Below are 72,089 nucleotides of genomic sequence, written 5' to 3' on the forward strand. Positions count from 1 at the left end.
GTAAGGAGCTAGAAACTTTAAGCCATGGATAGGATAGAGTTCAAAATGGAGGAGAGATTGGAGATCAGATAAAAGTATCGGTTATACACATTATATGCTACCCTAGGTACCAAAAGTGTATAAAAAATTTCAGAGGAGCAGCAAGTGCTGCTTATGGGGGAGAAAGTCACGCTAAGATTTTTAAACTAAAACATGTGAAAAGGTTATGTGTTTGACTTCAGTCTCCTCAAACTAGAATCAAGGCTGGTAACTAGAATGAAAACTTGAATCATTAGGGACAGACGGAAATCACATTTTATTTATTATATTTCCTCACTACACGTAGCACAGTGCCTTGCACATAGTAGGCCTGCAAAAGAGATTTTGAGAATTTATTTTTGACAGTATATAATGAAATTAAGTTTGAAAATGTGAACAGTATTAATTTCAACTGGTTTTCAAGAAAAGATGATGAATGGACTTTCGGTTAAATCTGCCTTCTCTTAATTCATAGGGAGGACATTTTCCAAAGAACATTGAACTCATGTTTGCAGAATATTGTATTATTTTTTTGTGTGATTGTCCTTTCTACATACCACCTTATTCACATAGCAGTCAGCAATACTGTGGTAAAAGAAGATGGCTATTTGCTGAGGGAAATTTCTCTTACCCATGCAGCAAGATGAAGTCTTAGGAATTCAGATGAAGATAGTTTATAGAAGAAATTGGCAGTTACTCATATTCTTCTGCAGAGCAGATACATAAAATATGAGCTATGGGTTAATGTATTAAATTTTTGAACAGCTTATTATCTAGAAAGGATTCTCTGCCTTAGATGAGACATAGCTTAGTGGACATGTGCATAGAAAGAACAATAACATTACACATGATTTCCTAGGTATTTGGAACATAAATTTAGCAGCTCTTTTTTTAAAGATTTATTTATTTATGCATACAAGAACTGGGGTATAGGCCAGAGGTGTGTGGGGGGTGAGAGAATTCACTAGAGAGAGTGGGGAGCAGAACAGATGTACTGACTGAAATATACTGCTGAGGGGAGCAGTGGGAGAGGCAGGAGAGGTCTGCTGTGCCATGTGGGTTGCTCCCTGGCTGGCTGGGGATGGAACTTGTGCTGCAGTGGCTGCGGATAGCTTCATAAGTTGCGCCTTAACCCCTTGTGCCACTGGGGAGGTCCAAATTTAGCAGCTTTTAAAGACAATATTCCCATAGGTAAGTAGCTGTGGAAAACCTATATTGTTTCTCTACATAACTAAGAACATAAAATTTCTTCATGTAGACCCAAATGCCCCCTCACATATTAATTCTTTCATTGCTGTTTAAGTTACCAAGGCCCTTTAGTGTAGGTTAGTATTAGTTTATACAAAATCAATAAAAGGACCAGTGATCAATTTCTGGAAAATCTTAACTTGCCATTTCCCCAAGAAATACCAGACACTAAATATATTAACATGGGAATAAGAGGCTACTGACCCACAGAAATATTCTTGATGCATTTTTACAAGACTGTTGCTGGACTCTCACTACCATGACTATGATTTCCTTCCTACATTTCATTGAATACTTAATTCCTTTATCTTCATCAGTGAACAATCTAGGAGAAAGTTCTGTCCTAATGGAGCTCGGGCTTTGCTCACCAGGAACGTATATGTACTTCTGATATGGTTTGTAGGGACACATATTTGTATGTTTGTCATGGTTTGCTGTTGATGAACATATTTGGATGAAGTGATCATGAATGACAATTGAACCAGCAACTCCTGCTGTTTACTGTGTCTGGAATACCCTTTTCTCTGATCAGAGATACTCTGCATGATATTACAACAATGAATGCATGTCATTGCACTTTTATCCAAATCCACTATGTATACACAGCACTAAAAGTGATCCCTAAGGTAAACTGTGAACTTTTGTTGTGATTGTGCTATGTCAATGCAGGTTACCAATTCTTTGTAAAAGATCACCATCTTGGTGAGTGCTGTTGATAATGGGGGGCTCTGTGAGTGTGGAGATAGGGTTACTGAACTTTCCTTTCATTTTTTTTGGAAACCTAAAACTACTCTTAAAATGTTTCTAAGAACAAAACAAAAAGCAAACCCTTGTCAAAATTATTACTGTATTAAGTAATTTAATATCACACACATTTTAATTCTTCAATAGTAAGCAGATGCATTTATAACAGCTAATTACCAGAATGGTGCACACCCACAGTTTAGTTCACATATCTATGAAAAAGCCAGAATGGATGGACATTATCTGTGCCATTAACAAATGCAACTGTACTAGTAACAAATGCAACTGTTACATCATCTGTAACATGAAACATATAAAAGCCATTTTATCAGACTTTTATAGCAATTAGCCTGCAGAAAATCTGCTGTGCACAGAATCCTCTGTCCTGCATCTTTCTGGAAAACCCTTTGGATACTGATTGGGGTTGCAAATCAATTGTGTGCTCATCAAATATTGTTCACTGAGTGAATAAACCCCAACATTGTAATTCATTGTTCCATAATATTTCTTTTTTTTTCTTTCCTAAAATCTGGACACCTTCAAGGAATTTGTGGCACATGTGATCTTATCATTCTGGTAAGAGGTGGGATGGGGTTGAAAACTCTAATGACTTTAGAAAAGTAACCTCATGGATTATTCAATACCTAAAAGAAATAAGTTTTGATAGTTTGTGATTATGCCATTTTTGATTGTTTTTAATTAAAGTAACACCATTTTGATTTGGATAAATTTAAACTCACAATATAGTTCAGAATATAAGCAGATTTGTCAGGATGGGGGTGTATTTTGGGTTGAAGTCTATTTTTTAAAGGGTCTGTGAAAATTGCTATATTTTTATATAAGGGACAGAAGAGCGGGGTTTAAATTATTATTCATTAATTAAATCCCCAGTCCAGAATTGTGGAGGATTAATGGAATTTGCTTTATCTTTTACATTTATGCAAAACAGTTGAAAAGAGAAACAATCTAAATGTAAAATGTTAAAATGTCACTTCTTATTTTAATTTTATTGAATTGTCCTGAGACAGTCTTATTTCAACAAACCCTTGTTATTACTTAAGAATGTCCAAGGTAATCACATGATCTTCAATTCAAGAGTCATATAATTGAAAGTTTAATAGAAATTCCAGAGAAGGGGGTCAAAGTTCATCCCAAGATAATTGCCCTACTCTACTCTAGGATAAAATATGCATGAAAATAATAGGGGGAAATTCAATGCATTTAGCATTAAACCATCAAAACAGGAATATTTATAATATTCTGGAATGGTTAAAAATAATTTGTACTCTAATCCCAGTGACCATTTTCCAGGGAGAACCAAAGTTGAGAAATTTCTATTAAGAACATGACTCAGAGGAAAAAATGCAGGGGCTGGCAATAGAAGGAAATGATCTGATATCATTCCCAATTGGTTATTCCTAAGATCACATGTTCTGAGCATCTTTAAAAGGAAACTCTCTGCACTCAAGAGGGTCCATAGCACCTTCCTGAAAGCTGTCGCTTCTTTTTCACCTTGAAGAATAATCCTCGAAAGCTCACAAAATGTGTGATGCATTTGTAGGTACCTGGAAACTTCTCTCCAGTGAAAATTTTGATGATTACATGAAAGAAGTGGGTAAGGAAATGTGTTGTATGATGACTGGATTTATAAGTTTTTCTTTGGGGACATGGGATTATGGCTTTTTCACTTTGAAAAGATTGTCCATATATAAAATGCTGCTTTCTAGATAGAGGATATAAATGTAATAAATGAAAATAATTTCAAGGGGTCTGTGAGCCCCATAAAAAGTTCTTTTGATGCTAGAAACATTTTAGGTCAATATTACATCTAATGCTTTTTAAAAGTGAACTGATATGAAAGTCTAAATGGAATTTTCATGGTCTGCAGAAATGATGAAATTTTATTTGCCTGCTAAAGTTGGGGATCTTTGGTTTATTTGGCTCATTGCCTGTTTTCCTTTTGCATAAAAAATAAGTGATAAGTTGGAAATAAAACTATTGTATTTCCTAGCATGCAAAAATTTATCCTATATTTTTATCTTAATGTAATTTTTAAAGTATGTTAACCAATTATTTTATTGTCTTCCTATCAATCCAATAAAATGTGTAGCTGTTCTATAGCACACAAAAAAATCTTAATTTCAGAAAATATGGTCTTTTAGGAGCTTAAGTTTTTCTTTGACCAGAAATTACAAGGCGTACCATAGAATTATTTAGAATTCAAAAGATTAATGTTGGCTTTCAGGTTTTTAGAGTCTGCTAACATTTCAATACGCTGTGTGGAAGATCTCTAGAAAATTATGAAGGTAAAACAAAGGGGGAAGGAGGTAAATTCTCATTCAGGCGGTTCTACTTTGAAAACCTTACTCACCACACTCATATACACATTAAAATCCTATCAGGGGTTCCAAATTGAGGAGGGATTTTTACACAATATCTGTATTAGGGGTTATGATTTAATGCCTCAATCTTGAGACTCAACTTTATCCTAAATGATATATGTTTTTTGCTTGTCTGTAAGTCCTATTTTCTTTTTTTTCAAAGCCAGGAGAGAAATCAGGGACTTCTGCATGAGACCTAACTTTCTAGTATATCAAGTAGTTGTGATTTAGTGAACTAATTTATATGTATTATATAGAAAAGTCAGGATTTGAGCTATTTAGCTATTGATTTTTATAAACATTTTGTACTTTTAATATTTATATTTAAATTGTTATACCAATGTGTTTTAAATTCTAAAGTGTTAATGGTAATGAAAAACAATGTTAAATTGATGAAATTAGCTGCTGTAATTGATGGTCCTTAGTAAATATTCCCTTCATCAGTCAAATAAGGACAGAATCAAGCAAATATGTTTTTGTCCAAGACTGGTGATTCTAGAATCACCCTCACTGTTGCATCTACACACTATGCTCACTCACTCCGTGGACTTGGTGTTTTGTTTTGTAATGGAGTCAGGACTTAAAGCAACATAGTGCCATCCTGTCTGTGGCTACTTTGCAGACAGAAATCTAAATCAGAGCTTCAGGATTATTTGTTTTAACAAGTATTTCTTTCCCTATCCCCTTTAGTTCTAAATTTAGTCAAAGAAGTACCTTAAATTTGTATACCTGTGTTAAAAAATCCACATATCTATGACTGTCATAAATTCCTTGTGACATGTACAATGATAACAGTTACTGCTGTATTAGTTTAAATTGTCCATCTCATAGCTTACATTCGAAAATTAGATTCCTCTTTTGAAAATGGAGAGTTGGCAACTTAAGTAATTGGGAATTAGACAATTCTAAACTTACTAATATAGTGATTTCTTACATTTTGAAGTTTTTCACAACTGATGCTTAGACTCGCTTCAAGATTTTTAAGTTATTGAAAACATCATCACCATTCTAAAATGGTAGGAATGTGGGAAACATTTTTAGAGAAATTAATCAAAATCTTCATTTCACTATAATTTGGAAAGCAGCCAAGAAAACTTGGCAGCAAAATACCATGAAGTGTGATTTTTATACAACCAAAATAGATTTTTTTTTTAATTGGGTAAATATATCACACAAAATTCCTACTGAAAATTCTCTCTTTGACAGTGAATTAGATCATGTTCATTATCTAGGAAGGAAAGGTCAGTGTGGTGCCCACCTTTCATGAATTGAATAAATGAAAATAGTTGCCCTAATGGCTAATATGGTTTATTAATTTGAAAGTTTATTCCAAAAGATTAAACTTGGAACAAATTCTTATTGAAAATTAAAAATGGGACTTCTGCAGAGCTGCATCAAGTGACCCAGAAGGGGAAAATTAAAGAATAAACCTACACCCAATTGTGCTTCATGCGTTTCTTTAAGACACCTCACCTGCTCTACTTCACTGCAGGGGTTGCTTAAATGAGGCCTTTTAGAAACCCATGAGTGTCTTTTTTTCCTTTTATGCTCATATGTATCCACCTACACACACACACACACACACACACACACACACTACGGCTCTGACTTAAAGAAGTGCCAGAGAATTGTAGGCTTGACAATTTTTTTTCTTTTCCCTATGTAGGTGTGGGCTTTGCCACCAGGAAGGTGGCTGGCATGGCCAAACCCAACATGATCATCAGCGTGAATGGAGATGTGATCACCATTAAATCCGAAAGTACCTTTAAAAATACTGAGATTTCCTTCAAACTGGGCCAAGAATTTGATGAAATCACTGCAGATGACAGGAAAGTCAAGGTAAGCAATAAGGATTTGGAGCAAAGGAAAAACCTGCCTTTTCTACCTTTTACTTTATCTTTAAAATTTTTTTTTTCTTACATCGTGGTTAATTTTTGAACATTATTTGATTTCTCCCGGAAGGTGTCGTCCCGTATTCCTCCCACCGCCGGCACCTGTGATCCATTTCTTCCATCCCTTAAGCTCTACCCTCTCCTATTTTGACTCCTCCTTCCTCCCCCTCCCTTGCTGTTTGCCCCAGACCTATGGTCAGCTAAAAAGTTTTGTCTGTTTCCTAACCTTTTGTTTGGTTTTCTATATTCCACATATAAGTGAAACCATCTGATATTTATTTTTTTCCTTCTGACTTATTTCAGGCAGCATAATCCCTTCGAGCTCCATCTATGTTGCCACAAATGGCATGAGTAATTCCCCCACTAGGAATCTACCCAAGGACACAAAAACACTAATTCAAAAGGAAATCTGCGCTCCCATGTTTATAGCAGCACTATTTAAACAGCTAAGATATGGAAACAACCTAAATGCCCCAAAACAGATGAATGGACCAAGAAGAAGTAGTATATATACACAATGGAATACTAATCAGAGATCAAAAAATAGCCTGGCTTTTATTTTTTTTTTATTTTTAAAGATTCATTTATACAAGCACTGGGTACAGTCAGAGGCACGGGAGGGTGAGAGAATTCACCAGAGCCAGAGCGGAGAGTAGAACAGGCACAGTGACGAAGTACACTGCTGAGGGGAGCAGCGGGCAGCAGGAGAGGTCTGCGCGCCATGTGGGACCCTCGCCCAGCGGCCAGGGATCGAACCGGCGCGGCAAAGGCTGCAGGCAGCTTCGCAACCCAGCGCTCAACCGCTGCGCCACGGGGAGGCCCTAGCCTGGCTTTTAAATGTCCACAACTCATAAAAAAGTCATTTTCTAAAAAGGGAAAATTCGTCTCGTAATCCAAATATCCCTGACTGCCAATATCTAAACCATGTTGCCTTCAAAATTTTGGTGAATTTCCCCTTCTTATAAAATTGTACTTATGCTTTTAAAAAAATATCAACAAAATTTATTTTTCAAACCATGCATAGAATATTTGAAATAAATTAAAGAAATATGTTAAAGAATTTTTATTTCAAAATGGGGGACAGGGCCTCCCTGGTGGCGCAAGGGCCTAATCCTCAGCACTATGAAGCTCTCAGCACTCACTGAAGCATGAGTTCGATCCCCAGCGAGGGAGGTAACCCACATGGCACAGCAGACCTGTCCTGTCTTTCCCGCTGCTCCTTTCAGCAGTGTATTTTAGTAGATCAGCCTGTTCTGCTCCCTAGCCTGTCTCTGGTGAATCCTGTTACCCATCCCTGCCCTGCACCTCTAGCCTAAACTCCAGCTCTTGTATGCATAAATAAATAAAATAAATCTTTAAAAAAATGGGGGGGCAAAGAAAGGTAATCACCTGTTATATTTCCATTTTTACATAAATTTATTATTTCTGTTCCTTCAGTTTTTTTTCCAAATGCTTGTCTGTATAATATTGCTCATTATATATATATGTGTGTGTATGTATGTGTATATGTATATAATTTTATATGCTTTTTTGACACATTTTTTTCTCATCACAATATATTCTTGTAATTTAGAAATACTAATGACCTCAAAATGTTCTTTCAAATAATAGTACTGAGTACTGTACTTTTATTTTCTGCCATAATATATAAATGTTAACCATTTTTATTACCTGCAGAGCATCATTACCTTAGATGGAGGGGCCCTGGTACAGGTGCAGAAGTGGGATGGAAAATCAACCACCATAAAGAGAAAACGAGTAGATGATAAACTGGTGGTGGTGAGTATATTCCAGCTACTTAATTCTAGATCACACTGCAAAATCATCTCATGATCATTATTTTACCAAAAGAAACACATAATCACCCTTTTAATGTAGAACAAAAAGGTGATTCTGTTAGGTTTATGGCTTTAATCTGGCAGTTGCCCTCATGTTTCTAAGCTCTCTTCAGGCTTATTGTCCTCTGGGAAGTAGTCTCTGGCCCATCAGCCTGCACCATATGTATAGTGCATTTCTGTTTAATAATTATCACTCACTTACAGATTGCACATTTCCTTGAGGGGATTTGTATCTTCTTGGTGTTTATATTTCCTTAATATTATAGTATCAGATATACATAGCAGCCCCAAATACCTATCAAGTGAGTATTTTTTCCTTCCCAATATTGAAGACGATAAATAAATCCATGGTTTAATCTCAGTGATTGACTACGATTTTTTTGTGTCTAGGAATGTGTCATGAAAGGTGTCACTTCTACCCGAGTTTATGAGCGAGCCTAAGCCAAGGGATCAAGGGACATTGATGGATTGAAGTTTGCATGGAACTCTGCAACATTCCATTGGATATATTGTCCAAACACGTATTATATTTCCCACTAATTAGCAAGCAACTAATTTTCCCCAAAACTGATTTTATTCAATGTAGCTGTGTTAGTTAAATAAAATTTTTTGGTTTTAGAAGGTGATGTAATGAGTTATTCATTGTGCTAGAGAATTTCTTACTAATAATTCAGAGAAGGAAACAAAATTGTATTGTTTTGTTTCTTGTGTAATTTTTCATAATCATCTAAAACAAAAAATTTATGTTTGTGAATTTTCCATTGTCTTATGTAGATGATAAATAGGTGCTGTTATGTTCTGCTTCAGCACATTTACAGTCAAATAACCATTTCTCAGAGACCTAAGATAGTTTTAAATGTAGTGAAATTGTCCACAGCCAGTTGACTCAGGGCTGGCATTTCACCCTACCTGTCCTAGAGTGTTCAAAGAGACAGGTAGATGCATGCTATAGAAAAATTATTTGTAAACTATCATTTTTAATCTGAAAAATATTTGGTAAATAAGCTATTTCTGGAATCTCTCAAAAATTAAGGGCAAGTAATCCCATAATATTTATTCCAGAAAAGAGAGGTGACAGCCTTCAAATGAGTAATGACTCAAATGTTCCAAATTTTTCTTTTTCTTACCAGTGGAGCTTTCTATTCAAGTAAAATATTGAATGCATTCTGGAACTTTTTATTTAAATAAATCTCCATGGACTCCCAGTATATCAAACAAACAAATGAACCGATCATGAGATTTCCCAGGGGTGGTATGTGTGTGTGTGTGTGTGTGTGTTGTTCTTTCCCTTTTGTGGAATCTTTGAAGTATTGCTACAGATCACTGGAGTGTCAAGTATATAGAATGAAACTTCCAAACCACATACTTCTCCTTTATAGTGAGCCAAAATGTGTTAAAATATGTGCTTTAGTTGATATAATTTGTTTTGTTTGTGATGCTTCCCTTAAAAATAATGCCAGAGATGTTTATTTTCTGAATTCCCGTCCTATGTGTAACGCCAAGATATGGAGAGACCAAAACAGGTGGGCTGAGTTTCTGATTGTAAGAATTTACTTCTTTGAAAACAGAGATTCACATTCTGATCTTGTGCTCACTAGAGGATTAGAGAATCAAAAGAGATTGGAAAGGATTGACTAGGAAAATTCTTTCTAAGTCAAAATGTATTAGGCACTTACTATGGAGCCAGGTAGTTTGCATCTTTACTTCATTTTTCTTCAAAATAATATTATAAAAGGAATTAGTATTCCTACTTAAAGATGAGGAAATGGAGGCTCACCTTTGAATACAATTTCAGCTGCTCAGACCCTTATTTTGAGCACAGGTTTCAGTTTCCTGAAACTGACTCCAGGGATTTTGTTTCCTCTGTTTTGTCTGCCAAATATTTTAATAACCATTCCTAGCTATAAAGATATTGGCTATAAATGTTTTTACATGTTTTATCAAAAGAAATTCTTTCCAAGTTGATTTACAGCTTCATGGTGCCAAAGCACAGGGTTTCTTCCTTTCCCCAAAAGATGGTTTGAATACATATTTCTTTGAATTGAGGGAGTATTTGACATAGTCAGATATTGGCATAAAGATTCTTTTTGCTATCATTTGGCAATTTAACTTTCCAGCCTTCTTCAAAACCACTGGAGTTCAAAGCTGTGATACACATCTACAACCTGTGAGCCCTAAGGAGGCTCTTTGTAAAGTTCACATCTATTACTTCGATTGTGGAAGGTGATTTCAGAAGCAATTGTACAGAGATTTAAATTATTTGCTGCTTTTGTTCATCTCTTAGAATGCAGTTATTAACAGACCATATATCTCCCTAGCATTTCTGTCCACAATTTTAAATAGTAGCTTTAAACAGCAAAATTATTTTATAAGCCTAAACTCTGAATTTTCCAAGCATTCACTCCACTTCTTTTTTAAAGCTTAAATCACAATATACTATTCAACGATAATTGTCACCTTTTTTTTAGTTTGCAATTACTCTTGATTAACAACAATGATAATATTAATAATAGCCTACATCTCATTCCAAATGAATGTTCAGTTACATTAAATAATATCAATTCATCAACCCTGCAAGGAAGGGAGGAGAGGATATTATTTTAATGAAATGGGTACTCCGGCACTGTGACTTGTTCAAACAAAAAAAGAGCTGAGGTGGACCAAGCAAGGATGTCCTTGTATCAGGTACGAAAACACCTCAGCAGGGTGTTCATTAGACGTTGTCGGGATATTCTCTCCAAGTTGACGTAGCAGTCAAGGTTCAAAAGACGGATGGCAATTGAAAATTGTCCCGATTCCACAAGTAATACTTATCAGGTGACACTTGGATGTAAATCTCTACTAGAAGCTATAATCAGTGGCTGAAATTCAACTCCACATGTTAATTTTCTGTTTCATAATTTGGAGGTAAGTAAAATGAGTCAAAGCTGCTGCCTGGAATCTTTGGTCCTGCTGCCAAATTGGCTATTTGGCAATAGCTTTGGGCTGCCCATTGGCTATTTCAGGAGAGTCACATGAGGGTGATGCCTTTTAAATTAACAGACTGGTAGCACTTCATTGCCTAAGTTCCTTCGACTTTCAGTTGTGAGTGCCTCTTCTTAGCAAGCTTTCCATGACGATGGAGCAGTTCTTGGGAACCTGGAAGCTGGAATCCAGTGAAAACTTTGATGAATATATGAAAGAATTGGGTGAGAAATACCATTACAAGATTTGGAAACTGGCATCTTTTTTTGTGAACTGCTTGAGTTTGCACTTTATAATGAATTTTCCTACAATTTTCTTTCTTTTGTGACTCTAGGGCATACACATAGGAAGTGAGCAAAGTCTTTGGATCTACCTTGGCTTTTTAAATTACTAGTAAAGTTTTCTATTTTTCAAATATTAGACCCACAGAAACTTCCTTCTTGTGGTTATCCAGATATTTAAACCCATTTTCCCTTTATGAAAATACATCATCCTAACCTCTTGATAGAGTTTCTCTTTTACTTGGCTGTTTCATCAGTTTTTTCCATCTTTACATTTGTAGAGAATAATAACTACTCAAACATATCAACTAAATATGCTTCAAGGTTTGTTTTAAGTTATAACTTCGAAAGAGCAATAACAAATAACAAAATTTCCACTTGATAAATTTTCAGAGTTCTAATAGACATTAGATGTATTTAAAAATATTAACTTGAAGAATTTTGATTTTTTTTTGTTGGAGAAATAGAACAATTTTACTCATTGACTATTTTAGCATTGAGTAGCTCTCAACCATATAAACTTTATGCTTTACCTTTTACTTAAATAAGCATCAATATAATGACTTGAGTCTTTAACAACAAAGATGTTCTTATTACTATTATTTACTAGTCTTAAAAAAACAGTAATTTTTAATATTTAATTGACATTTTTAATGTTTAATTAAGAGAATCATCTCCTCTCTTGCAATAATAAATTGCTTATGTAAAATCAAGAATTTTTTTAACTCGACTTTTTTTTTTAACTTGGCTGAAATGATCAATGTATGCTTATTAACCTATTAATGATATGTTTACTTCTTCCAGGAAATCACACAATTTCTTATCTTGCATAATAAAAAATCAGTGTGCTTGTAAAATAATATTTGTTCCCTTTTATAGTCAGTATTAACTTTCTCAGGGTATATTAAGAAACAGTTCTCTATCTCTTCATGGTTTCCTAGTGTTAAGTTTAAATGTGAGGACATCTAAGAAATTTGAGGCTTATGGCAGGAGTAGCTCTTGTCAGTTTTGAGCTGAAGCTGGGTTCAGGCAGAGCACAAGAGGGTGTCACAGGTGATCACCTACTCCTGTATGTGTATTTGTACCATTATCAAGTTAACTCCTTTGATTTCCTCTCCCAACACACCTATGAGGTAAGTCTTACAGTTGCACACATTTTGATATTGAGGAAACTAAAGATTAGAGAAAGAAATCACATACTCAAGCTACCTAGTGTTCTAAGTTGGAACCCACTTTAACCTCCTCACTCTTCTTTGTGATCTATAACTAATACTGCTTCTGCAGTCAGATGCATCATGCCAGCTCAACAATCTGAATGTAAACTCGAGTTTGCAATGAATACTGGGAGAGGGACATCAGCTCTGCTACCCATGATGCAGGAGTCAGGTTTGACAATGAAAAATTCTCATCCTGAGCATCAGGGTCAGTGTCTAAGCTAAATTGCCTACTTGGTCTACCTTCTTTTTACTTGGCCAGATATGAACTTAATCTGCAAGTGAGAAAGGAGTTTGGATTTTATAAGTCAGCTTCTTTTAGAGTAGATACATCAAAATTTGTATTTCTTCTTTTTAAAGTGTGCTAAAGTGCTTGGACAAATGGAAAACCTGTGTTTAAATCTCAGCTCTGCTGTTTACTAGTCACATCACCTGGAGCAAGCCTCTCTTCCTCTCTGGGACACTGTGTACTGGTAGCTAAAATGAGGATAGTAACACCCCCTGCACTCATGTTGTAACACTCCATGAGATTAAATGCAAACATCTCATCACTGGAAAGGAACTATATAAATATGCATTTTTGATGAAGCACAAGCGTCTCAAAAGTGCATTTAAGCTTTTCAAAATGTCAAGTGTAATTATTAGACATATTTCCTACTTAGGAGGAGGGGTTTCGTCAATCCAATTATTAGAGTGATCACATTGGAGAAATTAGGGCACATTGTCCAAAATTCCAACAGGAAGGGTATGCATTCTTTAAAAATGCTTCCCCAAATGCTCTTTCTACTTCTTGTAAGCATCTTAAGATGGCATGTTGCTCATTCTACGTTGCAGGAGTGAGTGCTGCAGTCCGCAACGCAGTGGAATTAGTGAAGCCAAGCACCACTATTAGTGTTGATGGCGATAAGGTGAACATCACAACAGAAAGTTCTTTCAAGAACACTGAGATCTCCTTTAAGCTGGGAGAAGAATTTGATGAAACCACTGCAGACAATCGGAAAGTGAAAGTAAGCACCAAGTCTTCTGGTGTTCCACAATCAGGGGAAAACTAGAGAGTAGTTAGACATGGAGAATTCATATTATCAAATTAGTTTGGGTTGGTTTGTTCCTTAATATTATTTCTAAAACCAGTCATTTTGCTGCTTATTCTAATGCTTAACATTAAAAATGTTAACCTTCTGACTTATTTTTCTGATCTCTCATTTGTCATACAAAAGATCATATAGAGGAGAACAATTATTCATAGATAGTTTAGGTGCCTGGATGAGAACACTAAGTAATTGCTTGATAATATTAAATTATAACAAGTACTGAGATAAGGATTTTGTAGAAAAGAATATCAAAATAGAAATTAACAAGTAGAAGTCTAGTCAGAATATAGAGAACTGTTATCTTTAACAAGTAGAAGTCTAGTCAGAATATAGAGAACTGTTATCTTTAACTAATTCATTCATGCATTTATAGAGCACCATAACATTAAGCGGTGACGTAATGATTCATGTCCAGAAATGGCTTGGCAAAGAGACAACAATCAAAAGACAAATTGTAGATGGAAAAATGGTAGTGGTAAGTTTTGTCTAGAGTGAATCTCTTAAATACTCCTATTTATGAATGCCTTTCAAGTTACACAAATCTTTCACCTCCAGAATGTGGGGTTTGGGAGATGAGGGCAGAGCAATTTTAACCTGTCACCTACCAACACTAATAGATCCCTCATTGCTTTTAGGAGTGTGCCATGAATAATACTGTCAGCACTAGAATCTACAAAAAGGTATGAAGAAAGTGTCTACATCAGTGAAAACTTGGTTACTCACAGGAAACTGGATTCAAGAAGATATACATGAAGGCCCAAGATTGAAAACAAAGTTCTTAACATAATTGTTCAATAAAACCATGAAATCAAGTGTAGTTTTGGAACTATATGATATTGATGATTAGGGACAATTGATAAATTGGTGAAGCAAGGAGCTATCCTGTGAGTGTAAAGCCCCCTTTCTCCTTGTCCACCTGACTTCCTCAGTCCTTGACTTCCCTCCAGTGGATTCATTACATTTAGATTAAGGCATTTTAGGGGACTCCCTGGTAGTGCAAGGGGTTAAGACGCAACCTATGAAGCTCACCACAAGCCACTACAGCACAAATTCGATCCCCAGCCAGGGAGGTGACCCACATGGAGCATCTAGTCAACCTCTCTTGACTAGCCCACTGCTCCCCTCAGAAGTGTATTTCAGTCGATCTGCCTGTTCTGTTCCCCACTCTGTCTCTGGTGAATCCTCTCACCCCCAAAAACTCTGACCTGTACCCCAGTTCTTGTATGTATAAATAAATAAATATTTTTAAAAAGAATAATATATTAAGTAAGGCATTTTGTCAAAGGGTGTGCTGTTAAATCTTATGTCATCTTGAAGGGACATACCTTATAATAAGTGGAACCTACATTGGTAGTACAGATGCTGAAAGCCAACATAGATTGGTAGATAGACAGACAGACAGATAGACCAAGACAGACTGATAGACCAAGTAGACCCTGGACATTATGCTCTGTGGTTGAACTAAAACAACCATCATCTTACTTATCCACAAACTCATTTAAATTCATCAGACTAAAACATCTGTCACCACTGTTTACAGCTTAGTCTTTGCAGAATGACATTTTTTTAAGTGCAATTCCTGAATTTCTAAATGTCTAGTAAGAATATAATTGGTGGAGCTATACAAAATCCCTGAATACTTTCACCAAATGCTGTTGCTAGGGAGTACTCTCAAAGCTTAGCCTAAAGCAATTTACATAAAATTAAAGGGTGAAGCCTAGAAAATGTAAGGGTATTTGTAGCAGTGAGAGGAAGAAAGAGAAAACAGAGGAAGAATTATACAAATATGTTATACCTTAAATACAAAAATAGAGAGGACTCGGTCAAATATAAATTCTGAGAGTTGGGTTTAATATAGTACAATATACATGTCATTTATCATCTAAACTCACAAGAAATAAAAAATGGAAATTGATACTATCAATAATTACATCTGGACAAGTACAAATTGTGACCATTTTATGCAAGTGAATAGTATGGTCCCCTTCTAAAGGAGGAAATTGAAAGATAATGTGTAAAAGGACTGAGCACAGGGTAGGGAAAATTATTAGTTCATGAAGAAGAAGTAAACTTGTCAGATTATACCCTGAAGACTCTGAGAATACGGTTGTGCCCGAGGGAGGGGTTTGGTGGTAGCCATCCAGCTGCCAGATTGTGTCTGTCCTCAATGTATCTGTCTTTCCTACAGGACTCAAGTGTGCAAAATCTAACTATATTTGCCCTCCAGAAGTCAGAGATATTCAACCCCCAAGGTAGTGTCCTGTGCACAAAGGGAAGGATGGGTCAACTTCTCAATCAGAGGACACTCTCCGCATGGACACTGCAGATGACAGCTGTTTTATCCACACCTCAGAACAGGGGATGAAGGGTTTTCCACAGCCATTCAGAAGGAGATAATACTTCAAAAAGCACTAAACATTTTCGTGCTCAAATCTAGCTTTATAGAGGCAGAATTAAAAATAAGAATAATGGAGTTGTGACTTTTCCAGACTTTTTCTCTCATAAAAGCCACAGCTTAGAGGACAATGAGCCCAAATGAAGAAAAAAAAAATTCTAAGTTGAATTTTTTGTAGTAAAATCAACCATACTTCTGCTAAGGAAATCATTTACTCAGCCATTTCTGACCCAGTGACCACTGCTCAGTATTGTGTGATGAGCTGACAAACAGCCATGAGTTACACTTGGAATTCATAACTGCCTGTTGGTATTATGAGAAGCAGAGGCAACTTGAAACGCTATCGTTTTTATTGTTATTTTCAAATGATATCAAAATTTCTGTAAGGAAAATATTCATTAAAATTTTAAGAGAGTCTTCAATCTTTGCTAAAGATTTTCATGTAAGCAATTTCTTGTTATACCTGACTTATTTTCGAAAGACACTAAATAGCTCTTAAGATCATATTTTTCAAGTTGTACTGGATTTATAAAGGAAGGATAATAATGGAACTTTTCATCACAGTTAATTGAGCAATACAGTTGCATTATTTTTTCCCTTTCTAAAAGAGTTTGAAATAATGGAATTGAGAACAATTTTTATAAGTCACACAGGCAAATAAATTTTATTTTTGAGTGCTAGTAGCCTGGATAATTTAACAGTAAACCATTATTTCAAATCTGCATTGAAGTTTGCAGGAAAGTATTCATTATTCAAAGATTAGTTACACTACAACCATGGTTAGTAATATCATCAAGGAGTAATTCACCAGATTCCTTTTTTGTTTTGCTCACCACTACTTAGGAAATCACTGGCAAAATTAATTTGTTTTGAACAAATCAGTCTTTATGTATTTAATGCTCATATTTTATGCACAGAGGTGCAATAAACATAAAGACATTTGTTTTTCTTTGATGGTCATGAAAAGACAACTGACTACTCTGAAGATAGTAACCAAAAGTAGATGGGAGGGCCTCCCTGGTAGTGCAGGCAGTTGAGTGCAGTGCTGTGAAGGGGTCTGTAGCCTCTGCAGTGCCAGTTCGATCCCTGCCAGCCTCAGAGCAACCCACACAGTGAGCAGACCTCTCCTGTCTTGCCTGCTGCTCCCCTCAGCAGTGTATTTCAGTCAGTCTGCCTGTTCTGTTCCCTGCTCTGTCTCTGGTGAATCCTCTCACCCTCCGGCATATCTGGCCTGTACCCCGGTTCTTGTATAAAAAAATAAATATTCAAAAGTAGATGGGAAATTAAGATGACATTATAAATATCAGGGAATAACTTACAAGTTATGCTTGCTTGAGATTTCTATTTTGAACATTTAGAGAAAAAATAGGTTGTCTATCTGGAAGTTTTGTACCTAGATCCTGTGTAATTTTTGGAGAGGGATAGGTTGGGGTAGGGGGAGGGACATCTAACCATTAGCTCCCTGATAAAATTGGATTCCTCTCCTGCAAGGAGAAGGAGGGGGAATGTGGAGTGAAGGAGGAAATGAATGTGGCTTGAGAACATTCAAAACAGAACTTGAATCCTGCTTCTGCCCTTGACAGCTGTATTAGCATGAAAAAATTGGTTTGCCAGTTTAGTTTTCTGGTCTGCAAATGGCTACCTTCTAATTCAAAAGGTTGTCGTGAGTATAAATGAGACCTTAAACAATGTCCTGGCACAAGGAATGCCTCACCTCTTCTCATTTTTCCACATCACCTTTCCAGTTATAAGGCAATTAGAATGCAAAGATTAAGAGAAATGTAACTGGAGGGACTATGCATTAAAACAGTGGGCAGTGGGCCTCTCTGGTGGCGCAAGGGTTAAACACACTGCTATCAAGCTATTGGCAGCCTCTGCAGCAGGAGGCCAGGTTGCAACCCACATAGCATGGCAGACCTCTCTTGTCTCACCAGCTGCTCCCCTCAGCAGCATATTTCAGTACATCTGCCTGTTCTGCTCCCCACTCTCACTGGTGAATCCTCTCACCCCCCACACCTCTGGCCTATACCCCAGTTCTTGTATGCATAAATAAAACAAATCTTTAAAAAAAATAAAACAGTGGGCAGAGCAAATGGGAGCAGAAGAGTATCTCAACAGAAGGAAGCTTTGAACAGGGTCTTGAAGGAAGTAATTAGAAATGGACTGGGTAAAACAAGCAATGAAAATGGATTCTGGTTTACTTTGTAAAATAGAGTTCAGATTCCAATAATTATTAAAAGTAATATCTTTCAACCCATAGATTACAAGTAATTTCACAAGGTTTTTCTTTTCAATCCTCAAAGCAATCAGCAATTAACAACAGATGACAAGGGCCTCCCCGGTGGCGCAGCGGTTGAGCGCTGGGTTGTGAAGCTGCCCGCAGCCTCTGCAGCACCGGTTCGATCCCCAGCTGCTCCCCGGCCAACGGAGGAGGGTCCCGCATGACGCGCAGACCTCTCCTGCCGCCCGCTGCTCCCCTCAGCAGTGTACTTCGGTTCTTCTGCCTGCTCTGCTCCCCGCTCTGGCTCTAGTGAATTCTCTCACCCTCCTGCGCTTCTGACTGTACCCAGTGCTTGTATAAATCAATCAATCAATAAATAAATAAATCTTAAAAAAAAAACAACAGATGACAAAAGTAGAACTCATATGTTATCTTTTTGGTAAACATTTGGTAAAAGCTTGACCAGAACGAACTCCCATTTCACTACAGTGTTCTATCTCTTTAAGCCAGGTCAGAATTCAGTGTGCCAAGATTTGAAAACCACTGCAATGGTGATGGGTAATTGTCCACTGGAGATCTGAATTCACCCTTTTAAAGGAGAACTTTGATGCCCAGGAGCGTCTGCAAGCTGGGCACTGCAGTAACCAGTCCCTCCTGTGTCTTCGTGGGGCCACATGAATATCTTGCATTGAGACTGAGAGGAACTGATGTGTGTGCCTTTTCTGGATCAAGATAGTAAAGAGGCAAGTGCTGTCTACTTCTTCCCTGGCTTCTCCCTGTTAGGAGGAGAGGACCCTGAAATCTGAAGGGAATGTGTAGACACAAGATAAATGGATCCAAAGCCTCTGAGTCAGTCACTTCCTGAAGAAAAACTGCACCTAGACCAGGAATACCAAGAGGACTAGTCTATAAGCAAGAAATAAACTTCTGAGTTATGTCACTGAAATCTCAGGCTTCATTGGAGCAGTTATTACTCTGAGTCAGTGTGCATTAAGAGATGGCATCTTCACAGTATATGCCCAGTCATGAGCATGTTACAAGCTGGAATTTAACTACGAAATTAATTTTCAATTGTTTGAGGGGATAAAGGAGGAATTTGGAACAAATAAAAGAAAATATAGCTTAAACAGGAATTAACTGATTCTCTGGTATAACTTTATCTAGTCTGAAATACATGTTTATATTTCACATGTAATATATACATGATTTACACTTTTTTCTCATTACCTGTATACTACTTCAACTACTAAAAAAAATATTAAGATATAATCAAAAAAGTAAAGTAGAAAAAGTAGGGTATCTGGCTAACACATTATTAGAAAATCACCTTGTAACAGTATAATTTACATAGAAAGGGGAGGTTCCAGGTTCCCTGCCCCACCCAAGAAAGGGTGTTGTTGAACAGTGAGGGGAAGCTAAAAAGGACTGGGGTGAGGAAACCGAGAAAAAAACTTGGAGGAGGCAACTGGAGCAGAGAGACAAGTAAAGAAGTTGCATTTGCTTCCTGACCTTAGACTTGGACCAGGGACCTGGGGGACATGGAAAGAGATACATAGAGTCAAAACATGTAGAGATACTTGGAACAGATGTGAGTGAGAGACTCATGGGGGGCTGGTAATGGCAGCTATTACCTTGATTTGTATTTTGATTTTGCTCCTTTCCTTCCACACTTGCCTGACCCCGTCTGCCCCTTTCCTATGGTTCCCCACCAGAAGTTGCCTTAGACTTATGGCGAGTTTTTGGGACTTAGCAGCCTGCTTTCAGCCAACTCTGTATGACTGGGCATTTACCCAAGAGGGGATGGGTAGCTTTGGGCGCTTCAGCGGGAGACTATTACCTTTTCTCTCTCCTCTCTCTCTATGCACATTATTCTATTAAAGTTCCTTCACACTAAGAGCATGCTTTGTCTTTATGTGGCAGATGGCAGAACCCATTTAGAGAGCACAGGTTTGGGGTTTGGGGGTGCCCCTTGGTCTGTCCTCTAACAATCTGAATTTTTATAAGTTCATATTTGTTCCCCATGAAATAAAACTACACACATACACACACACAAACACACACACACATACACAGTCATATTTTTCACTATGTTTTGTGAGTGAATTAATTTTAAGGGATTCCTTTCTGCCATCAGCAATAAGGAAGCAATTGACTGAGTCCTAAATGTATTTGCAGTGGATCTTTGTGCAAAGGCCTGAAAAGTACAACTTCCTTTAATGTTAATATTTTTTTCTAGGAGGAAATGTGACAAATTCATATATGATACAGTGACTAGGGAAAGAAATTGAAATGCAGAAATTCTGTCTTCTATACCCTCCCCAGTGAATGAGTAACTTCAAATCTCTGGTATTCTATTAGGAATAATGATACAATGTAATATATTAGACAAGTCTTTGGAAAAGAGGCCATGTGTGTGAGATTCTAGTAAAAACAAACTTAATTACATTGTTTGGATTACAAACTGCTTCTTCTCTTTTCTATTGCCATTTAACAAAAGAAAAGCTATTAACTACTCTTGAGCAACATAAATGCAACTGTCACCATAGTAACCAAAAGATCTATTTGTGGCTCAGAAAGTTGTAAGACCTGATCTGCACTAAGAAAACAACTTCATTTCAACATTGTTAAAGCTAGAGAAAAACACTTCTGGGACACAAAAGAGAAAGATGTCAAGCCTAAAATGCCATTGTCACCTTCTGTCAAATAGCCATTTGACAGTCCAGCTCTAGTGCATAAATTCTGAAGATAAATCAGGTCAGTTCTATGGCACCTGGTACCTAAGAAATTCTATAAGGTATCTTGCTACCTAATACTGATTAGTTAGCTCTTTAATAACAGTCTGTCTTTGTCTGGAAATGATAAAGAATAATCACTGAATATTGTACTATATCTCTAAATGTTTGTTTAATGTCTGACTTATTAACTAGTGGAAGGCCTATGAAAGCAGGAACTACTGCTGTTTAACTCACTATCTTATAGAAGACAGAATTTCTGCATTTCAGTCTTTCCCTAGTCACTGTATCATATATGAATTTGTCATTGTTTTTCACTCTATTTGCATTTCCCCCTAGAAAAAAGTATTAACAGTAAAGGTGTTAAGAGTTGGCGCCTCAACTCTGTCCAGGGTTCCCAAAGACTACACGGAGCCAGAGATGCAAAAGCAAAAAGGCTTTATCGCTAGCTTAAGCTACGGCCCAACTCTGCCTGGAGTACTGACACAGCAGTCTCATCAGGTTAAGAGAGGGACCCCCTCCCAGAGTGACCAGCTGTTTTGTACTTTGTTGACAGGATGCAGGGACTTTTCACACCTGGGGCAGGGTCCACCCTGATTGGATAGCTCTCACGGTGCCAGCTAGGTTTCATTTACCCTTGGCTTGTGGTTTTTGCCCCGAAACAAAACTAGCTGTGCCCTTTTGAGATGACAGTTATTTCTAAAAATGGCTGCAGTCTTGCTCATCTTACAAAGGAAGTTATACTTTTCAGGCTTTTGTGCAAAGAACCACTGGAAATACATTTAGGACTCAGTCAATTGCTTCCTTATTGCTGATGGCAGAAAGGAATCCCTTAAATTCACTCGCAAAACATAGTGAAAAATATGACTCTGTGTGTGTGTGTGTGTGTGTGTGTAGTTTTATTTCATAGGGAACAAATATGAACTAATAAAAATTCAGACTGTTAGAGGACAGACTGAGGGGCACCCCCGAACCTCAAAACTATACTCTCTAAATGGGTTCTGCCATCTGCCGCATAAAGACAAAGCATGCTCTTAGTTATCACAGTTCAACAAAGAAGTATTGAATAATTGTCTGCATACATACTGGTGAGAATAACTACAATCTTGCACTATCTTGCAATTATCTAACATGTGTTTTCTCAGTGTTGCAATAAGATCATGGAATCTCAAACATGGAAAATACCACTTTTGCCTCTGGACAACCAAATGAAGGAATAGAACTTATAAATAAGTTTCACAGTTAGGTATGATTCATAGCCTTTGCTCTTTCCAGACCTTCACTGTATCATACAGGGAAGGAAGAGGGAAGGGAGAGGAAGGAGAAGAAAGTTCAGGAGAATATTATGGTCATCGTGCGCTGCACAGTTACATGGTAAAGACTCTAACTTTGAAGTATCTTTGTAGGAGAGATTTTCCTTATAGAAAGAATGTTAATAGATTTGGGAGTATTCACATTTTTTCTGGTGTCATTTTTGGCAAATTACTTTTTCTCAGGAATTTGTAAATTTCTTTGTTTTTAAATTTATTGAAGAGTTCATATTTCTAATGATCATTTTAATAACTATAGTATATGTTGGTGTGCCCTTTATTTCTACAATAAATTTTTTTCTCTACTTTAAAAATCCATCTTGCTAAGAGTTTATCAATTTTATTTCTTTTAAAAAAACTTTTGTTTCTGATTACACTTCCTATCATATACTTATTTATATTAGTTAATATCTGCCCTGTGGATCTTCTATTTCTGTTTTCTTTGTATTAGCTTGTAAAATACATATTCCTTGTAATTTTAATTTTTCTGCTTTTCCTTCCTTTTTTTGTTAAGATTTATTATTTATACAAGCACTGGGGTACAGGTCAGAGGTGAGGGAGAATGAGAGAATCCACCAGAGACAGAGCCGGGAGCAGAACAGGCAGAAGAGCTGAAACACTGCTGAAGGGAGCAGCAGGCGAGATAGGAGAGGTCTGCTGCGCCATGTGGGAATCTCCCTGGTAGGCCGAGTATCGAACCCACACTGCAAAGGTTGTAGACAGCCTCATAGCACTGAACTCAACCTGCTGCACCATGGGGGAGGCCCACCTTGTTCCCTTTCTTTTTGGCTAGCCATGCCTCTGAAAAATCATAAAAATAAGTTTATTTTCTTATTGAAGAAAGCTTTCTCCCTTGCTAACATGTAGTTATTTGCTTTTGAAGAGAGTTTATGTTTGTTTCTGGCAGGTCTCTGTGCTCACTATCTCTCCCAGATCACATTAAACTGATTTTAAGAATTGAATTGACTCAAGCACAGATCTATTCCCAGTTCATCTTTACTCCTATGTGCAGATTCTTAAAGAGCCAAACCAAAGTGTGATGATTAACCAGGAGTCCCCCTCCTTGTTGCCCTAACCCTATAGCCTTGGCATAAATGTTAGACTTACTTATGCCTCTCACTTGCCTCTTGCCAAATTCATAGATCTCTAAAGGGGAAACAGTCCCAAACAGTGCACTTATTTCTCCAACTTTTCCTTTTTCATCCAAGTCCTAGACCCTTAATTTTTTTTCGTTTTAATCTCTCTGATGCCCTAATGATTTTTTTTTTCAATTTTGTCCTTATTTTTCAGAAGTCACAGTTGGATTTTTAGCTTGATTTCCTTATCAAATGAAACTTCTAAAGTTCATTTTGAATATTATTTTCTTAATTATTGAGAAGAAAACAATGACTTTTATTGGTTATTCCTCCTAGTAGTAAATGGTGTATCTTCACTGCCACTTGTTAGTATTGAAATATTTCTATATTACAAATAGTTTCAGACTCTCTAGAATTAAGACCTCATTTTAAATATTTATCAGATCATAAATAAAATGTAAGTACCATAAAGGCATGGGATTTTGTCCACTGATTTTTAATGAGAACTTTTCAATGGTACCTGGCACTTCAGTAGCAAGTAATAAATAGGTTGCAATTCCATGAGTGAAAGGAATGGAATCAGACCTTTGGTATCCAAGTGAGAGGTCATGAATTCTTTTCTAATTCCCATATAATGATTGACTATTGCTTTCCTGAAATATGCCAATGGATGTAGCTTGAAGACAATATAAGAGCTATTTACATGACTTGTTATACACAACAAGCTTTTCTGATTTATGTTGTTTGAAACTTTAGCTGTTCTTTTTAGTGTAAGGTTCAAATAGCTTGAGAACTTAGGTAGGTAAAAATCTTTGAAAGGAGAAGAACCTAACCCACACTATAGAGAGATTATAACCATTTTAAGAATATTTAGTTCAAGTTTAAATGTGTGTGTTAGTTATAACATGGTCCTTCTTTATCCTGTCTCACCAGGTTATTAATGACTTTCTTAGGAGTGACTTAATATCAGTGTCTCAAGCCTGGGTCACTGTAGATCTTCTCTCATTGCTTTGATCCATGCCGTTGACTCAAACGTGGACCTCAGAATTTCATCTCAATCCAAGCACATCTGGCCAACCCCAGCAGACACATACGTCACTGACAAGCTTAAAATAGAAAAAAAAAATCCTTTGTCTAAAATTTCTTCCAAGTTTTAAGCTTTCTCCCTTGCTAACATGTAGTTAAATATTTATATTTCAAACTTCTTGGCTATTTTTATGTGCAACACAAGGACAGCTGATAATATACACAGGTCGTTCTAAATATGAGGGAGGGAAAGGGATTTGAAAATCTTTCCCAATTTAGGCAAAACACTCAATAAAAAGGGGTTGACAAATTTCTTTTTAAAGCACAAGTGATACCATCTTCATTTTTATTAAATGTTTTGGATAAGAAAAGAGCACATCCATTAAGAAAAAGCACATTATTTTACAGTTGCTTTTCTATCCCAGTACAGTGTACTCCCTTCTCCCTCCAGTTACATTCCCTTAGGCCTGGGTTTGGGTTAACTGGTTAGCTGAAGAATTTTCTATTCAGTAGTTCATTCCCACTTTGAGTTATCAAGGTATGAGTATGTAAGATGAGACTTGGACCCACTGGATATGGGTCTACACTTTTGACCCAGCTTGAATCACCTATCTGCAATGGTTATGACACAGCTATGGCACTAAAACCTGAGCCCAAAGGTCTGGGATTCTACCTATTATGAGCAAAGTGACCATGAGATATTTTCATTGTTGTGAAGAGTGTGTATCTGTCCACTAAATATACACCACCTGGTGATATCAGCTGTCTCACAGCCAGGAATAATGTCAGAGAGGAAAACCTGCTAGGAAAAGGAATGGTAAAAGCAACGCTAATATTTGCAGTGATTTTATATTTGCTCTCCCTCAACAAAAACTGGGGCTCCGATGTACCATAGCCTGGTTACCTCAGCTCTTGATTTTGAGTAGAGAATGAGTATGTCCATGTAGTCATAGTGATATAATATTCACTGACATTGGATAAGAACATCTGTGCACATTTGGTGAACTAAAGCAATGTAGATAATTTTCTGGTCTAGGTACTGGGGAACAAGGCCAGGTTGAAACTTTCTTCTCCCTATTCAAATTTTGGAAGCAAGCTACCTGATCTCCTGAGCTCCAGTTTTCTCATTGTTTATATAGATGTAGTAATATCTATTACTGGATTTGTTGAAAGGATTAGGTAAAAGAAAATTTGTGTTAAGTCCTTACACAGTGACTGGTACCCAGAAATTTGTTGAATTTCTGGGCACTGCCGATAATGACTCTCAGTATACATTTGTGTTATTTTTATAGAAATCCTTTCTCCTTATAAGACTGAAGATTTCTTTTAAAGGACTTTAAAGTTGCTGCATTGACTAGGAAACTGCTTAATTTAGAATTGGAATTTTTTTAGATGAAAATCTTTAGTTACGGCCAAAGAGCATGCTATAGTGCTACTTCTTGTCCATCCCATGAATACAATTTCTGTTCTCTGCAGTAATTTTCTGCCTACTCTGCTTGCCTAGGATATGTGAACTATGCCAAGCCTCCCTTACCTATGAATACTTCCTCACACTGCCCCCCCTGCTTTTCTCTCCCACAACATATTTGAGGCTGTTATCACAAAACTCATGGACATTTTCTCGTCCCCTTTTCAATAAGACTACTTAATTGTGCAGACTCAGGATTGAGAGTTAGCAAGATGCCTAAACACACACACACCATTCATTCATTTATTCATGCTTATATAATTTGCTTGGTACAGGACTCAATTCAAAAACTTTTTTCCTTCAAAGCATTAAGGATATAAACATTTCCTAAAAGTATAAGATCAATCCAAATTATTTTGAAGTTTCAAATAGTATTCTCATAGATTTTTATAAAAATTTTTGGAGACTAACGGAAGCATTATGTGGAACTTTCTTTTGTCCTAATGGATTATTGAAGAGCCATTCATTGCCCACTCCTGACACTGCATTTCCTCATTGGTTCTCCCTGAGAGTCACATGATTTAGACATATTTGAAAAGAATCTTCTGAGGCTTTGTCATTACATTTCAGTTTCCTGACTCCAACCAGAACTGTGTTGAATTTTCATCCATCAGAATGAACAACAAATTTCTGGGCACCTGGAAACTTGTCTCTAGTGAGCACTTTGATGATTATATGAAGGCTCTGGGTAAGAAATGTTCTTTCTTGTTCTGATTGAGAAAATCCTTTTTGAGAAAGTTATGGGGAATATTTCCTTCTAATTCCTTTTTTCAGGAGTTGGGAAGTTTGAAGTACAATACTATTCTGGGATTAATATTTTTGACATTAATATTTTGACATTCTGATCATTTGTTTGCAGCAGTTTTAAGCTAATCAGGAGTTGCTCAAATGCATGAACTCCCACTGATTTCAAGGGCAGTTTCATATCAATACAGTTTTGGTTTTAAGGCTTTGGAGAAGTCTTAGAAATTTAGTCAACCCATACTCTGGATTTCCTGAAAAGTAGTATTAGAACAACTAAAGTGCTCATAATTAAGAAGTTAAATATATTCAAGATAATAGAAAACTTCTCATTTAAAATTTTATGTTTAACTAACTCTATCTCTAGGTTGTCTGTTATTACTTACATATTAGAGAGTTTGTGAAAAGGAAATGTGTCCTAAAGCAGGATATCCATCAGGTAGGGAAGTTAGATGTGGGGCATGGCAGTGAATTCAAACTCAGGTACACTAACATCAGATTTTCCTGGAGTTGGAACAGTGACTGAAGATAGAAACACCAAGCATTAGGTACATAAACTTTATTTTATACAATCTCCAGGGAATGTTCCATAGCTATAAGCACAATAGGTGTGAACAGTTTAGAAATTTAGAGTTCTTTGATGCAATAAAGAGTGTTGTCAGTGATCTCAGTTTACCATGCTTGTTGAAGTGCTTATAGCTTTACTTATCTGTTCAGAAAGTGTGTGAGAAAGGCTCTATTTTTAGATAAAAATGAGAAGAATCATTTCATGTTTCCTGGGAAACTATGAGAAGTTATGGGAAGAGACCCATACTATTGGTTACATTTATAGACTACACCTAACATGTGAGGAAGAAGCAAAATAATAGAAATCCCCAATGAAATACTCCCCACTTCTGTCATTTCCAATATTAGAGTATAGAAGAACACTTGAGGGGTTAGCAGAATATAGATCCTCAGGATCTACTGCAGATATTATCATTTAGTTTGATAAAAATTGTTCTAAATCATGTACAACAAAAGATTAGTCAGAATTAGAAGATTGGTTCCCAATTCTTTATTGGTTGTAATGCTTCCTTTTTTACTTTGTAGAAATAAATGTATATATAAATATATACACATACATATGTAACTAGTTTTTGTTTTGCTACATATTAACCTCATTAGATGTTTCTGTTTTCTATGTATTCCTATAGTCTTGGGTAATAGTAATAAAACTTAAGTCTAATTTTCTCCAAATGCAGAAAAAAATCATTTTATGAATCTATAGTCATTTGAACTGCAAAGATCTTGAAAGTAGCTAGATAATTATTTTCTACTAGCTAGACTTCGGAACAACAATTTCAGAAGTGAGATTCCATCAAGGATGTGAGGGGAGTTCTTTTCTATATCCATAACATATTATTGGGGGGAAAAGTCATGGAAAAGTGTATATAATAAGGTCTCATTTTAAAATATATCTTTAATATTTACATGTACAAACTAAAATGTCTAGAATGTCTAAAATGTCTAAATGTCTAGAACGATCTATACAAAACTATAGTTAGCAAATTTCTTTTCTTTTTAATGAAGTATCATTATTTTACATCTTTGTTAATTTTTTCACAATATAGAATTTCACCCCTCAGGTGTGGTCACCATAGTCCTCCTCCATAGTCCATTGTGCTCTCCTTCCCTTCCCCACCCTTTTCTCCCCTCCTGTTCTCCATCCCCCTACCCCTCTCCTCCTAGAAGCCTCAGATCTTTGGTCAGCTTTCAAGGGTTGGTTTAGTTGGCAATTTTCAATGGAACTTGAGATCAGATGTGGTAAAAATGGGAAACTTGGACTACTTAGTCTGAGTACTTTTATCTTTAAAATTTGCCAACATTACTCTTTTTTCTGTTTTTTTTTTTAATAGAGGCATGTTTTATTTATTTATTTGTTTGTTTGTTTTGTTTATACAAGCACTGGGTACATTAGAAGCGCGGGAGGGTGAGAGAATTCACCAGAGCCAGAGCGGGGAGCAGAGCAGGCAGAAGGACCGAAGTACACTGCTGAGGGGAGCAGCGGGCGGCAGGAGAGGTCTGCGCGCCATGTGGGACCCTCCTCCAGTGGCCAGGGTGCAGCCGGGGATCGAACTGGTGCCGCAGAGGCTGCGGGCAGCTTCACAACCCAGCGCTCAACCGCTGCGCCACCGGGGGGGCCCATTGCCAACATTACCCTTGCAATAACAAAACCTAAAATAGTTTATTCCATGGACATGTATATCCAGCAGGTGGTGAATCATGGGGGATCTTCAGTAGTAAGTGATACTACTGCCATTTACACACCTGGGTGCCTGTGAGCATAGACTGTAGCCACTTGTAATCTCTCTAGATTCATTCTTTTGATCAACAAAATTCTAACATTGTTTTGATTTTCAGGTGTGGGTTTAGCAACCAGAAAGCTGGGAAATTTGGCCAAACCCACTGTGATCATCAGCAAGAAAGGGGATATTATAACTATAAGAACTGAAAGTACCTTTAAAAATACAGAGATCTCCTTCAAGTTAGGCCAGGAATTTGAAGAAACCACAGCTGACAATAGGAAAACAAAGGTAAACTTTGATGTTTCTCTTCAAAGTTGGCTCAGTCTACCACTTGAGAGATAGAAGGACTCCTTATAGGGCTCAAAAGAGTGGACTATTCTATTCTGTTAAAAATGAATGTGCTTCATGAGAAACCTATATGAAAAACAATTGTGAATGGACTGCTTCTTCATCAACCAAAGCTAAAGCCATTCAATTATGTAAACTTGTCTTTCCAGACCACTGTGACCTTGGCAAGGGGTTCATTGAATCAAGTGCAGAAATGGGATGGCAAAGAAACAACAATAAAGAGAATGTTGATGGATGGGAAAATGGTAGTGGTAAGAGTGTTTTCACTTCTAAGTACATAAATAATGTTATTTAAATAGAGATATTAGTTATATTAATTTCAAACTATTTTTTTGTAATACAAAAAAAGTCTAAAAATAAAGTAGGAGTTTGTGTTTGGGTGATATTTAACTCATAAAGACTCATCTACTATACTTCAAATATAGGTTCAAAATTTTAGAAATAATAAAACTTATTTTAAAAATACAACATCAAAAAATGGTGGTAAATTTAAAGAAAGTATGGGTAAACCTCACTAGTGAACTCATGAAAAGCAAGTTTAAGTGTGTTTTCTGTTAGGTAACATTGATTTACAGCACTGTATGTGATTCATTGGCATGGGGTCACACCTCCTCAGCTGCATGGCACCAGGCCACACCTACCACCAACGCACCTATAGTCCTCTACCATAATCTGTGGTACCCCCTCCCTCTCTTGCAGCCTCAATTACACAGTCAGATTTCTAGAGTTTGTTACTGGCTTGGTTTCATTTATACCTTTTGTTTGTTTCCCTATATTCCATATGTAGACATTTCATATCTATATATGTGTATTAAAATATCAGTATTTATCTTTCTCCTTTGGATTCATTTCTCTTAGAATTATCCATTATCTCTTTCAGTTCCATCTGCCATAATGAATGGCAAGAGTTCATTTTATTTTTTTAAAAGATTTATTTATTTATGCATACAAGAACTGGAGTGCAGGCCAGAAATGCGGGGGTGAGAGGATTCACCAGAGACAAAGTGGGGAGCAGAACAGGCAGATGTACTGAAATACACTGTGGGGGGAGCAGTAGGCAAGACAGGAGAGGTCTGATGTGCCATGTGGCTTAGCTTTGTGACTGAGGATTGAACTCATGCTGCAGTGGCTGCAGTTAGCTACACAGTGCTGCATTTAATCCCTTGCACCATAAGGGAGGCCCCTCATTTTTTTTTTATAGTTGTGTAGTATTCCATGGGATGTGTGTGTGTGGAGGGGGCATTCTAATCCACTCCTCTAAACTCTGCACTTCGATTGTTTCTGTAACTTGGCTATTATAAAGAGTGCTGTAATGAACGCAGGACTATATATATCTTTTGGAATTAATGGGGTTTTCCCCCATTCTTTGCCTAAATATCTAGGAAAAGAATTGCTGGCTCAAATGGTATATCTATCTTATTACTTTGAAAAATATCTGTACTATATTTCATAAGACAAGTCTAAATTTTAAAAGCAAGCCAAATTATGAATGACTCGTAGAATATTTGTGGTGTTTATAGTTATCTATATTGGTTTTGCTTTAAGAATCTTAGCAACTTGGATTAAACTATGTCAGTAATTCAAGCTGAACTCATCCTAGACTTATTTTAGTCAACAGATAAGAATAATGACAAAGGTTATAAAAGATGAATTCTAATGACTTTATTGTTTTGGGTTCTGTGCTTAATATTAACTCATACATTGAATAAAAATAGATTCATGTACTGTTTGGATTGTTTTTTTTTTTTTCCTTTAGAACAGAGATTCTTATTCTTAGTACCACAATAGGTTTACCTGGGGAGTAAATACCAATCTTTAACACAGATCAATTGCACGTAAAAGTCTTGGGATAGTAACCACCAGTTTTTTTAAATGTTCCCTTGATAATGCAAATGTGCAGATAGTTTTGAAAATCATTGCTTTAGTAGATTTAAATGCATACAAATTATGCATAAAGCCTTGCCACAGAAAAAATTCTTCTGCAGTAGCATGGATTAGTTTTAGTTATAATTCTTAAATTGTTAGAGTTTGACATACTGATATTTTATTCCTTTCTAAGTTTAATCCTATGAGTTTTTTTTTTCATTATAAACTTGCTGTTCCTTTGAGAAACTTTGAGTTTTATATATGCAATTAATCTCTCTCTTTTTTTTTTAAGGAATGTAAGATGAAGGGTGTGGTCTGCACCAGGATTTATGAGAAGGTCTAAGAAAATCAGTTCCTTGTTGAAATGATATATGGTCAACTGACGTTGGAAATCAACTATTTCCATTCGTAAAGCCTGACTACACTGAAGTTTGCTTGTTTTTGCTTTCCTCTAAATAGATTAAATTTGCAAAGGACTAAACTCATAAGTAATCCAAAATTCAGTATTAAAATTTATTGTTTCAAGTTTTAACATTTTCACATTATATACATTAAAGTTTGTATATTGGTCAGATAAAGTTAATAATATCATTTAATTATCTGTGAAATTCTAACCTATGCCACATTTTGTATATTTGAAACATACACACACACACACTTTGTATATTTGCAAAAGGAAGTACCTCTATTGATGAGGGGTGGCAAATTCAAATACCTTCAGCAGCTAGGAAAGTAATGAGGGAGGCATATCAGAAATGTAGCAACAACAAAAAGATACTGTTTTGAACTTAGGAATCCTAATTTTAAATAAAAGGGCACTTCTTCTCTAGTCAATTTTTTTAAATTGAGGGGAAATTTATAGACAGTGAAATGCACAAGTATTAAGTGTTCAATTCACTGTGACAAACACATGCACCCATATAGATCACACCTTGGCCAAGATATAGGACATCTCCATAATGTCAGAAAGTTTTCTCAGGCCCCTTCCAGCTCAAACTCCTATGTTGTCCTATATCCACCAAAAGCAAGTAGTGATTTGGTTTCTATCACCATAAGTTAGTTTTTTTAAAAAATATATTTATTTATTTATGCATACAAGAGCTGGAGTACAGACCAGAGATGCAGGGGTGAGAGGATTCACCAGAGACAGAGTGGGGAACAGAATAGGCAAACTGACTGAAACACACTGCTGAGGGGAGCAGCGGGCGAGACAGGAGAGGTCTGCTGCGCCATGTGGGTTGCTCCCTGGCTGGCCGGGGATTGTACTCTTGCTGCAGAGGCTGCTGATTACTTAATAGTGTAGTGCTTAACCCCTTGCACCACCAGGTAGGCCTATAAATTAGTTTTGTTTGTTCTCAAATGCCATATAAATGGAAGCAACATTATGGAATCATTTATTATGTGTTCTTTTCTGTTTGCCTTTTAAAATCAGCATAATGTTTTTGAAATTCATTTATACTGTTGCATGAAGCAGAAAAAGAAAAAGAAGATCCTTTATATTGCATAGTAGTATTCCATTACTTAACTATTTCAGAGTTTATCCATTACTCCCTTAAAACAATTGGATTGTTTCCTGTTTGGGGCTACAATGAATAAATCTGCTATAAATAGTCTTGTACAAGGCTGTTTGTGGACATAATGGCTTCCTTTTGTTTGGATAGTTAGGTGTGGAATTACTAGGTATATGAGTGATTTTTACAGGCATGAATAGAGGCTCAATGAAACTGTTCCATGTGTATTATACAACTGAGCAAATAAGAAAATGTGTTGATGTTGTTAGAAGCCAGTATTTTTACTGTGGAAGAAGGAGTTTGCAAATATGGAATAAGGGAGTGCAGTAAAGAGCCATGTGAGAATGGATTGGAATAGATGTAAATTCATGATTTCAAAAGTGTATCTGTGTGTATGTATATGTGAACTTCTGAATATGTGTGTGTGTGTGTGTGTGTGTGTGTGTGTGTAAAATTGGTAATTCTTGCCTGACTCAATATTGGCTGTGATGGTTGAAATATGATGGTTTTCCAATCCCAGCACTCCTTCCACATCTATACACACACACACATACACATGCATGTATTTCCTAGCTATATCTGCTCCAAAAGCTTAGAAAGAAAGATGCCTCCATAGGATTAAATACACCTAAAGCACAATTCTTGTGTAATGATCACTCACCACTGAAATGAATGAGGGTTCCTTGGAGAATGGCTTATTCCTACACAAATGTAGGTAGGTACAAGATGAGCCAGAAATATCCAATTATGCCAGAAAAAATAGGAAAGTGTTCAAAAATTAATAAAGGCATGTCATTAAAATATGGAAACCTACTTTGAAGGTTCTCCCATTGTCCAAAACTGGGACAATTTGAGGAATAAAAATAACAGAAAAATAATAAGGATAAACCATTCAGGGGAAAATGAGAAGAAAGTATCTTCCTTATGGTAGGATGCCACAAGCTGATGGGTAGATGTAGAAGGAGTGCTGGGATTGGAAAACCATCATATGTCAACCTCATAGCCAATACTGAGTCAGGCAAGAATTACCAATGAATGCTAAAGATAGAGGAAAATTTTGATTGGATGTAGAATAAGATTTCTTATTAGTTACAAGGGAAAACATAGCAATGATCCAGTGGAAGAACTGGACAACCACTTGACAAGATTAATCAAAATTAACTTTGCCAATGCCATTCATCAACACACAATATATGCCTTCGAATGGAACATCCTGAGTAGAAGAAGTGTTACTTATCTAGTATTTTGTTCTGGAATCCATATCTGGAACTAATCAGACAGAAATGTCAAATAAATTCCAAATGAGGAATGTTATATTAAAAAAGGGGAGGAGGCTATTGATTGAATTCTTCAAAAATGTCAAGATCATAGAAGACAAAGAAGGGCTCTATGGAAATGTTACAGATTAATTTATACTACACATACCTGACAGTTAAGTATAGTACATGAGCCCAGATTGCATGGTGTACTAGAAGTAAAGTAAATCTCCGAAGAACTAATCTGGGTCAATTGACAAATTGAAATATAGGCAATAAATAGACAGGTATTGCAATGATGGAAGAAAATATCCCTATTCTTGGGAAATGCACAATAAAGTATCTTGGGGTAATGGACCATTATGTATACAACTTACTCTCAAAAAAAAATTAAAAAAAGGATTTGTGTGTAGACAAATGTTACATACATACAGAAAAAAAAAACAATTGATAAAGTAAATGGGATAAAATTTAACACAACAACCTGAATAAAAATTGTATGTGTCTTTGAATTAGTCTGATTCTTGAAGCTTTTCAGCAAGTTTGAAATCATTCCCAAAGAAAAATTTTTTTGGCAAGTTCTTGGCCTCTGGGCATTCAGTCAACACATATCTGGAAGCCATCATAACTGAGGTATGTTTTTTATTAATTTTTGGCTCTAGACAAATCAACCCATTAAAAAAGGGAGTTTAAAAACTGTAGTGCTATTTTCAGAAGTTTGTAGTAATATGATTTGCAATAAAAATGTATTCTACAATAAATATAATTGCTCTATAAAAATCGTGCATACTTTTGTTTTCATAACAGGAAAAAAGGAATTACACTGATAATGAGGAAGACAATCATTTCCACAAGTGATACATTTTGCTAGTTTGAAAAAAAAAAGTTTAAACAACCAAAAAGAGGGAATTTGAGTTCTACAATATTCAAAAATAGTCTTCGAAAAAATTCTGATTCTCTAGTTCCCTGTGATATAAAATGGGAGGACAGACTGCCTACTTCAAATTCCACTTTGCTACTTACTAACTGTATGTCCTTGGGGAAATTACTTAACCTCTCTGTCCCTCAGTTCCTTCTTCTGCAAAAATGGGGATAGTAATAGCCATTACTCAAAGACTCTTGAGGAATAAATAATTTAAAATATGCAAAATGCTTAGACTGGTATTTGACACAGGAAAACAATCATGAAAGTATCTTACGATCTTATGTAGCTAGTAACATCCATGATATTCAAATCATTCATTTTGTTATATTTCAAAAAGAATAGAATTTCACATCTCAGGGCAGTTGATGCTGATTTGCATTCCAACTGCCCCAATTTATTAAGAATATTACCTACACAAAGTAAAAACAATCAAGAAACCTATTAAAGATGAATCCATAGAAAAGCAAACAAACATTGTTATATAACTTCTCCAACTTAAGCAACTTTTAAAATGGCAATTGATGATTATCAATAATTTAATGATTATTGATGATCATTTATTATCAATGTTTATAAGTAATTGAAATCCCAAAGGAGAAGTAACATATCTTATATCTATTAGATAAGTGATTGGCATATCCAAAGCAGTCCTCCTAGAACCAGGTGTCCCGGAGCTGGCTCAGGTTATGTCATAAGAGCTGACTGTTAGATTTTCAGGAATTTGTCAAGCTATTTGTTAAACCATTGGTAGCTTGATAACATTTATGATAGTACTTACACAAGAGAGATAGGCAAACACAACAAATAGAGACTTTCCTCAGGAGATGATATTAAACACCAGGACACCACCGTCTAGAAGTAACCTAATGCTCAGACTTTATTAATGAGAGTTAGTTTCAGTTTGATCATTTTTCAAATTTTTGATTAAAGATTTATTTTTTAATTTGTTTTAAAAAATTACCCCTGCTTAGCTTTTAGGATGATTTCTTCCAAACCAGATTGTACCTCTCTAAGTATATCTGCCCAATAGAATCATCTGGAAGTTTTAAAACATCCCAACAACCAATATTGTACCTTAGGTCCACTGAGTCATAATCTGTGAGTGATGGGTGAGATCAAGTATCAGCATTTTTCTTAAGCCACATCTCAGTGATTCCAATGTGTGGCTAGTTTGAGAATCACTGCAACAAAGTCTTCCAAAGTTCGAAATTTCATGTAGGCTATTATCACATTGCTATCAATTAAAATGTAATGAAACTCAGAAGCACCCAATGTCATGTCCCTAATGTGACACTAAGTACAGCAGAGGTAGTAAGAATGTTACTGTAAAACCAACTCAGATGTAACCATGTCCTTTATTAGGGAAGCAACTGTGAACCTCTTTTCCTTGTTATTTCAACAGGAGGCAACTCCTTGGCTATGATCCATAACATATGCAAAAGTGAAGGTTTAAAAATAGCAAAATGTGAAACAACAGGGAAAACAAAGCCATAACACAATGCTAAGTTTTTGCAAAATATAAATCATCTTTCAGCAGAATTTGGAACAATCGAATTACTCAAAAATGTAGACTAATTTTTAAAATAGCATTCCCCAGATTTTGCTATCTATTTTAAAAGACCAAATCACTGATGGAATGGATGGAATGCAAAGATTCAGGTCTCAGTTATCTGAACTAGAATTTTGGCACTATTAAAGCATAAGATCCTCCCCTCAGCTAACCAACTGCTGTGCACCAGTTGTTTGTTTTTTTCTTTAATTAATTATTTAGTTTATTTTCAACTGAACTAACATTGGGGCACTTCTATCAGGTATTACCACCACGGTTCATCTACCACCACCTTGCCCATACTTCACCCATCACATGCCATTATGCCTCTCTCTCTCCTTGCTCTTTCCCCTTCTTCACTCACTACCCCCTAGGTGTCTCAATTCTGTAGTCAGCTATCAAGGGTTAGCTTTTCAGCTTGTTTGTTTTGAAATAAGAATGCCCCAGTTAATAACCATATATATGAACTTTCCTATTTATCAGTCTCCTGAATTAGTTGTAAAAATAACAATAACGTAGATAACATAAAAAACATTAATCTTGATTCATTCCACTCATAAAGGGAAGCAGATCTTAAGAGCCCCTTACTCTTAAGTTGTATTACTCAGTATCTGAAGCCATAGATTGGATCCTGCTTCTAACTCTTTATCAGGTGATGTGGTAAAACTCTTTACCACTTTAAAATCAAACAATTTCTCCATTTTTGAAAGGAGGGGAAAATCTGGATGGTCATTAAGAACCTGATATTTCTACATTTTATATCATTATATCTAATAGATTTGGCTATTTAATACTGAAATGATCATAATATGCTCACAAATTTTTTTGTTTTAATAGCTGCCTGATTTTCAAACGTTCAGAAGGTCCAGATAGACAGAGATGAATATTTAATGTTTTTTCCCTTCCTTAACCCACCTCTTTCTCCATGCAATAGATGCTGTATGCTGCACAAAACATCAATCCCCATACAGACTTTCTGACCTGCCTCCAAAGAGAATTTACTAACTCCCTCCACAGTGTTACTTGACAGCTTAATGAAGAAATTTGATTTTTTAAAAATTTCCGGTCCACAGCATATGATTCCTAGAAGAGACTTGGTAAATATCCTGCACACAGAGGCTCCATCCATGCTGGGTTTGAAAACAAGCCAATGGATAGGTTTCATACAGCTTAGTAATGGTGATTTTTTTCCCCTTGGAATTTTATAGACTAGGAAGAATGATGAAATGTCATTATAATATCCAGTTGCCTGTAACTATCCCTTCTTTTCTTTTGAAACGGGAAAGTCTAAAAAACTAAACTATAAACAGGAAATCTGACTGGTAAGTCACATGCATAACCCAGGGATGATTAAAAACCAAATTCAACAGGATCCCTGTTAAATTCTTGAATCCACAAGGAAGTCAAAGGATTTTCTTATTTTGAAATAATTAACAGGTTAGTCTATGATGATTAAGACACATTTCTGCTTGTAACAAGGAGAATAGATTGGATTGGTTTTAACTATTTCCAGCTGGATGATCTGTATTTCTCTTGTATGGAATACCTGGTTTTTTTTTTTAGAATTTTTTTTTTTTAAGATTTATTTATTTATACAAGCACTGGGCACAGTCAGAAGCGTGGGAAGGTGAGAGAATTCACCAGAGCCAGAGGGGAGAGCAGAGCAGGCAGACTGATGAAAGGGAGCAACAGGCGGCCAGAGAGGCCCGCGCGCCATGTGGGACCCTCGCCCGGCGGCGGGGATCGAACCAGTGCTGCAGAGGCTGCGGGCAGCTTCGCAACCCAGCGCTCAACCGCTGTGCCACTGGGGAGGCCCTTTTTTAGAATTTTTAATAGTTGATGTGAGTGCAAAATATTTTGGGTACTGAGGATACAGGGGATGGTCAGAAGAGCACAGAAGGAAACTCCTTTTAGTTCTCTGTGTATTTGTGAACTGTATTAATAGCTCATTGAATCTAGAATTCCTGCAGGACTCATCAGAGATCCACACAGTATCCCTGCTAAATTCTGTCCATTTTGCTGATTCAGCTGGTAGATGTGAAATCACTTTTAGTATCAGACAATTCTACAGTCACCAAATGTCCAAATTGAAGCATCTTTGCCTCCTTTTGTCAAAAAACTCTGGTTATCAGGAAACAGAGGGTGAGAAATGGAGAGATATTACTTGAAATAATTCCCAGATCAACAGAAAGGAACATAGATCCATCATAAAGAAAGAAGTCAATATCATTAAATAATCTATTAGGTCTATCACATCACTATTTGCAGCACTTATTCTAAAAAAAGTAAAAGTATTATTTGAAAGCTACAAGAACATCAATTAATTCCCTCCACCTATCTCTCTTGACCTCAGTGAATAGAGTGAGAAAACACATTTCCACAGGGTAAATATTAGCAATATGAGAAATACCATATTGAATAAGTGCTGTGCTCAATAAGTCACAATCTATATTCAACAGACAGTCATTCATTCAGCAAACACTACTGCTTAAAAAAAAAGATGAACAAGGAAAGGCCCTCCCTTCAAGCACTCCTCTATGTATGTGCAGGAAGGAGGCTGGTTGAGAGGTGAAGGATAGGAATATGTTTAAATAGATTAACTGAAAACAAAAAAAAATTTAAATGAGTTTTACATTGTTATTTTGAGCATAGATTTAAAGTAAGAAGTTGATATGATCTTCTGACTTCAAGGCTGTGCAAATGGTCTTGTTCTCCTGTCTGTCAGAGCAGAGGGAAATTATTGAATCATTTTCCAGAATATTTCACAGTATGTTTATACCACAATTGTCAAAAATCCCCATATGTAATCATTCAGGGCAATAAAACTTAAAGTTTGACTTGAAATGGATTTGGGTACTAGCAATAACTACCAGTTTGAATATACCTCCAACTACACTCAGCCAAGAGCCTCAAGGATTCCTTTTAAAGAGATAGGAAATAAACAAGATTATTTAGTATTTTTGTTTTCTGACAGTCTACATATTAATGGGTTTTTTTTAAACTTTACAACAAACAAAAGTGTAGAACTAGGGAATAATTCTCATTACATAGTTAACATTTACCAGCAAAATGAGTTCTTTTCTGATTCTTTAAAATATAATATAATGAGTTAAAATATCCCATCAGTGTAAATAGATTGTTCACTATGTTTCTCTATAGATAATTTTAACTGAAATTGGCAATCTCAGTGGCATGATTTGGTAAGCTGCAAATCTCAGTGAACAGGGCATCAACCAAATTTATGCCTGCCCAGCTTTTGGTTACAAATCACTACTGCACATCCTCAGGAGTGGTTGTTTCAGTAACTAGCAGAGTCAAGATACCACTGTATCTCAAAAACCAACCAAAGTGCAATATTTGCATATTTGAACTGGGTCAGCAAGAGCTACATGTTATAAGCCTGTACCTATGTAAAGTGATTATAATCTTTCAAGAATTTCACAGTGTGCTCTTAATTTTGAGTGATTTACTCTAAAGCTATTTTCTTCTTGACTTCACCGCATAGGAGAGCCAACTTTCACAAATAACTATAAATTAGGGAATTGACCTGAGTTACATGGAAAATTATCCTGAACAATGCATAATATCTTGGCAGGCTACCAAATCACAATGAAAATGCCAGAAGGAAGTCATTTGGTTGTAGATGTGAATGACAAGGATATTAGGTCACAATGTCCAATCAAGACATGTTATACTAGTGTCCCAACAGAATACTTTATAAATACAGATAAGGTCACAGGAGCTGAAGATCTTATCATTGTTGGATGAGCCCCCACTTGGCAGAACACAGATGGCTTCATTTACAAGCTGAATTTCCCTGGTTTTCTACCAGGTAGGTAGATCACGAGCCGGCCTGGCATGTTCCAAGTTAGCCCACAAATTCATCTATGTACTCTTGCGCTAGATTTACTCCCTAAGAAATCTGTTTAATTAGAAGCAATAAGCCATGTTCAGATACTTATCAGCATTAACAGAAAGATTTATTTAAAATTTACGGTTCTATTCACTTATTTCACTGGTATGTCACCAAGGTGAAGGAGCAACAGAAAACTCTGCCTTCATCACTCCCTTCTCCTGTGTCACCTCCTCCCTTTTCCCCAGCCTATCTGATCTATTGCTACTCAGTGTGGATGAGCATTATGAGCAAACCCAGGAACTTTCTAGAAATGCAGAATCTCGAGCCCTTCTCCGAATTACTCAATAAGAATCTGCATTTCCCAAGGTCCTACAGGTGATTCCTGTGCAAGAGGAAGTATATAGGACATCCTCCTAAATATAATATCCTGTTGATAGAAACTTAGGAAATTGATGTCTTTTGGTAATTTCATTTCTATATCTCCATTATCATCTAAGAAATTAATAATCTAGAATCAACTCTCTTTCTCCCAGCCCAAAATAAGACAAATAGCAACAAACATTTGTTTTACCCTTCACAATACTTTCATAATCATATGCACAGCAGCCTTGAGGAGTAGGCCAGTGCTACAATTCTCATTTTATAGATTAGAAAATTATTATAAACATGCTTCAAATCACACATAACTATTTATCTGACTTTAAGTTTAGTACTCTTTCTGCTACTGTGCTGAGATGAGTGGACAGATGATCTAAAAACAGAATAGCAGGGGAGAAGAATAAACATTGGGCATAAAATAGATTTGGAAGGGACTGGAGAAAGTTACTGGAAAATTAGTTATGTAATTTGTAGTCACCTTATCTAAGATTTCATTCCCCAATAACAGGGACATAAAAACAAATCTATCAGATTTTCTTAAAGATATCCAGCCTCTTCCTGATTATGAGTTAAACATAATCATGAACAAGGGAAGACAGAAAAACAAACTGAACTTGACCAAGTGCTCTCCCTGCTAGTAATTCTCAGGAATACATCAGCAGGAACCAGTTGGCTCCAGGGAATCACATTATAACTTCATCATAATCTCTCTAGGAAATTTCTTGCATCCTCTTCCACCAAGTCTACATGTTTCACATGAATCAATCAGGTATGGTTTGACCACCATATTTTCTGACCATATCTCCATCTAGGTAAAACCACATCTGCTTTACATACATATTCTTGCATTTGTCTGATTTTTTCCCAACCCTTCCAAAAATAGGAAACTTTCAGCATCACATTTTAGGATTTCCTCTTTAGGAAAAGACAGGCACATTTTTCCAAGGCTTTCTCTGCCAAAGTCATTGCCAAGTCCCCTTGCTGATTGTCAGGTGCTGAGCGCACACGCCCACCACCTGTGTGGGGGCCTGAGCTCACATGAAAAGATCTGAGCCTCTGCCTGCAAGTGGCCCTGTGCCCAGAACTTCTGTCCCAAACTGTATGCAAATCTGCATCATCTCATCCATTAAAGGGCAAAAGAATTAGAACATATTTTTAAAAAGATTTATTTAATTTATTTATGCATACAAGAGCTGGCATGTAGGTCGGGGGATGGGGGGAGGCAGTGAGAGGATTCACCAGAGACAGAGTGGGGAGCAGAATAGACAGACTGACTGAAATACACTGCTGTGGGCAGCAGCAGCATGACAGGAGAGGTCTGATGCACCATATGGGTCAGCTCCCTGGCCTGGGATCTAACTTGGTGCTGCAGTGGCTGCAGATATCTTCATAGTGCTGAGACTTTACCCCTTGCGCCACCAGGGAGGCCCCACAAGTAGAACAAATTTGAACAAACATCTTTCATCACCAAATCTCTACATAGGCTTTCCTTTAGAGAATATCTGGATGAAAAGTGACTTGGAAATTTGCGAACGTTTTCAGCGAGTTTGGGAATGCAGACTTTCTTGACACAATTTTCAAATGTTTCCCTCATAATTTTAAGGAAAGATAGTTGGAATGATTTTGATCTTAATGTATCTGTTGATGTTTGTCTTGTGGCACAGTATGTGATCGATTCTAGAGAATGATCCATGCACTCTTGAGAAAAATGTTCACTCATATTTTTTTGTACTCTCCTACATTGCTGGTGGGAGTGCAAACCGGTCCAATCACAATGGAAAGCTGTATAAAGGTTCCTCAGTCTACTAAAAATGGAGCTACCATATGACCCAGCATTTCCACTCCTAGGGATCTACCCAAAAGACACAAAAACATTGATTCAAAATACCTGTACCTTATGTTTCTTGCAGCACTATTTATAATAGGTAAAACCTGGAGGGCTACCCCAGTGGCGCAGCAGTTGAGCGCTGGGCTGCGAAGCTGCCTGAGCCTCTGCAGCGCCAGTTGGATCCCAGGCCGTAGGGGGGGTCCCACATGGCGGGCAGACCTCTCCTGCTGTGCCCACTGCTCCCCTCAGCAACGTACTTCGGTCCTTCTGCCTGTTCTGCTCCCGCTCTGGCTCTGGTGAATTCTCTCACCCTCCCCCGCTTCTGACTGTACCCAGTACTTGTATAAATAAAAAAATAGGTAAAAACTGGAAACAACCCAAATGCCCAAAAACAGACCACTGGATCAAAATGTGGTATATATCCACAGTGGAATACTATACAGCAAGCACAAAAGATAAACTCATGCCATTCACAGCAACATGGGTGGAGCTAGAAGTAATTACGCTACACCCAGAAGGAAAAAGAAAAATATCAGATGGTTTCACTTATAGCAGGAATATAGGGGAACCAAATAAGACATCAGGGTAAAAAAATAACAATACAAGACAAAAACAGACAATTATAAACCAGAGACATCCTGCAGGGGAGGAGGAGGGAGAGGGATTTGGAGGGAGGGAGGAAGAGAGGGAGGAACACAGGGGACTGTGGTGATGGTGCACGGGTGAATTGGTGAAGGAAATTCTTTGGGGACTACACCTGAGGTGGGGGCAGGGGGTGGGGAAGCAAACATTGTTTAAAAATGAACAATGACGTAAAATATAAATTTAAAAAATTAAAAAAGTATTTCAAGGAGAGATCAGCACACAAAAAGGGTGGTCAAAATTCCAAGCCATATCTCAAGCATCTGTTCTGTAAGAGAAGGGCTGCATTGAAAGCACGGAAAGGGCTGACGCCACAGTAACTCGCTCAACGCGATGGGATTTCCCGATATAGACATGCAGGAATCCCTTAGGATCCAAGCTGGAACAGAGCCCTGCACTCAAGATAGAGAAAACAATCCTGCCTTAAATCCAGCAGAACTAGGAATGGCTAATTCTTCTGATTTTGAAGTAAACATGTCCCCAGCTAAGTGTGGGAGAGACACCAAGTCCATACAATTAAATCGAGATTTATTTTAGTAGTTCTAGATTAAAAACTGGTAGCAGCCAGGAATTCCAAAGTAAGCACCAGATTTATCATGTTAGTATTTTTGCTCTTTACATTTCAGTAATTTGTTATTTATATATCTGAAATATTGTATTCTAGCAGCTTCTACTTGCATACATTCTCTCTTGGCCATCAAACTTGAATACTTGGCATTGGGGAATAGGTTCAGATCTTCTTAGATGGGCATCACTGAACTATGCTCAACACCAGATCAGCCACATCCCTTCACCACAGACCATTGGGTCTCCTCCCCTGCTCTGTATCCCTCTCTAGTCATCTCAATTCTGCAGTCATATTTCTAGTTTTCCTTTTGCTATAGTTTTGTGACTTCTTTTGTTTTCTTTCCCTAGATTCCACATATGAGTGAAATCATTGATATTCCTCTTTCTTCTTATGTATTTCACTTAGCATAATGCCCTCCAGTTCCATCAATGTTGTTGCAAATAGTAAGAATTCATATAAAAATCTGTAAACCAATGTTACTGCAATAAAAAATTCCTATAAATAAAAAAGTCACAAATATAATAAATGAAATTTAAAAATAAGTACAATATAAAAATACTTGGAATTGGTATGGTTTTAAATTTTATTTTAAAATTTTTATCTGGGCCTCCCTGGTGGCACAGGCGGTTGAACACAGTGCTGTGAAGCTGTCCTCAGCCTCTGCAATGCTTGTTCGATCCCCGCCGGCCTCGGAGCAACCCACATGGCAAGCAGACCTCTCCTGTCCTGCCTGCTGTTCCCCTCAGCAGTGTATTTCGGTCAGTCTGCCTGTTCTGTTCCCCACTCTGTCTCTGGTGAATCCTCTCACCCTCCCGCGCATCTGGCCTGTACCCCGGTTCTTGTATAAATAAAATAAATTTTTAAAAAATTAAAAATATATATATCATCTAGATTTTGTGACAATATGGTGGAAATGAGGTGTTGATGCTAAGCAAAATCAATTAGATGGAGAAAGATGAGTATTAGATGTTTTCACTCACGTGGACTGTAGAGAAACGAACAAAGAGTCAGACAAAAACTAAACCAAAACAAACCCTAGGAATTTGTAAAACTGAGGCTACAAGAGGGGAAGAGGAAGGATAGAGAGGAAGGCGGGGAGAGGAATGAATGGACTATGTGAGGACTATGGGTATCTTGGGGTGGGTGTGGTTTGACTTGCATTTGAAAATGTGTGATACTAAACCTCTGATCATGCAAAGTACTGTAAATCAATATTATCTCACTAAAAATAATATTGTAATAAATTATATATTAATATTTAAATTTCCATTATTAACTAATAAAAAATATAATGGAAGCTATAGTGAACATGAATCATGGTGGGTAACACTTTGAAACCATGGAGACTTTTCAGTTACACTGCAATTGCATTCACTTTTGTTATTGACCTTACTGTTTATGCTGATCAAGCCAAACAGCTTTCTGCTTCAGATCTTTGTTTTCTACTCTGGAATTTTCTCCACCCTCCTCTTTCCAATTCTAGTATCTCTTCTTCCAGTCTCTGTATTTGTTTACCTTTTTAAAAAGGTGGTCTTCAACCACCTTATCTAAATAGGTGTTCCATGTTATTTTTGATGAAAACATCCATATTTATTTTATAGCATCTATCATTATCTGTTCTTACATGCTTTGTTATGTATTTAGTGCCTGCCTTCCCAGGAGCATACAAAGTCTTGAGAGGCAGGAATCTCACTTGCCTTTATTATTCTAGAATATCTAGTTTTCAGTCCTGAGCAAAGTAGATGCTCAATAAATATATTTTGAATGAACGACAGGACATTTGACTTTTCCTAACTTGTTTGGTCCTAATATCTATGTTTTAAATCTTTTTTGACACCACTATTCATTCTTTAAGGCAAACCAAAATTTCTCATCAAAATTTCTTTTACCCCCTCATATCATATCATACAGCATGGACATTTTAGCCTGAGAGTTATTTCCAGAATCTGAGAAATAAATGGTCCCCTTGATTCTGAAATCTCCCTTAAATGGAAATAGCTATCTCTCTCTAAGGAATGCAGAAAACACTTTTAAATCACTGTTTATATTTTATAAATAATAACAAAAAATCAACTGTTTTTAAAAATAGTCCTAATTCCATGGATTAGTTGGTTTTAAGCTCTATTTCACTTTTTTTAAAAAGATTTATTTTATTTATACAAGAACTAGGGTGCAGGCCAGATACATGGGAGGGTGAGAGGATTCACCAGAGACAGAGTGGGGAGCAGAACAGGCAGACTGACGAAATACATGGCTGAGGGGAGCAGGGGGCAGGACAGGAGAGGTCTGCTCTCCATGTGGGTTGCTCCAAGGCCGGTGGGGATCGAACCAGCACTGCAGAGGCTGAGGACAGCTTCACAGCGCTGCGCCCAACCGCCTGCACCAGCAGGGAGGCCCTTCACTATTTTTTAAACTCCAGTTTAATATTCATGAAGTCAACGCTCTGTCTTGAATCTTCTCCTTGTACTGAATATGACTGCCCCACTTAACAATTGTGGAGGTTTAGGCATAATTTGACTCCTCAGGTTGAAATTACACAAAACATCAGGAATAGCTTTCCTCTCACAACATATAAATATGCAAAAGCCTGGGGTAAATTGTAAAATACTTCAGGTGTCAGTCTTGTACAGAGCCATCACCAGAGACTATTCCTCTTCCAATATCTGTTCTTTCCTTTCCTCTTGTAGTAACGAAACTTTTGTTGAGCCTGTGACCAGCAAGAATAGAGATGACATTTGCCAGAATAAAGATGACACTTGATAATTACTAAATAATTTCACAAGGTCAAGTGGCCAAGTTCTGGCCAATGGAAAGTAAGTGAGAATAAGCCACCTTATCAAAAAAGCCCCACCATTAAAGGCAGGAGTGTGCCTTCCCTTTACCCCTCTTCTGCTTTCAGGAAGGTGGACTCACTAGTGAGTCATTCTATGCCATAGAGATGAGAGCACAGTCCTACAGGTAAAGGAACTAGCTGAAGGGTTCCAGGGCCCCTGCTTATCAAGGAGCAAAGCTCCTTTATGTTTAGACCTGAACATGAGAGAGAAATAAATGTTCATCTCATGTTAGCCATTGTTATTACAACTGCCAAATTTTTATCCCAAATATATACCTACATAGAATTCTCCTACACATCTTCTCAGAAATTCTAAGTGAAAGAATTAATCTGATTTTAAGATGAAATTATTTCTCCCCAGCTTCTTTTGCCCTCGATTTCTGCAGGTATTTTTAATAAGAATAATCTATACTATAGGTTCTTTATTATTCTAGTAAAAAGTAATTCTACACTGTAGAATAAGGGCTAATTTCCCAAGTAGTCGTGGCGTGACTTGGTAGTTGTTGAAAAGTGATTGAGGATAACATTCTAAGTTATATTGGGCTTTATTATAAAGAGGTGTTTTAGTGTTGAGAGTAATTCTTCAGTAAAGGAAAATTATTTTCTCCCAAATAAGGTTGATAAGAATATTGAGACAAGTATGTGGAGCATGATTTCCATGTTTCAGAATACCCAAAATACAGAAAATTCTGAACTGTCGTCTTTGTAAACAAAGCTTCTGACTTTCAGAACACAGAAATATATTAAGATTTTTAAAGTAAAAAGCTCTTTGCCGAAAGCTCCAGAGATGTTCCAAGAACATCTTTAAATAAGTGAACCATTTTGAGAAACTTTCCTTTATTTATCTCAATTTAGAAGTAATATTGCCATGGAGACTACTGTATTTGTCAGAAACAAATGATTTATGAACCCACAAGCTAACATGGTTTAGGTACTTTCTATGGACTAGGTACTTTGTGTTTGTGTATAGGAAACTAAGGGACAGGGAGATTAAATAATTGTTCAATGTCCTACAGCTCAAAGGCTGTAGAATCATTTTGTCAAAGATCATTCTACAATTTGTAGTGTAGAAGACTAAAATTCAAGAGATAATTATAAGTCAGGAGCTTGTTGGATTTTAAGAAATGAAAACCCCCAATCAGGGCTACAGAGAGTGGCCACATGGACTTCAAGCACTCTCTCTCACAGCCCTGTCACTCCTTACCCCAAACTCTGATGCTGTGCTTTGTCTTGTTGAAAGTGATTCTCCTTTTTACTTGGTCCATAGACTTGTGGACCATGTGTTGGGGATAATTTTTTTTTTTTTTTACTCAAAATCTAGTAATTTGTAGGGCCTCCCTGGTGGTGCAGGCAGGTTGAGCGCCGCACTGTGAAACTGTACGCAGCCTCTGCAGCACCAGTTCGATCCTGGCTGGCCGGCAAGAATCCCACATGGCACAGCAGCCCTCTCTTGTCTCGCCCACTGCTCCCCCTCAGCAATGTATTTCGTCAGTCTGCCGGTTCTATTCCCCGTTGTGTCTCTGGTGAATCCTCTCAACCTCCTGCACATCAGGACTGTACCCCAGTTCTTGTATAAATAAATAAATAAATCTTGAAAAAATCTAGTAAATGTAAACACTTGTGCACTTAACAAAGTGTGACATCTATTTTCTCTCATTTTCTGTTCATGTCCATTCCCTTCAATACAAAGACAAAGGGATGATAGAACAAGAGTTTTCCTGGCTAGCCATTGTACCAGCCATATTTTACTTCAGTATATAGAAACTTTTGCACAATGAAGCTACAGTATTTTCCAAATTGTGCTTAAAATACCTTATTCCACCACCAAACAAATATGCCTGTTTTTGAGTGCTGGTTCAGCAATCCCTTTAGAACTTCTGGAAAATGGAGGTAAATGGAAAACTGGCCACTGACAAATTCACTGCTGCCAACACAGTGGACAAGAACCAGCTGAGAATGCTGTGCCTTTTTTCAAACTTGACTTCAGGTTTCACTGGAATTAACTCCCTTTATCCCAGAGAAAGCATGACACAAAAAGGATTAGGTAGAAATTCATGAGCTGAATGGCAATAGAATTAGTACACTTTTTTGCTGCAGTCATGATTAGATAACTTCATTCACAAGTATTGAAATCTGTACATCTTTTACAGATCCAGGAGTATTTCTTTAAATATGAAATTGTTGTCAGTACATGTAATGATGCTCTTACTGTGTTCTAGACTGTCACACAAAGATTTCTTTGACCCATAGATGAGTAATGTCATCTATTTTATGACTGAAAGGAACCCACTTGTGATAATCATGGGGTTTTTCACAAAATATGTGTGTGTTGCCTCTTTGTGGTTACACAGAAAAGTCCCTTTGGTGGGGACTTGTGACTTCCTCTTGCCACTGAGCTCTGTGTAAAAGAAATATGAGGCACTCTCAGGCTGCAGAGTTCATTGCTGGTGTGAGAGCCTCCAGAGTTCTCATTACTCTTTGATATGGCCACTGACAGCATCTGGCATGGCATCTGCATTTTGTTGAGCTTGGATCCTTGAGAGACTGCAATGAGTAAACACCCAACACTTAAGGAAACATTTCCTAAGTGAAATATAACCTAGTTAAATTTTTTTTGAGATTTTTTGCTATCATAGCATAATCCATGCTTACCAGATGGATATAGAAATTACTATCTACAACTAGGATGGTACATCAAAGTAAAATATAGCATTGGTTTAGGAACCAAGTCAATGCTCAGCAGTTGATGCTGAAGAAACTTTGTTGGAGACCTACAGGATGCCATTTTACTTTTTTCTTTGGCAAAGCATTTAACAAATCTTTATCTGTAATACACTGAAAATATATGATTTACTTAATAAATGCAAGGTCTTGGGAAGAGTTTTGGAAATTAAATACAAATGGCAGGTGCTATTTGCTTTGTACGACACTTGACAAGTTTCCAAGTCCCTAAGTGACTACTCAATGCAGGTTCTTCTGCCAGTCCCTGATGGACATGTAAAAACATTTGAGCTTTTATACAATGGAAATGTGGGACATCCTGACTGAAATATAGTTCAACTAACCACATTTTACAAATGAAAAAGTGGAAAGAGATTTGGTGAACACCCCAATGTTTCAAGACTATTAAAGGCAGTGCTGACACAAACTTGCGGATTTTGTCTCTGTGAAATTGTGTATGTCCTTCCTGGCATCAGACAAACAAGAGGGTCTTTCTCCTTTAATCTCTGACAGTGTTTGTAGATGAAATAGATGTCATTTGACCCATGAAGAGTCTCCTTAAGAAATACAGGACTTGCTCAAGAAGACAAGAACAGGAGGTCATAGTCTATTTTATTCCAGTCCAAGGAGAAGAAAAGATGAAATAGAAACTCCTACAACAGGGACTTCCCTGAAGGTACAAGAGGTTAAGTCTCAGCACTATGAAGCTATCAGTGGCCACTGCAGTATGCGTTCGATCCCTGGCCAGTGAGCTAACCCACGTGGTGCAGCAGACCTCTCCTGCCTCTCCTGCTGCTCCCCTCAGCAGTATATTTCAGTCAATCCACCTGTTCTGCTCCCCGCTCTGTCTCTAATGAATCTCTCACTCCCCTGTATTTCTGGCCTACACCCCAGCTCTTGTATGCATTTTTTTTTTAAAAAGAAAGAAACTCCTACAACACACACTGAAAATATTCCTTAATTCTTCAGAAATGAACATCTGAAAATGGCATGGCTAAGTCTTAACTGTTTACATGACTTCCAAAATCAACACTGAAGGGTGGAGGTTTTACATACAAGAAACAAGTAAATATTCAAAAATTAAATATAAACCTTGCGCTTGGCAAACAGCATCTCAGATTCTGCTCAGTGTTTCAAAAGAACTTCCGTCCATGTTTTCATGTCTTACCTCCTATTGAGTAAAACCACAACAAAAAACTTGAGGTCAAATGAGCAAGGATGTTTCATAGAAATCTGTTTGCCCTGATTTGTGGATTGGAATAATGGCAGTCTTCCCAAGAGATCAAAGGGAATGTCTGCTGGCTTCACACACAAAATATATGTTTCCCATGAGAAAGTTTGACAAGGTCTTCATTGGAAGATCATCCTATTATATGTAGAGAAATTCTTCATCTTGTTGGCAACAAGTTCCTTAATCCAAATACAGGCAATCTCATTGGCATCAGGACAATCACAGAAAACTGAATTCTCAGAAGAGATTTTTCAGATTCTAAGTTTCCTCACCAGATGAGAGAAACTTATGCTCCTTGAAAGTCACAGTGAATGAAGGGACTGAAAACACATTTGCAATTGACTTGCCCAACCCCCCAAAAAAGTGGTCTTATAATGAAATAATCATTACCTTAACTTTCTCACTATTCAGGCCCCTTCTGGACACAAAGATCTGTGAAGAAATGAATGGAGAGATTACACATTTTTATTCCCAAATTATGTTTTTTAAAAAGATTTATTTATTTATGAATACAAGAGTTGGGGCATAGGCCAGAGGTGCAGGGAAGTGAGAGATTCACCAGAGGCAGAGTGGGGAGCAGAACAGGCAGATTGACTAAAATACACTGCTGAGGGGAAGCAGTGGGTGAGGCAGGAGAGGTCTGCTGCACCATGTGGGTCAGCTCTCTGGTAGGGGATTGAACTCATACTGCAGTGGTTGCTGATAACTGAGACCTAACCCCTTTATAGTGCCACCAGGGAGGCCAGTGAAAAATTCCACTTTTCATGTAAATTCTCATGAAACATAATAAAATATTTTGTAGCCATGTTGGGATAGTACATCAGCATCTTAATGAACAGTTTAGCACTACTAAAGCAATGCATAGTGAAGGAGAAAAACAACTCATCTTTCTGTATCAGCTAAAGCTTCATCTTCTAGTACCTGTAACTTTGGAAATGTCTCCCTTCTCCCGCCACACCTTCTGCCCTTCTTCAGCAGCACCTCCATATATTTTCCATTGAATTTATTCCTCATTATCCTATAGAAACTAGGCAGGGTGTCTATCTTTTTTTCTAGACATATACTAGAGATTTTTCTGAAGCATATGTTAGAGTATTTGAGATTTGCTTTTGTCACTGTAACTGTTTCAAGACAGGCAGATCAGTTTTCAAACAGCAAATACTTTTTTTTTGGAAAAAGTTGAGTCCATATTTTCAGGTAGGAAAAATTTCCTTTTATTAGTCTTAACATTTCTTTCTGGGAAGACCTGGATAGCTATAATAATGACAATCCTGAATTGAGTTCAAATCACTAAACTGTAGAAACACAGTAAGTATACTTTGGAAATTCTTTTTTTTTCCTCATTATCACATTGCCACTGTTTTTCACTCCAAATGAAATAGTACTAGAGTACCAACAGCTTTTTCCTACTTACCATCTGTTCCCATTTAGATAGCAATAATGAACAACCACTGGAAAAAAAAAAAACTAAAGTAAATACCCTTTTCCTTGATATATGAATTCACCAATGTAGGAATGATTGGAATGATTTTATGTAGTTACTATACAGAGATTTTGGACTTTTATTATTATCACTATCATTTAAAGAGGGAGTTGGAAAACTCAGACCCTGTGGATCAAATCTAGCCAACTACCTACTTTTGTTAGGCCTGTAAGCTAAAAATAGCTTCTACATTTTGAAATGGCTTTTAAAAAATAAAAAAATAAATAACATTTTGGGTCTTGGGAAAATTACATGAAATTGAAATATCAGTATTCATAAACTTTTATTAGAACATAGCCATACTCATTTAAATGTTGTCTATAATTGTTTTCATACTACAATAGTAGAGTTAAGAAGTCATCAGAGACCAAAGGGCCCAAAGAGCTGAGTGTATTTGCTATCTGACCCTTTACAGAGAAAGTTAGTCAACACTTGATTTTAACTAACTTTATTAGTTAGAAATGAAATTGATTAGGAACTCTGAAGAACTCAGAAGATTTGTTTTGAAATTTAAAAAAAGGAAGCACACAATAAAGATTTGGTTGTTTGTCTATAGGAAAGATGAAGGATAGAATTATAAAAGAACAGGAGATTTGGAATCAGAAGATCAAGAATGAACCCAACTTCATCTATACATGGATAGTTTTCACCGAGTCACCTTACCTTTTATTCATTCATTCAAAAAGATATGAGTGCTCCTATATACTGGGCTCAGTAGAGACAAGAAGAGCATGACAGTAAACCAAAGAGATTCTGCCCTCTAAAGGTCTCAGGTTGGTTGTGAGTGTGAAATACCACAACATGTTTGAAAGCACTCTGTAAGATTTAAAGCACTATATAATAATTAGCAAATTCTCATATTTTGAAGCAACAGGTATGGAGTATTTTTGTCTTAGGGCTGCAATCCTTGCAAATCTTAGGAGAACTAGAGAAACTGCTCCTTTTTACTAGGGGAGGGGTGTTTTGTTCTACTCTTTGAGCTTTAAGATCTTTATCTTAATGTCATCTCAGCTATGGCATCCCCCCTATTCTTTAGTAACTTGTTACTTATTTATCTTGTGATTCAACCGCATTACTCTATTCACCCTGAACATTAGCGTATAACTTAAGAGCCAAACTCAATATTGCTGCTGGTCATAATTAGTTTCTTGTTTATCTTGATAGATTCAAGTGTGGATTTTCTTTAAAAGAAAGGTCTAAGGAAAAACATTTATCTTGGGAAAATAAATAGCTAAGATATGTTACCCTTCCAGCATGGTGCATCCCATCATTGTGCAATAACTGTTGAATACACCCTTTCATGTAAGAAGTATTTAGGTTACATTAAGGATTTTTGTGAGTGTTGTTGGCAAAAAAGCTCATATTTTCTGATAAAGAAGTATTTGTTAAATACTATTTAAAAAATATCTATTCTGTGTTAATGGTGGTTTTAATTATTGAATAAGGAATATATTACTCCTATGAGGAAACGTAGTACAACATATTATTTTTTTAAATTCCTTTGGCTTCTTTATCAAATTAATCAATAGAACCCAATATGTTAAGTTGAATTTCTAAGTAAGATTGGCTTTTCAAACTTTTACATATTTTGAAGTGAATTTATAATAGGCATGTTACCTATAGAATCTCTATGTTTTATTTTATATGTATGGAACAATTTAGTTAGAAATTAATAAAATTTACATTATTAAGTAATTGTTCATTCTCAAAATTTTGATTTTCCCCCTTAAATGAAAAGTAAGAAATCACTGGTCTTTCTGTAAAGAGGTTTTACAAATATAGATAATGGGTAATTTTTTATCTCTCTTATTATTTTCCAATTTTACTTCCATTAAAGATTCAGTAATAAAATGCTGTTGTGTTAGAATAGCAAATGCCTCACCACTAAGGGGAATACAGCAGGACAAAAAGACTTGGTCGTTTTCCTCACTTTGCCCTCTTCCCTACCAGCTTTCTTATAACCATTAAAGCTAACACCAATGAACAAGTCTGGGAGGAGTAAGGAGTTAGGAATTCTACGAGTCACTCATATTATAGTGCTGGATATTAGAATCATTTCAGTTAACATAAAAGAAGGTGTGGACATTTTTATTTTATCAAGCAATCTTCCCTGATATCACACTACTCAGACCTACAATATTAAGAACACCTCTAAGGGCCACCCTGGTGGCACAAGGGTTAAGTGTCATGCTACTCCTGCAGCGTGAGTTCTATCCCTGGCAAGGGAGGTGACTCACATGGTGCAGCAGACCTCTCCTGTCTCGCCAGCTGCTCCCCTCAGCAGTGTATTTCATTTAATCTGCTTCTTATGCTTCCCACTGTCTCTAATGAATCCGCTCACCCCCTGCACCTCTGGCCTACACCCCAACTCTTGTATGCATAAATAAATATATCTTTTAAAAAAACAACAACAACACCTCTAACCCCTGCTAGAGTAGTAATCCCTGGAAGTAATCCCTGGTAATATATCAGATCAGCTTCTGTAATGCCTGAAATTGTGCAATTATATCAATGTGTCATTCTACATAACATGCAAGAGCAAAGTGGCTGATTATTAGCAATATGAATCAAACTCGTTATAACTGTACATTCCAGTGTCTATTTTATGCACTGTGGTACCTGATGGCGTTATTACTAAATGTTCATTAAAAATTTCTCCTTTACAGTCCTTTCCCCCGCTCTCTCAATGCCTTACATCTCCTATAATTCTTAACTTTTCTTTGGTCATGGTTCCATTTGTGAAATGGATGAAAAATATAAACTCTTCTCCACAGATAGGACAGCATACATACAATATATGTATATGGTATAATATATGTGCATTGTGTATAACATATACATACACATAAAATTCTCAATACCATTTCAGTGTATGAATGGGCCCCACTTGTATTACTGACTCCAATAGATTACTTCCAGCTGAGAGTATTTCATTCTCTCCATTTAGGTTCATAATTAAGGCTGAATAAGAAGGCAAGTAAATGTTTCTGCTCATTTTTCCTTTTGTATCTTTTTTTGCAGTAACTAAACCATTTGAACAGAACAGCAGGGTGGAGTCCATACCTGATAACATGCAGGAAGAAAGCTGTCATTTCTGGAGATTTTCCATGACCTGAGGGAACTAGTATAAAACCAATGAATTGACTCTTGGCCAATTTTTATCTTAACGGAACTTCAAACTTGGGAATGCTTTTTCAGTTGATAAAATACTATAAAACTTTGTCACTATCCCACCCTGATAATCCATAGATTTGAGATCCTAGAAGCAGAAGTCAATGAAGTATTTCTCCCTCTAAGACTGGAATGATATAAAATTCCAAAATTTAAACTCATTAACATGCAGTGAAGAGATGGAACTATGTAAACAATTATTGTAGCCTTCAAATATTCTATCTGCTCCCCTCTGGAACCACTGCTCCTTTCCCAGATGTCTGGGATGTACTGTGATGTCTCGACCTAGGACTTACCCTCTGTAATAGGGCTTGATAATGTCTTGCTGTCTCCAGAAATTATAAACTAAGGGTCATGATAAGAGAGGGTCATGATAATTGCATCGAATCAATGTACCAGCCTACTTCATTTTTAGAGGATTTTACATTTAGGGGGAAAGGTATTTGTAAGTGGATGAGATTTCCGGCATTTTAGAATCTACTTAGTAGCTCCCCACTTCCCTCCCCACCATGAAGTGACCTCTTACTCCTGCCAACACTATCTGGAGTATCTCAATTCAAAGTGGGGGAGGTAACTATTGATTGGATTGTTCCATTTCCCATGTCAGGTCCAAGAATAAATCTAGAAAACATGGAAAAGATTTGGGGTCCTTCTTCCTTTTGTACCATTTTGAGGAAATAGATCAGTGTTTTCTTTCCAAATATAAAATAAGCCTTGAGTTCCTACACCTTCCTAAGTATTCTTAGGATTTCCTTCACCAGTCTTATCTTAAAGCAGTATCAGAAAATTCTTGCGTTTTTTTTGTTGTTGTTGTTTTTAGCAACACAGCAAGTATGTTTCCCTATTTTGCTCAAGTGACTACCCCATCTCTACTCTATGTCTTCTGATGAAATAACCTACAACTCTTTCTATATACAATCATTCTTTTAGCTCTGGTCACTCTCTGAAGCCACTGCAGGCCATTTTTCAAAAGGTGAGGTAATAAAACCTTGACTCGCTTCCCTTTGGTTCAGAAAAACATGTCCTGTGTCACGCAAGCCCCAGAGATTTCTCTAAAGCTGCCTGCCAGAAGTCATCATCATCATTGTAATTGAACTCTCAGTATCCATCATCACATCAAGTGGACGAGAACAATACCTCTGCAGCTGCAGAATCCAAACACACCCCCACTGTTTTTATTATTGTTTAAAAATAGACCAAAAATGACCCTGTAAAATATAAATTATCAAGGGAAAGAAGAAGTTTGGGAAGGAACTGGTAATATAATTTTATAGGAGACCTCCTAGAGTTCTTAAATTACTTGTGTGTATAAATAAGCTTCTAAAATGGTAATCAGTGGATAAAATTTGCATCTCAAGATTCACACATACATTTGCTCCCTCTTCTTTCTGACCACATCCATTCCATTGTACTCCCTTTCACTTCACTTTATCCTTAACCTCAATGTCTAATCTAACAATGAAACCTAAGGGTTCTTATTTGAATTATTTTATTTGATCAGGACTACACAGGTGCCAATTGGTAAATATTTCCTAAGTTCTTCCTATCTTATATTTCTCACAAATACAAACTCTTAGGAAAGCTAAATGACAAAGGAATTAGCACTTCAAAATAAGAACTAGTGTTTCAGGAATTCCATGTATTAGCATATAGTAATGAGTGGCATTGGATTTGTTAATTTAAAATGAATTAATAATTTTTTACTTTATAGTGTATTAATAATTAAAAGTCAGTTTTTATTATATTATTTCATTAGCTTTAAACATTAACTTTAAGAAAGTAAGACAAGGGCCTCCCTGGTGGCACAGGGGGTTAAGCACAGCACTGTGAAGCTATGCACAGCCTCTGAGAATGAGTTTGACCCCAAACACCCACCCCCCCGCCAGCCAGGGAGCTTCCCACATGGCACAGCAGACCTCTCCTGTCTCATTGCTGCTTCCCTCAGCAGTATATTTCAGTCAGTCTGCCTGTTCTGTTCCCCACTCTGTCTCTGGTGAATACTCTCACCCCTCCCCGGCTCCCCCACCGACCCTGCACCTCTGTTCTGTACCCCAGCTCTTGTATGCATAAATAAATAAATCTTTAAAAAAATGTATTTATTCCTGAAAGTTTCTCAGTCTTGTTCTTATGAATTGGATTAATTTCATGATTTTTCATTTCATTCATTGCCTGATTATATTTAGACTTCTCTGGATTTATTATAGGATATAAAAGAAGAAATTCTTTTTTTGTCTGATTTACCTTTTCCCATGACATCAGTTCATAATAATTTTTGATATAATTCCTGGCAACACAATATCAGAGACATATGATTCTTTTGAGTAAATTTCTACCAATTTTTACCAATTCTGCTAAAAATTTCTTAATTAGTCCTTAGATGTTATGACATTGGTTATTTATGAATGACCCCACAGAATAAAATTACCTATACATATTTTCAGCATCAAACAAAGGAATTCATAAGAAGTTGTCATTTTTTTACTTGATCATTTCAAACTTCCCGTACAGGTTTTCATTAGAAAGTAATAATGCCTGTGTTCAATCACTGTTGTTAGTTTGCTAAGTATGGATCCCAGAAATTCAGTAAATTGATCAGCTAATCTCTATTGAAGGAGTAGCCTGAATCCTCAACCGAACACAAATATCTATGCGGACCCAAAGCACTAAAGGAGTCTCTGTTTCTCTCAATATCTGAAGTAATTTTCTTCAACATTATAGAGAGCTGGCTGAACTATTTACTTCTTTCTTTCTGTTCACCATTCCACTCCTAGGCTTGAATTCCTGCCACAGGGGAGGGTTTTTCTTAGAATAAGAATGTGGGCTTGGTTCCATTCCTAGCTGTTTACCCATTGTATCCCAAAAAAGTTCCCAGAAAACTAAGTGGCTAAGACTAAGTGAATTTAGAAAAAAAAAAAAGAGTCCTACAAAGATTTACTTGTTTCCAGCTTCTGAATGAAATTAAGAAACCATCAATGACTCTTTGGGTTGAATCACCAGCTTGGCTCCACTATCACTGTAATTCTTGTAGTCCATAAATTTAGTTCTATGGGTTATTTCCAGGGAAAGTGAATGGAAAAACTCCTAGGGATATATCCAAAGGACACAAAAACATTGATTCAAAAGAACACCTGTACCTCTATATTTACTGCAACACTATTTTCAATAGGTAAAACCTGGAAACAACACAAATGCCCCAAAAATAGAGGACTGGATCAAGAAGATGTGGTATATATACAAAATGGAATATTATTCAGCAGTCAAAAAGGATAAAAGTCATGCCATTTGCAGCAACGTGGATGGAGCTAGAAGGAATTATGCTCAGTGAAATAAGCCAGAAGGAAAAAGAAAAATATCGGATGGGTTCACTTACAGCAGGAATATCAGGGAACCAAATAAGATATCAGTGTAAAAAAAAAAAAAAAACAGTACAAAACACAACAAAGCAAAAATGAACAATTATAAATCAGAGACATCCTGCAGGGGAGGAGGGGGGAGAAGGATCAGAGGGAGGGAGGGAGGAGCACAGGGGACTGAGGTGATGGTGCATGGGTGCCTTGGGGAAGGAAATTCTATGGGGACTACACCTGAGGGGGTGGGGGAAGCAAATATTGTTTAAAAATGAACAATGATGTAAAACATTTCAAAATTTAATAAAAAAAGAAAGAAAATGAGTGGGAGATAAGTGATGTGAGAGTTACAGCTTTGTGCCAAATGATTTGTGTGAGAATGAGAGCACTGCAGTAGAACTATTATGATAGTCACAAAACTACATCATGTCCTCCTGTGACTGAGGATTGGTGAACTCCAGATGTTGCAGGGCAACCCTGATATGAAATGGGTTGCCTGACTGTGGGTCCTCACCCTACCAGGTTTCACCAAATTATTTATGTCTGTAAAACTGGTGGTAATATTTAAAGGGAAAAGGGTATTTAAACTTAAGGCTAGAAGAAAACTGAAAGAACTCAAGCTAGGGATAAAACTGCTTAATATCATGGTTGAGGCCATGTTTGGGCCAAAAATACACCCACAAGAGAGAGCTGTATGCAAGGAAAAAGCAAAACATCTCAAGACTAGAGGCAGAAGGGTTATGCCATGTGTCCTGCAGACCTAATGCACTTACAGTGACCAACCCAAGGACAGTTAGTTTTGACCAACCCAAGGTCAACCACGGTTGTAATAGCGTGGTCAACCACACTGGGCACCAAACTGTTACAGGGCAACCCTGTTATGAAATGCATTGCCTGACTGTGGGTCCTCACCCAAGCGCTTAAAGGGACATGTAATAAGACTCAATTGCAGGCACACACACAAAGGTTAATGAAATGTTTATGTACAAAAGAAGGGGAAATGAAGAATGAATAACTCAGGGAGAAAGAGGAGATAAATTGGTGAATGTGTCCTACCAGTTCCGCTGAGCTGGAATCCCAATAGCACGCTGAGAGCTGGCGAAAAGCCAAGAGAGACCTCCAGGCCCAGATGTCTCTGGTTATATACCAGACCTGGCTACTTAACTCCTCCCTCTGTTCCCAGCAATCCTCCCTTCTGTGATGATGACATTATGGGATTTGCAGTTCTTGGTGTCTTGGATCTCTTTGTTCTAGAGTCGGGTTGGAGTCCATAAAAACCTTTGTTTGTGGAGTTCATTTAGGGCATCCTATCCTCCCAACACAGAGACACTGAAGTGTATATACTAGTTATGGCAGCACTGACCCCAATCCTTCATTTGCATAGTCAAGGCACAAGGATTACCTGTAAAAAATCAAAAACAACAAGCAACTATAGGGCTTCCCTGGTGGCACAAGGGCTTAAGACTCAACCTATGAAGAAGCTGTCTGCAGCCTCTGCAGCACGAGTTTGACCCTCGGCCGGCCAGGGAGCAGCCCACATGGTGCAGCAGACCTCTCCTGTCTTGACAGCTGCTCCCCTCAGCAGTGTATTTCAGTCAGTCTGCCTGTTCTGTTCCCCATTCTGTCTCTGGTGAATCCTTTCCCCCTCCTGCGCATGTGGCCTGTACCCCAGCTATTGTATGCATAAATAAATAAATCTTAAAAAAAAAAAAACAAGCAACTATAAACCAGGGAAACACTACAGGGGGGAATGTAGGGAGTAGGATCAAAACAAAAGGGGTGTTTGTTTTAGAGTAAGTGATTTTCAGTCTTTTCTGCCCTCCCGCCATTAGGATTAATGATGGATCTTTGCGGTCCTGAATGCATGCCTGATGGCAGGCACCTGGAACAGGGTGTGGGCATGCATAAGTGGATTCACCTGGGCTAAGACTGGGCTTATAAGGATGGCATCAACGGGATGCCAGCAGGAGCAGAACCAGGAGAGAAGCAGAGAGAAGGCCAGAGAGCCCAGAAAGAGTGAAGACTTGCTGGGGGCTGGGAGGCCTGCCTGCCGTGTGCCTGGTAAATCCCAATAAAAGCCACCGAGGGCTCCAAGACTCCTCCTTTACCCGTCGGCTCCGTGTCCTCTTGCCATTATAGTTGGGAATTGTATGGGAACTATTTAATGTCTTTAGAGAAAAACAATAGGAATTTTTAGACTTTTTTTCATTTAAGAAGGAAATCTTTCAAATAGTCTTCCAATACAGATCAAGCTAAATTATTGCAATCTCAAGGAAATGGATAACAGCTGAATTTACTTACTGCAAGAAATCAATCTTGAAATCACAAATCGATGGTTAAATGTAGGGACTTTGAGGAAGCAACTTTCTGTTAATCAAGATTCACCACAGTTTAGTTTGTGGTAGTATTCTAGAAATATAAGAAACAACAAAATTCATGACACAATTTGGAGAAATTTTGCGAAAAAGTGTGAGGGATTTTCCCTCATGTATTCAACCAAAAACCTAACCAATCTAATAATGGTTCTGTGAATGTGGGACTTTAATCTTATTTATAAATCATGTTTTAATTTTTAAAAAAAGTGACATTTTAATCATCAGTTCTTTCAGAAGGATAAGCGGTCCTCCTCATGGAGACCACATATACAAGAAGTAGGTAATAAAATGGCCAGTGCATCCTTAGTACTGACGGTCTCTTTTCCTGCCCCACCAGATGGGCATCCCTATCTCTTGCATATAACAAGTTTTATTCATTTAACAAGTTTGTCTTTCTGCATTGTAAGGAAAAGAAAGAACATTCCTAAGAAGATAATATGGAAATTAAACACTAGGGAGTTAACAAAGCAGAGCTGGTGCCAATCCTTACCAATCTCCCCAGATTGTCAGATGCCTGCATCAAAAAGACATGCAGGGCTCCCCTGTGGTGCAGCAGGTTGAGTGCAGCACTGTGAAGATGTCTGAAGCCTCTGCAATGCTGGTTCAATTCTTGGCTGACCCGGGAGATTACCACATGGCGCGGCAGACCTCTCCTGTTTTGTCTGCTGCTCCACTCAGCAGTGCTTTCAGTTCGTCTGCCTGTCCTGCTCCCCACTCTGTCTCTGGTGAATTCTCTCACCCTCCCGGACTCTGGCCTGTACCCCAGCTCTAGCATAAATAAAACAAAACTTTAAAAAAAAAAAAAAGACATGCCAACTCTTGCCTATCTCCCCCTTTAAAAAAAAAATCCTTTGTATAAATATCCCTGCCCTCTGCAAAGAGGATAGTGGTCTTTCAGACATGAGTATGATGCCCACCTTAGTTTGTCGACAAATTAAAATACTTTTCTTCTCCTCACACTGTTTCCTTTTATTGGCTGAGGGAAACTGCGGCTGGCATTTGGTATCAGTACTACCTAATGTTATCTTGTCCTGAATGAACTCCCCCCACTAATGTTTTATGAAATCTACCCCATCTCCATGCCAAAGAGATCCCAGGCAAGAACTCTGAGGAAATTATCTAGGAATTGATTTGTTGGGTCAGAGTTCTGTCAACAGAGACATTATCAAGCTGTAATGTAATCAGGGAAGGTGCTTATTGGAAAACTGAAAACATGATTTGACTATGAAAAGACAAGAGATCCTCTGCTGATCATGTGGCAGGTCCCCACAGCTCAGCTTTCTGCCAGATGTTTGCCCACCAATCAGGTGGGCCAGACAGAGGGACTTAAGAATCAATTCGAAAAGTTTCACAAGAAATAATTAAAACTCAGACCGCTTTCCTGCCTGATCCTTTAAAAGTTCCCACTGCTCTGACCTTGTACACATGTTGAGTGTAATGGCAGGAACAGACAGAACAGGATCTCTATGATCCAAGCAGACAGAGTAAAGGAGGAGAGTCCTGGAGCCCTTAGTGGCTTTTCAGGTTTTTATTGGGATTTACCAGGTACACAGCAGGCAGGGGTGCCAGGAGGCTGGCAGGCCTCCCAGCCCCCAGTAAGTCTTCACTCTATCTGGGCTCCCTGGCATTCTCTGGTTCTCTCTACTTCTCTTTCGCTCGCTCTCTCTCTGCTTCTCAGCTCTTCTTGTGGTTCTGCTTCTGCTTCTATGCTTCTCGTTGCTTCTGCTCTTCCATTTGTTCTTCTGGCGTCCCCATGACGCTGCCTTTATAAGCCCCATCTCAGCCCAGGTGAATGCCACCTATGTATGCCCACACCCTACTCCAGGTGCCCGCCATCAGGCATGTATTCAGGACTACAGGGATCCATCATTTATCCCAATGGCGGGAAGGCAGAAAAACCTGATGCTTTTCCACTTACCCTACATTCGGACTGTCCTTTGTTCATGTGCCTAAATCATGGATTCTTCAGTTTTTCATAGTCTTATTAATTTTTTAAAAGATTTATTTTTATTTATTTATGCATAAAAGAACTGGGGTGTAGGCCAGAGTTGCAGAGGTGGGGGGGGTAAGAGATTTCAACAGAGACAGAGTGGGGAGCAGAACAGGTGGATCCACTGAAATACACTGCTGAGGGGAGCAGTGGGCAAGACAGGAGAGGTCTGCTGTGCCATATGTGGGTAGCTCCCTGGCCGGGGATCAAACTCATGCTGCAGTGGCTAGTGATAACTTGATACTGCTGAGACTCTAACCCATGTGCCACCAGGGAGGCCCAATTCTTAATTTTTGATGAGTAGGTCAATCATGTACTACGAGAGCCTATTGCTAGGTATTTTTATCTGTTTCTTTTAGTAGTTGTGGTAGTTTTCAATGTATGATTTATGTGATGCTGTGTTCATTTATGCATATATAGTCTTTGTTGTGGATCATATTGCTTATCACTATAAAATCCCTGCATTGTCTCATTTAATTCACTTTGCTCTGAATTCATATTTGACTAATATGACAATTCTTATTTATTTTTGCTTATATTTGCCTGTGTTGTCTTCGCTGTCTTATTTTCAGCAATTCTGAAAGACTGTCAACCTCTTAAAACAATGAATTTGCCTTGTATATGTAACAGATAATTGAAGAGAAATAAACCATAGGTATGTTTTAACTATTAAAAGAAGTCAGAAATCTTTAGAAAATTTTCTAGTTCAAATTTCTTTTTTTCCTTGTAAGGAATAAAGTAAAATGGCCCAACGCCACCAAAAACATATTTTCTATGCCCTAGAGTCACAGAGAAGCAGTTACATGACTTTCCCATAAATAAATATGGAGGAAACTCTCTTCATGATCTGTGTCAGTTCCTTTTTGAGTAAAATTAATCATTATATTTCCTTTGTATTAGCACAAATTAGAAAATGAATTATCAAACCAATTTGAGAGTGCTGGAAATAAACAAGTATTCTGAGTTATGTTAAGCTTCTTATGATTTCTCTTGGTTTCAAAATAGTTTTGAAGATAGCAAACCAAATTCTTGTAGAATCTGTTGAAATTGTGTTAATTACTAGCCTTACCTTTTTTCAGCCAATATTTTTCTCTTAAAAATCATTATTGCCAGGGCATCTCTGGTGGTTCAAGGGGTTAAATTTCAGCACTATCACGCTATCTGCAGCTAATGCAGCATGAGTTTGATCCCTGGCCAGGGAGGTGACCCACCTGGCACAGCAGGCCACTCCTGTCTCACCCACTGCTCCCCTCACGAGTGTATTACAGTCAGTCCACCTAGTCTGCTTCCCACTTTGTCTCTGGTGAATCCTCTTACCATCCCCCACCACACCTCTGGCCTACACCCCAGCTCTTGTATGCATAAATAAATAAATCTTGAAAAAAATCATTATTGTCATTATCATATCATGTTCTACCTATCCATTAAAAATATTTATTGAGCTATGTATTGCATGTTGTATATAAATTCATTACCTCATATAGCCCTCCCAAATTTGTGAGAGGTGGTATCAAATCACTCTTACCAATGAGGTCATTGAGGCTCAGAGATTTGAAGAATGTGACTGTGAAAGTTGATGCAGCTAATAAATGACTAAGCCATGATTTGAACCCAGGTCTGATCAACTCCAAATCCTCTCTTCTATCAACACATCTTGTGTCCTCTCTGTATACACAAAGAGAAATTATGGAGATACTGTGTATACAGTATCAACACTCCAGATAATAATTTGAGAGGTTGTGTAGTCTTTTATTTTAGTTATTTTATACTTTATAAATAAGCCTAGATGAATAAAATGGTACTAAATAGAACTTAGAAATGACAATGAGTATTCAGTTTTCTGACTACAATAACTTCTCTCTGTGGTTATAAACCATCATTGGACACATGCCCCAAATTATCTTTTCCCCTAACAAAAGATACTTTCCACAGTGGTGTTGCTGAGAATAAGGTCTGCAGCTGCACTGCTAGGAAGCATCTTGTCCTCTTAATGGAAGTCAGTAGGTGATAATGAAGCAAAGACAAAGGACAGAAGAGTCAAACAAGAGAAATACTCTCACTCACACCATTTCAACCCCCGGGTCAGGCAGTATCTGAAGGTGAGACACTCTCACTTAGAAAAATCCAATTCTTTCAGTGTAGTTCACTCTTTTAGTGTAGTTCAATCCTAGCCACTCACTGAGTCAAGGATTATAACACAAATAGTTTATTTAAGGATTTATCCCAGAAAATCTTGTAGGGAAAAGAAAAAGTAAAGAAGGAAAATGAAAAAAAAAAGTCAGTAGAGGACTGTAGGGGCAGGAAGACCACAGAGCAGGTTTTTTGATCCAGCAGACCTGGTAAAGGAGGAGTCAGAGTCCTCAGTGGCTTTTTGCAGGTTTTTTTATTTAGATTTACCAGGCACATGGCAGGCAGGGGTGCTGGGAGGCTGGGAGGCTGGGAGGTTGGCAGTCCTCCCAGCGCCCAGCAAATCCTCACTCTATCTGGGCTCTCCGGAGTTCTCTCTGCTTCTCTTCTTCTCTTGGCTTCTCTTGTCTCAGCTTCTGCTGGCGTGCCTGCGACACCACCCCTAAAAGCCCAGTCTCAGCCCAGGTGAATTCCATCTACATATGCCCACACCCCATTCCAGGTGCCCGCCATCAGGCATGCATTCGGGACCACAGGGTTCCGTCATCTATCCTAATGGCGGGAGGGCAGAAAAGCCTGATCATTTTTACCTTACCCTTCAAGGACATATTGATGAAGGATAAGGATAGAAAAGTTGGAAAGGAGACTCCATAAGACCAGGAACCTGGCTCACGCAGTGCCAGCAGCTGGAGGTGGGTGTAGAAGTGATTAACATCATCATTAAACCAGCTACAGTTACTAAAAATCCTTAGGCACCAAGGCACAGACCCAAGCAAAATGTCAGATGCTGTTAGTGTCATTGGGAGCAGACCAGAGGTAACGATACAGAGATTGAGGGTCATTGTAGATGCTCAAGTCCCTTTCAAATTCTACATAGTTATGTAAAACCAATAGTGGGCCTCCCTGGTGTCGCAGGTGGTGGAGCATCGCACTGTGAAGCTGTCCGCAGCCTCTGCAGCACGGGTTGAATCCCTGGCGGCTGGTGAGAATCCCACATGGCACGGCAGACCTCTTCTGTCTCTACCGCTGCTCCCCTCAGCAGTGTATTTTGTCATTCTGCCTGTTCTGTTCCCCACTCTGTTTCTGGTGAATCCTCTCACCCTCCAGCGCATCTGGCCTGTACCCCAGTTCTTGTATAAAATAAATAAATCTTTAAAAAAATAAATAAAACCATAGCAAAAAGGCCACTCCACAAAGGAATGAGCCCCTCCCAAAGAGATGATCCTATCAGTGCAATCTCTGCCCTGGCACAGGCCAGCAGTCCTTCTGCACATCTGTGACTATGCAGGTGCTTCTTTTCGCCAACTGTCTCCCAGGGCAGCAGCCTGCCTGCCTGCCCTGACCTGTACCATGCTGGGATTTCTCTTCACTGACCTCCCTCAGCGGGGGCAGCTCTCCTCAAAGGCACCAGCCTGCAACCATGAAGGCCTTTCTCTTAGCAAACCTGTCCTTTTCAGGGCAGCTCTTTCTGCCTGCTTGAGTCTATGAAATTGTCCTTTCTTCTTCTCTCCCTTTTCATAACAAACCTGCCCTTATGGTATAACTAATTTCTCTGTGTCTTGGAGAAACTCACCAGTGCCTCTGAAAGGGGAGCTCTGGTGAAACTTTTCCCAGAGTGAAATCAAGAACCCCACTCTCTGAATACAACAACTCCAAAAACGACTTCATCATTGTCAGTCAAACTGTCATTTTAGGGCAATGGAATTTAATCCCATTAGGGAATTCTGGGACCTGATATATAGCATATGCCTCAGTTATCCTGTCTGAGAGGCAAGGGGGCTGAGGTGTTTATCCAGCAACTCTGGCCTCTGGTTGATAAATGGCTTCCAAGTGTTAATTCTAGAGCATGTGCTGCCTAGCCTACATGGTAAGAGCCCACAGGTGCTGGAACTCAGCAGTGAGAGCAGTAAAAACAGAAGTGTGCAGAGCAGAGGTTATGTCTACAGAGCTGAGTAACTAATTCCCTATTTTCTTAACATTTGCTTGAATTATGTTTCTCTGAAATTGAAGACCTCTGATTCAAATCATATACCAGTTACATATATTTCACAAGGTCAAGGATTTGTCTCTGGTTCTTTCCTTATTGCAATTACGTACATGTAAAGTACAGAGTAAAGCTTCCATGACTGATTTCTAAAAGCTCATTTGTACCATTTATTTTCAGCATTTTTAAAAAAGCATGAACATGTCACATAAACAGAGCTACACTTAACCAGAAATATGAACTATTTTCCCCCGGGTCCTTGAAATTTGTGGGAAAGAGCAAAATGTTCACTCAAAAAATCTGATAAGAATTTGCTCATAAAAACAGCTGTACAAATCTGTCTTGAGGTCAGTATATAATCTGTTCAACCTGGTACTACATTGACAGCTAAAACCAGACTGATTTCCAAGTAAGAATTCATCTGCAGAAGAGTTAATTATATCCACTGCTTAAAAGTTAAGAAAAATCTAAGAGTATCTTTTTCTCTACATTTTTACTGAGATAAAATACACATAACATAAAATTCCAACTTAACCATTTTCAAGTGGGAAGTTCAGTGACATTAAGTACATGTATGTATTATTGTGCAATCATCACCTACACATATCTCCATAATGCTTATCTTGAAAACTAAAATTCCATACCCACAATTCTGCTTTCTGCCTCTAACTTCGACAACTCTAAGAATCACATGTAAGTGGACTTGTACCGTAATTTTTTTGGTGTGATTAGCTTTTTTCATTCAGTGTAATGCTCTCAAGTTTCATCCATCTTATAGCATATGTCAAAACTTCTCTTTCAAGGAATAAGTTAGTGTTGGATTGTGACTGCTCTTAGGTAGTGGATGTGGTGTGCTATATACAGTTGAAAATGTGAGAAACTACAACTGAACCCTTTTAAAGTATTGTAATTAATGTTACCTCAGTATAAAAGGGAAAAAAAACCTCCTTATAAAGGCGAACTAATATTCCATTGTACATATCTCTCTTTTGGTGGTTTGCATGCAAAGTCTTTTTTCATTCTTTCTCTTTCTACATCTTTAAGTATTTAAATCTAATGTGGATCTCTTATACATGGAAAAGAGTTGAATAATAGTAATTTTTAAAATCCACTCTGCCAATTTCAGTCTTTATATTGGAGATTTGACTTCATTTACATTTAAAGCAATTACTGATAAGACAGGACATATTTCTGTCATTTTGCTATTTTGTGCTTTATAGCTTTATTGTCTAGGTGGGGAGATAAGATTCCTGATGCTTCCTACTCCACCATCTTCCTAGAATCTTCCTGCCAGATGATATCTTTTAATGCAACATAATAGATGGGTAGAATTAGGACTGAAAACAGTAGACCTGTTGTGTACAATCGAAACATAACAATATACTATTCCAGGAGCCATTCTCAAGCATTCACAGATGCCCTGTCAGCAGTCTTCTTCAATGACTCAGAAGTTGGTAGGCAGGCTGTCCAACTCAGACACATTTGATTTGTTTCATATGTCTCTTTTACAGCAGGGGGTCAGCAGATAATTGAGTATATGCCTCTACTTTGTCACATTAAGATAACACAATAGGATAGCTGTGGAGTAAAATGAACTTTCAATGCAGTTGTTGCCTCTGGAACACACTGAACTTTATTTATTGAGTACAAGTGCCACATGTGCTCTCCAGTATTTACAGGGGACTCTATCCTTACTGAAGGCACACATTGTTCAATTTCATAAGGGGCGGCTCTCTCCAGAAATAACAGTTGAAGACCCTACAATTGGAACTCCCTTTTCTGTGAGCAATGAGATTAAGTTCAGATAACTAATAAGGGTGTCTTGTGTAATCAGAGACTGGTCCAGGTGCTGATCTTGGCCCCAAGGCAAGGGCAGAGACACTATCCACAGTCCTTTTCTGGAAGCTCCTAGAATGTGTTATCACATCTGATCATTCAGCATTTTACACAATTGGGCTTCACTAGAAAGCCTCCTTTAGGCCATTCATTTATTCTTGTGGTTTCTAGTTATTTGAAATCAAGAACACTATGGTTTGAGGTTTGATGCATAAATACAAGTGGTTTCCAATTCACTATCCATCTGGCATCTAAAAAAAAGTCTGTTGTTGGAATTGCTTTTCCTCTATGTGCAACGTGATACATGTAAGTTACGTTACAGATGGACCTAAAAAGCTTATTAACCAATATGTCACTGTCCCAACAGTTTCAACCCAGTCACCTAACACTACTTCCTTGAGAAATTTGGGCAAAAAGATCAAACTTCAGATGCTATGAGTCTCACTCTCAATGCACAGGGACCTCTAAGATTTATCTTCTATGAGTTGGTGGAGGAACTGGATTGGGAACACTGGGGAAAATGAGAATTAGTTTCAAATTCTTCTGTGTGCATAAGTATTAAAAAGGCACTGGTACTTGGCTACAGAATAAGCGTCAAAGAAACTTGGCAACCCAGTTTTGTGTGACAACCTCAGGTAATTGTTTTAACACTCAGGTCTATTCCCTAACCTCCTCCTTTTATTCTACACTCTTCACTTCTTGGGACTTGGGAAAAAGTTTTATTGTTAAAATCATAGACACTCTAAGACAAGAAGGAAGAATAGAAGTACTTCAATCAAGAGCTAAGAGATTTCTGTGTCACTGACATTAAAAAAAAAAGATTTCTACAAGTACACTTTAGAAAAATGGCAGTATTTACTAAATCCAAACATACACTTTCCTAAGACCTAGTAATTCCACTTCTAGATTATACCCAACAGAAACATATAAATATATTCACCAAAAGAATAAACTAGAATGCTCCTGGAAGCTCTATTGATAATAATTGAATACTAGAAACTACCATATGTCCAAAATAGTAGAATAGATATACAATGTGATATATTCACATGATGGAATACGATAGAGCAAAAAGATTAAGCCACCATATAGATGAATCTCACAAAGACAATGTTGAGTGAAAGAAGTCAAGAACAAAAGATCACATGCAATGGGATACCATTCACATAAAATGCTTAAGTAGGTAAAACTAATGGATTGTATTAAATCCAAGATAGTGCTTTCCATTGGAAGTTGAATGACTGGAAGGAGCTTGGCGGAAGGCAGAGAGTACTGATAATGTTTCTTGGTCTGGGCCCTGGTTACCTGGGTGACTCAGTTTGGAAGTGTGCCTCACCATGTGTGTATGGTATGTACACTTTTCTGCATGTAGATTGTACTTCAACTAAAAGTTTGTGTGTGTGTCTAGTTTTGTCTTGTTCTGACTGCACTAAACAAAAAGTATCACTTTACCAAACTGATTGGTATACATCACCTGCAGAGAAATGAACTTTCTCTTTCCTCTCGGTGACTAGCACTTTGCCTCTTGACCACTTCAGTCTCCTTTAACCTGATCATTCAGGTAAATATTCAGTTGACTTGACTCCCAAGCAATCCCTTCAGCTCCTCTTTCCTCCCCAACTGTGCTTCATCTTTACCGTCACCATCCCTTCCCCCACTAATATCTTGCACCGTGGGTGATAAGGGACACCTATCAGCTCAAGGAAAGATTAATCCACAAGGCACCTGCATCCTCAATTTCCTGCCATTTGCTCTAATCTATGCTTTTCATGCTAACACCTGCCTGCACAACCTCCCAGAAACTGCTTGATTCAATCCCCAGGGATTGATCTACCTCTACAGGTCTCATTGCTATCCCAGAAGACATCAGCACCTTATTACTGCTTCCTGTCCTAGTAGCAAAAATGATAAGGCAAAATAATTACAAAGTCTGTATCCAGTCACATTGCCCATTTCGGCAGCAATATTTATAAATGTGCTGATCTATTATCAGGTACTAATCTAGTTCTTTCCTGTATAAAGTGAAATATCACAATAAATTCAGAGAGCTCTAGTGACACCTGCCCATATCACAAAGATTTTTGTTATTATTTAGACTCCACACTACCCAGTTTGATAAATTAGCTCTTCTAAACAGTGGCTGTTTAGAGAGTTCTGAATCCCCTCAACACAAGCGGTACAGTTTTCCAGGGAAAATAACACAAAACAATGTGTACCAATCACATCACGCCATTGCTGCATATTATATATGTGAAGAACCAGAAAGGTGCTGGCTGCTGGAAGAGAGGGTGCTCAGGATTTTAAAGTAACGGAAATGGATAAGCCCAGTAACTTTATAATAGAATTTGGTCTATGAATGTGTTCACTGGGTGTTCAGCTCTTTAATTTCCCTTTGTCCTTTCTCTAACAGCTATGTAGGAGTCAGATCACACCTAGCAACCCTGAATAAGAATGTTGGAGATCATTTATATTCTTAAATTTAACCTTTATTTTTTATTATCTTTATTTAAATGTTCAATTGCACTAGGAATTTCATTCAACAAACACTAAGCTAACTGTAAATCTATGTGTAATAAACTATAGATACCTACATATACATTAAGAGAGGGACTCGAAAGGGGAGGAGCCTTATATTTAGACATTGGCTACTGCTCATGGAGGGCAGTGTTGATCCTCAAAGATACCCAAGTCCTTGTCCCAATCTGTCAACTCCAGTGTTTCTCATTCCATCAGTTAATTCCTTCAGATTCTGAGAATTCTTTTCTCTGCCCTAGTAAAAGTTTAAATAGCTCTTGCTTGATATCAAGCCAACAAGCTCATGCTTTAGTTTTTACAGAAATAGGACATAGCACGTGCCCTTGGGGCTTGGGCAGAGTGGGGAAGGTGCTGATGACGCATTTCCTTTCCTGTGCCTTTGTTTTTCTTGAGGAGCAGCCGGTAGAACCTACTTAGTTCTCAACCTCTTCGCCCCTTGTAAAAGTGCTTCTCATTTGTTGGATCCCAGGGGACTCAACCTCACCTTGGTTTTGAGGAACAATTCTGATTTCAGAGGCAAGATTTCGGCATGTCTAGTCCAATTCCACAAAATCCTACCTGGTCTGCCCCCTTTCACACTAGATCACTTGCCTTGAGACATACAAACATCCTTGCTTTTCCAGAAATTTCTGATCCACTCCAGTCTTAGAGCCTCAAGGCGTTGCACCTGCTCTTCCTTATGTTTCCTTCCACTGGGCCATTCCTCCTCAGCTATCTATGTAGATTGATCCAGTTTGAAATTTGGGGGAGGGGATATTCAAATAGCATCTTAGTGACATCTTTCTTGACTATAAATCACAA

General features: G+C 37.5%; 3 protein-coding genes across 5 annotated transcripts; all 3 read left to right on the top strand.

Annotated features, from left to right (window-relative positions):
- Nucleotides 1–3,552: 3,552 nt before the first annotated feature.
- On the top strand, nucleotides 3,553–8,562 carry FABP4 (fatty acid binding protein 4; the record flags this gene model as incomplete). 3 transcript variants are annotated; one of them, XM_084230021.1, is made up of 4 exons in its annotated part: nucleotides 3,553–3,625; nucleotides 6,058–6,230; nucleotides 7,961–8,062; nucleotides 8,512–8,562. In XM_084230021.1, the coding sequence occupies 4 exons, from the start codon at nucleotides 3,553–3,555 to the stop codon at nucleotides 8,560–8,562; spliced, it is 399 nt and encodes a 132-aa protein (XP_084086147.1). The 3 variants fall into 3 exon arrangements, with proteins under 3 accessions (XP_084086147.1, XP_084086148.1, XP_084086149.1); XM_084230022.1 differs by having other exon boundaries at nucleotides 7,961–8,059; XM_084230023.1 differs by lacking the exon at nucleotides 7,961–8,062.
- A 2,579-nt stretch (nucleotides 8,563–11,141) lies between these two features.
- LOC311168486 (fatty acid-binding protein 9-like) lies at nucleotides 11,142–14,357 on the top strand (the record flags this gene model as incomplete). Its single annotated transcript, XM_084230020.1, has 4 exons — nucleotides 11,142–11,309; nucleotides 13,415–13,587; nucleotides 14,045–14,146; nucleotides 14,307–14,357. Exons 1-4 carry the CDS (start codon nucleotides 11,234–11,236, stop codon nucleotides 14,355–14,357), a joined length of 402 nt encoding a protein of 133 aa, XP_084086146.1. The 5' UTR covers nucleotides 11,142–11,233.
- Nucleotides 14,358–26,514: 12,157 nt separating this feature from the next.
- Nucleotides 26,515–31,485, top strand: LOC311168488 (myelin P2 protein; the record flags this gene model as incomplete). Its single annotated transcript, XM_084230024.1, has 4 exons — nucleotides 26,515–26,587; nucleotides 29,044–29,216; nucleotides 29,426–29,527; nucleotides 31,435–31,485. The coding sequence occupies 4 exons, from the start codon at nucleotides 26,515–26,517 to the stop codon at nucleotides 31,483–31,485; spliced, it is 399 nt and encodes a 132-aa protein (XP_084086150.1).
- Between the last annotated feature and the right edge of the window lie 40,604 nt (nucleotides 31,486–72,089).

This window comes from Talpa europaea (genome assembly GCF_964194135.1).
Source record: "Talpa europaea genome assembly, chromosome: 3".
NCBI classification, from domain to species: Eukaryota; Metazoa; Chordata; class Mammalia; order Eulipotyphla; family Talpidae; genus Talpa; species Talpa europaea.